This window comes from Phoenix dactylifera, unplaced genomic scaffold (genome assembly GCF_009389715.1).
Source record: "Phoenix dactylifera cultivar Barhee BC4 unplaced genomic scaffold, palm_55x_up_171113_PBpolish2nd_filt_p 000609F, whole genome shotgun sequence".
Lineage (NCBI taxonomy): Eukaryota > Viridiplantae > Streptophyta > Magnoliopsida > Arecales > Arecaceae > Phoenix > Phoenix dactylifera.
In genome coordinates this window covers 240498-304834 of record NW_024068005.1, presented here as the reverse complement: position 1 = coordinate 304834, position 64337 = coordinate 240498, and the positions used below count along the sequence as shown (strand labels likewise).

General features: G+C 36.5%; 2 protein-coding genes, 1 long non-coding RNA gene and 2 pseudogenes across 12 annotated transcripts; 2 read left to right on the top strand and 3 right to left on the bottom strand.

Annotated features, from left to right (window-relative positions):
* The first annotated feature begins 3865 nt into the window (after positions 1-3865).
* Positions 3866-14898, top strand: LOC120106710 (protein LNK1-like). 9 transcript variants are annotated; one of them, XM_039119745.1, is made up of 9 exons: positions 3866-4250; positions 4397-4505; positions 4623-4768; positions 4877-4920; positions 5032-5107; positions 9936-10681; positions 11288-11430; positions 14186-14321; positions 14408-14898. In XM_039119745.1, exons 1-9 carry the CDS (start codon positions 3881-3883, stop codon positions 14456-14458), a joined length of 1821 nt encoding a protein of 606 aa, XP_038975673.1. In that variant the 5' UTR covers positions 3866-3880; the 3' UTR covers positions 14459-14898. The 9 variants fall into 9 exon arrangements, 7 of the variants coding, with proteins under 7 accessions (XP_038975673.1, XP_038975674.1, XP_038975671.1 ...); XM_039119746.1 differs by having other exon boundaries at positions 5032-5124; positions 9959-10681; XM_039119743.1 differs by having other exon boundaries at positions 4623-4920; positions 14411-14898.
* Positions 14899-19585: 4687 nt separating this feature from the next.
* LOC103711327 (oxidation resistance protein 1) lies at positions 19586-29233 on the top strand. Of its 2 annotated transcripts, XM_008797436.3 has the most exons (9): positions 19586-19855; positions 24141-24375; positions 24571-24643; positions 24762-24834; positions 25461-25541; positions 25655-25718; positions 28511-28598; positions 28744-28828; positions 28922-29233. In XM_008797436.3, exons 1-9 carry the CDS (start codon positions 19763-19765, stop codon positions 29003-29005), a joined length of 876 nt encoding a protein of 291 aa, XP_008795658.1. In that variant the 5' UTR covers positions 19586-19762; the 3' UTR covers positions 29006-29233. The 2 variants fall into 2 exon arrangements, with proteins under 2 accessions (XP_008795658.1, XP_008795656.2); XM_008797434.3 differs by having other exon boundaries at positions 24141-24643.
* A 124-nt stretch (positions 29234-29357) lies between these two features.
* Positions 29358-35166, bottom strand: LOC103711328. Its single transcript, XR_001879695.3, has 2 exons — positions 34667-35166; positions 29358-31632 (listed from the first exon to the last, which is right to left on the bottom strand). It is a non-coding gene; the product is annotated as an uncharacterized LOC103711328 (long non-coding RNA).
* Positions 35167-45329: 10163 nt separating this feature from the next.
* On the bottom strand, positions 45330-51132 carry LOC120106709 (annotated as a pseudogene).
* An 8622-nt stretch (positions 51133-59754) lies between these two features.
* Positions 59755-64337, bottom strand: part of LOC120106708 — a 7269-nt pseudogene continuing 2686 nt past the window's right edge.

Genomic DNA, 64337 nt, shown 5'->3' with positions numbered 1-64337 from the left:
GAAGGTTACCTTTCATCAAACTCAATAGTGTTGTTTTGTTGCAATAAAATCATGGTGTATGATCCAGGTAATCTCATGTCAGACATAATATCTGTGTTCATTGGCACTATTAGAGGCGAATATCTGAGCAATCTTGATTAATATTATCAGTGTGTCAAAACCTTTCATGGCAGAACTGATGATGAAGTCTTGAAGGGATTGATAATATGAATGTTGTTGCTGGTGATACAACCTAGTCAACATAACCAGTAACATAGTAAACTTTGAATGAGCTTGGTGTGTGCTGTCATATCTGTCTTCAATGTTTGTATGTTTGCATAATTAATGTCTCAAATCCAGAGTCAAGAAATCTCTTTCAGAGTATATGATATCTGTCTGGGACTCTGGGTAATGGATACTTATCCACCGGAGAAACCTGGGCTGGTGGGGAGGGGGTGAAATTCCTCATATAATTGCCATAAGAGGCACTATTTATGATTTAGATGATGCATATGCCAATAGTATCCGAGGGTGGACCTTGGCGCAATAGTTAGATTGCTCCACTATAACCTAGGTGCCATGGGTTTGAAACATGGAAGCAACCTTTCCCATACGCGAGAGTAAGTCTGCATACACCCGACCCTCCCTAGACCCTACAATGGCGGGAGCCTCGTACACTGTGACACCCTTTATATGCCAATGGTATCCCTATGTTATTAACAAGAAAACATCTCAGAATAGAAAGTCCAGTTAGTAGCATCCGAGCTTTTACCACAATTAATAGTGCCATTAAAATACCCATTTACATCCATGGGATTATCGTGCATCAGCATGGAGGTGAGAATCCAAGTTGACCATTGACTGAAGGGTGAGAACATAGAGCTTGTTCTGTCTGATTGCAAGGAGAGGTCGAGTCAATCTTCCAAGGGTGCTTATGGCTCCTTTATTGAAAGATCGACATCACAACTTTGCCAATCCTCATTCTTGCAACTTCTCATTTTATTTGTGATTCGCATCACATCATTTAGGGTCTTGCACAACTTAAGAAAAAAGAGTGGGTTCAAATCAAGTGGAGAAAATTAGAATGAATATGCCGTCAATAGTTGACGACCAGTCGTAGGAAACAAGATTCATATCTACCTTTTATGATCTCAATCACGGAATGTAGGTATAACATAGGGAAGTATTTTGGGTGTGGTGGTAATTGCAACAAGAAGCAAAAATGGGGGCATTTGTCTGTATAACTAATAGTTGCTGGTTGTGGTACAACCGTGCTAAGGTAGCTTGAATCTTGGACACTCCAAATTTTGTGTTTCTTGAGATATCAGATTCTTGGGACACATTGGAAACTTCAAGACATTTTTTGACACTTATAAACTTGCCAAGTCAATATGTCACCTCCTAAATGCATCTGTATGCAAAACTTCTACAGAAAATTGTCAAGCCTACCATAATATTTAGTAACGGATATCATATTTATAAAATTGTGCAAGTGGTCTGGTTATACATTTGATGCAATCCATTCATAACTTCATATTTACATGCACAATTATAAGATATAGATATTCATATATGTCAGGTTCTTAAAGGATTCTGTGCTATACTCTTATTGACCCTTGACTATTTGCATACAGAGACCCCATTAAGTGTGAAATGATGATTTATCAAAAGGACTTCCCTTTCTTGTATAATAGTAGTTTCTATGCGCAATTAGTAAGGTAGGTTGTCATCAGATTGAGTTAACAGCAAAAAATAGATCATAAATTTGCTTGAAATCTCAACAGATGAGTAACTTTAAGAACCTGGTGGTATTCACAGTTTCTAAATGTGTACATGCTATTATATACAGTTCTTTACATGTGTGATGGAAAATACTACATCCAGAGATATAGTCCATTAAATTGGCATAAATTAGTGTTCTAGCCTCCTTTAAAGGTTTGCTGAACTTCAATGGTCCATTCAGCCTTGCTCCTCAAGTTTCATCGTATTAGAGCACCAAAATCATCTCCCTGTGACATATTACTGTCATGATTGTTGTTAATGCTTTGAGTATCATGGTAATTTAACTGATACTGCTGTTGATCTCCACTGATTGGATGTGATAGTAGTACGGAATCTTACTATAATATGTTCACTAGTATTAAATAATCTAGTACTTATTGGTCACAAAACAAATCACTAGATTTAGAAATTCTCAGGTTCTTAATATCAAATATTGGATATCTAGTTGCTTGTAAGAATGAAGAGCATTTCACCACATTGACACATATCATTTATAAGTTATGCACTATTGTCCAGCATTGGTATGAGATTGGATCACTTTAGTAAGCACCATGTTGTCCCTTTATACCTTTCCTAATAGCAATTCCATTCTTCAATACAAAAGAAGCAAATTATCCTTTCTTCCAATTACATCGCTGCTAATCTGGCTAGAACAAGCTAAATTCCCCTATTCTTATCAGTTTTTGCCTCTTGCCCTCATATTTCATCACATGACATCTTAACCGTCTCATGCCAACCTAATTTATGAGATTGCAAGGCTTCCTTCCCTTTTTTGCTTTTTTCTTTTGTATTATATGTATTTCTGAATGCCTTCTTGATTTGTTGGGCGGGTGGATGTCTGGGTACACATGAGACCAGGCCCTAAAACCCCCTCTAACATAATTCTCAAATTTGAGTGGCGATGAGGTGGTGGACATCTGACAAGTGGGACTTTCTTAGGGAAAGAAAAGAACTTGAGGTAATTTTCATCTTCTCCATTAGTCATTATTTTGCCCTATGAAACAGATATTTGGATTTGGTAATGTTGAGTGAAGTTGGTGACAAATGATGTCAATTGATCTAGAACAATATCACTTCGTACCAACTCAACTCAGCTCAACTAAGCCTTAATGAAGTTTTCTGTCGGCTTCAGTCATTTGGATCGCCCTTGACTTGGTTGGTATCTTGCTTTAAAAAAACCTGGGACGATAGGGAAGCTCAAGACTCCATTTATGCCTAGACCAAAACTGGTTTGGAACCAACGAAAAAAAAAACGGTCTTGTCTCGAACTTCTTTGATCCTTGCTTGGATTTCGGCTCGATCGACAAAAAAAAGGAGTAGAGTAGCCCCCCTAGAACTGACAAAAGTCGCTATCAATGAATTTCCGAGCAATTCTAAACCAACATATGCGATTCATTCCCGTTTTATTTCTCTATTTTCTTCTCTACCTGAACTCTGGTTCTTTATCATACGGTCATCCCCCACCAATGCCAATGAATGATAAGTACTTTTTTTTTAGTATTTTTATTTTTTATTTATTATCGCAAACTAGTTAGGTCAGCTACACGAGTCCATATAAGAAAACAATAACAATACCAATTTAGTTTTATTTTTTCTTATATTTTGATAGAAATCTAGTAATGGTGGCCACTGTAATGTAACCACACTTCCGGAGGAGCTCTGCCAGTTGATGCTTTCAATCACATATTTCCGAGCAAAGGTGCTATTGATTACATATTGAAATGGTATTCAACAAATATTCTTTCTACCTTTACAATGAAGATAAAGGGCATGAGGTCATCTTTTGTGACATATGAATTAATTACTAAAATAATTTTGTTTTTTGTTATATCTTTGGAAAATTCATTACAGTGAAAGAAATATATTGCTGCACTTGCTTCCGCTCAGCAGAAAAATTAGATCATTTCAGACTATCTTCTGTTCGATAATGGTAAAAAAATTGGCCATTTATATCTGATGCTCATCGATTTTGATGCTTTCTGATCATTTCAAATTCAAAATACATGTTCAATCCAGTCCTTTCAGAGTTTTATATAAGCATTGGGTTATTAATATTGCATACTATCAGATTTAGATCTTTCTTATATATAAATAATTATAAATTCATTGCTTCTAGGCAATGTTGAGGAACTTAGTTGTTAACTGGTTTGTCCAGACGGAAAATGTTACTTGGTTTGAATTTGATGAGACTGGTCACCAAATGCATCATCAAGGTGGTGAAAGGGTTAATGAACCTGTAGCATTAGGTGATTTTCTTAAAACGCCACAGTATGAAGTAGGAAATGATGATGGAAAGAGCACAAGCAGCAGAGGATCTAAGAATAACAAAGTTCTTCAGGAAAAATATGAAAGAGCTTTTCGTCCTTCTCCAAAGGTTGGAAGCTCCACTGTACCAGAGGGCTCATGGTCTCATGAATCAAGAAAAGTAGTTCCAGCAATTTGTAATCCTAATTCCTTCCGAGACTTCACTTCTTTGGCTTCCCAAGATGGTAAATTCCTAAACTACTGTTTCAAATAATGCAATATGTATACAGAAAACAAGATATTTTGCATCAGAATCCTATTGTTAAATCTAGGATTGCTTCCAGGTAGAGTAAAGGCTTCCATTTCTCACTTCTTTATAATTCCATTGCAGATGCTGGACTTGTTTATGTGGAAAATCAGTACATGGACAGAGAAAATGATATCCTATATCATGATTTGCCTGATACTGGCAGTTTCGAGGATATTGATAGAATGCTTAGGTAGCTCATATGGCTGTTAGTCTAAATCTGTTTTCTTATTTCTACCGTAATTTCAACTTTTTCTGCCATGATAATTGTTTTCATTTGTATTTTTCTTATTCTTTTTCTTTTTTGGAGGATTTGTGAATCCACATTTGGGCAAGGAAGCAGCTCTGCAGATGAGCTATCATGGTTTTCATCTTCTTCACAAAGCACCTATGGGATAGGAGATACTTTCAAATCATACTCACAATCTTCAATTTTAGACCCAACAGCTTTAAATGGTACATTAGCACATCACAGTGCAATAACCAATGTTTTTCCTGAAAACAATCCGTTTGCTGATGATAGTGATAAGATCTTGGGTCATTGTTATCGATCTTTTGTACCAGTCAGCAGTGGTGAAAATAAGAGTGACTGTACACCACAAGAAAAGGTTGGTAAACGTTCACATCATGGACACTCATTTTTATGTGTGGTTGATAGGAATGAAAGTAGAACATTTACATAAAGTTAGTTCTTAGAGTGATTGCTTCTATATCTGCAGGCATATGATGGGGATGGAAGTACTGAGATTAAATCAACTCTTATACAAGTCGGCGATGAAAATAGCTTGAATGAATGTGAGAATTTTAATATGGTAATCAGCATACCTTCATATTTTTTTCCTTTTTTCCATTTTTTAAAGCGAGAATGACTTCATTGAATGCGAAGCCCTGGATACAATAATTACCATATTCTCAATTTTAAGTTTTTATTGAATTGCCACAAATCTCTCGCATTGACATTCAATTAAAAACTGTTTCAGCATTTGCTGGCCCACTGGTTAAATTGATCTCAACACTTTGTTTCAGAATCATGCATGCGGTGGAAGTTGGATCTATATTAAATTGTCTGATAAAACAAGTTAATTAGATAGCACGAAACTTATGAAGTGAATTTGTGCACATTATTTGGGTACTCTTTGTTGATCACCAATTTGGAGCAAGGAAGTAGGTGTTTAAGGCTAGGATGACCAATGAAATCTACGAAAAAATAGTTGACCTGCACCAAGACGAGGAGAGTTAAGAGCATATGCTGGTGATTATCCAACCAAAGCCCTTTTCAGGTCCTCCAGATTGGCCTGACATGACCTTACCTTAACTATTGATCATGCTGAGTCTACTTCAGGTTCACCCAAAAACCATCCAGAAGTTGAGTTTCGCTAAAGGTGAAAAGAGGAGATCCAAGCAATCTGACAATCTGCAACCTGTATAATCTCAAGAAAAAGATCCAGCACTCAAAATTCCAAAACCCTTACTGAATTGAAATTTATAATTGAGAACTAGAAAAATATGATCTAATTTATGACAACTTAATGCGAAAAAACAAGATAGTAACATTGTAATCTGTAAATAACAAGCTAGAAAAGGAAACATATTTTGAAGATGCTTCTTATGATAATTCTCCTGTACTTTACTACCTCTCTTATTATTGATGCTGTATTTTTCAGTACACTTGAAACTGAGTGCATGGAGATGGGTTGGAAGTGAGATTTGGAAGAGAATCTGGTGAACGTAGAGGAGTTCCCACCTACTAGCACCAGCAGCAAAATCCTATCTTGTGTTCGAAGAAGGCCATCTAGTTAGAAGACTGGCTTTTAAAGTGGGGTCAAAGTTCTAGTCTTATTTGTAGTCAAGTAACAGGCATAATTGGTGAAGGACCAGTAGAATCTTAAAGAAATCTTCACCAGTATTTTTGATATGAAATTAGAAAATTAAACTAGTTCAATCAGATCCAGTATCAAATCAGCTTTCTAGCACGCTCTGAATTGCGTCATTTGGAGGTCAGGCAAAGAAGTTATGGCCTTTCATGCGTAGTACTGTTTTGCTCAAAGATATGCTGATATTCACAATTTTTTCATTGTGTAGCTTCTCAAAACTAAACCTGATTTTTTAACTAATTTCTAGAATTGTGCCCATACTTTTCTTCATTTGGAAAGGTTGTTGCTCAAAATAGGAGTTCTATTAAGTTTACTTAAAGGGATATATTATTTCTTTTCCTTTCCTTTTCTAATTATAATTCAAGTTCTGAGCAGTCATGGAACTCCAAAACCATCAACTTAGTCCTCTTTTCTCATATAGTTGAGAAAATTGCTTGGTTTGATTGCTATCTTGAGTGTTTTTCAGGTCCTTTTCTAATCTCTGTTATTGGCATGGCATGGAAAACTTGCCATGCCAGCATCACTTAAATCCTTGATTTTTGTTACTTCTCTATTTATTCTACAAAAGCTTAGCCTTCATCTTTTGCTTTGTTCTATCGAGATCTTGCTTTTACTGAGGTTAGTTTTGCTTTTTTCTTTTAACCTAGATTTTATGCTTTGAAGCCTGCACTGTTCATGAGTGCATTAATTGTGCTAGTTCCAATGATGAAGCGGATATGGAACCTTTGATGAATGGTTCTGGCCACTAAGCAATCATACATGGATAGAACAAAATTAAGTTTTTTGTTATGTTCCCACATGGACACAATATGACATATCTGACACGTGTCATATGCTGTAGAGATGGTTTGTTTGAGTGGTTCTACGTTCACAGCACCTCTCTCTCTTTGCGGAAGCCAGCAAAGGAATGAAAGAAAAAGAAAAAGCAAGATGTGTAGTTGTGAGAGAGAGGGCTAGAGAAGAGAGCTTGGGCATGAATCCCATGCTTTTAAATTTCCGATCCCTTTTTGATGGTGAAGGGAATGCACAATCAAGTGGGCAAACAGGCCATCCTCCTCTTTGCTGGCCTAGGGTTTGTGGTGAATTGGGACTAGCACGAGAAAAAGAAAGAGAGAAGGTGGCGGGTTTCCAATTGAATGGGTGGATGGGCAAAGAGCTTACAAGGTGCACCCAAATCTTTCCCTGTATTAGGCCTACCACCATGTCAGGTCCAAACTAAAATGGAGTCAAACAATACTATATCCCAAAATAGTTGCTTAGAGCAATTACAACTCAAAACTGTTGCTTATCAATAGTCTAAATATTTTGAAGTCCACATAAGTGACTTAATAACCACGATAATTTTGAATAAAACCCAAGATCATATTTTATGTATGAATAATTAAATTATATAGCCATGTTCTTGTGTCGAAGTCTTTTAAGCTTGCTGTGTCTGATTCTTCAGCACATTTGGACACTTGACACCTGCATCCTGTGTCCAGGTAACACCACTAGTAAGATGCATGGTAGCAATTAAAACAGCTGAGAAAGTTGTGAATTATAGAGGTTTGGTTGGTGGGAAAGTCTCTTGTAATCAAGTGAGTTTGAATTATAATATTTAAAATGCTTTTGAAATATCAAAGAGTTTCATACATCATGCAAGGGGCAAATATGTTAGGTTTTGCAATTGATAACTCGAGCTTTAGTTTTAGTGTGTAATGAGATTATTCAACTAGAAGGATATGCTGAAATAATACAGCTAACTCGATCTGTTGCTATACCTACAAAATAGTTAAGCAATGAAAGCAAAGAAGCTATTGACTATGAGGTGATGCAGGGATAACACATCAAGGAAAAGTGCAATCTGATGAAATTATGAAAAGTTTAGTTTGTTCTTCTGATCAAGTCGATTGAATAATGATTTTAGTCTTGACGGTCATTCTTTTGGGTTTTCTGCATGTTTTTAGCTACCTTTTTTACTTTTTCTTTCAAAGTACCGACTCCTACCCTTTGCACCTCCACGTGATATCCGTAGAAAGGTTCAAATAGCACAGAATATAAGCTAATAAAGCATATATTAACAGTTCATTAAGCAATACATAAATGTGTCACTAAATCATAAAGAGCATCTAGGAAATTCAGATAATAGTAAACTTTAGTTCACTGCAGTCCAAATCTTGATATGTTACACGGGGTTTCACTGGTGCTTGAAGACTTAGTGAACAGAAAGTTACTGCATAAGGCTTATTCATATTTTTTCTTTCTCACTGGATAGGAATATGGTTTTAATAAAACCAAATGTATAAACAAAAAGAAGGAATCAAGGACAATGCAGCTATTTCTTATGTAGTTATCCCTCCATGTCATCATATGGGAATTAGAGACATATGCCGGCTTTCGATGGCTTGCATTGTGCGAGGTGAAGAATATTCAACAATAACTAGGCCTGAAACTTCCCCTCTTAATCGCCTAGCAATGCCTTGTTACACACAAATCAGAAGCTAACTAAATATTTCAAAATTAACACTACAACCAAGATAGAAAGATAGAGTTAATTTCTCATGATACAGAGGCTCCCAGTGTAAAATAAAAGTCTCTAGATAAAAACAAATTTTTCTGCTAACAATGCATTTGGAGAAGAAATGCAGAGATTTGTTCATACTTAATCATCTTCAGCTAGCGGACTACTAGTTTGGCTCTCCTTGCAGACATGAAATCTTGCCAAACTAAATACATCCTTTTATGCTATTTATCATTGCACATAACCTTACATTGAATCTTTTTAACCCTACTAAGAGCATTGCATCAACAGAGCCATGTAAGATGGACATATTGGCGTAAGAGAGCATGGCAATATATGTTATATACAGAAGCAGTCTTAATTAAGCAATGCACTTGACTTTGTGGACCAAAATGGGAGAAATAAGGTGGGTGAGTGGAGGAGTGATAATATTACAGGCTGACCACCGGCCTCTCTTAAGTAACTACTTCTATCTCCCAAAAGTGATGGGGCTTCACTAGTTTATTTAACAGAAAATATTTTTCTATATTTTCATGCATATTAGTACTCCTTATTTAAAACTACAGGGCTTCTTTAACGTGAAGGGAGAATGTTTCTGACATTTCCATGTAGCAAAACGATCAAAAGAAGAGGGGGACTTGCATTGCATTAGGAGAGTGAAATTCCATAGCTACTATTTACAGTTGTTCATTTCACATTTTACTTTATGTTGACTGTGTTGTGGAGCCATTTCATGTTAGGGTGAAATAACAGCTATGAGATTTATAATCCACATAAAAATTAATGTTATGTATTCAAAAATGAACTTGAAATGGCATGCCTGCTAAAAATATATTTTATTATGTTATTATTGTTGTATACCTTTGCATGTTTTACTTTCTTGAAGCATTGGGTATAATGGACCAAAGCAAGTTATAGGCAGTCTTGTGTTTTGGATCCTTAAAGAAAGTGACATTTATCGATCACACAACTAGCATTCAGACTATGGTATGGACATTATTTTCTAGAAAAAATCGTGTTTAAGTGTATAAGTTATGCAGTCAGTGTCTATATCATGTTGGTTAGACTTCCAAGCATTTGATTTACAGATGACATATTACTGTCACTATATGTGACCCTTTAATGTCAGTTCAGACCTATGATTGCAATTTTCTTTCAATGATTTATGATTTGAACAGGCAATCTTGGAGTTTTTTCTCAATGGATTGCCTAAGATTGCCTAGTCCACACTGTATTTTATATCCTTCAGTTTCTTCATTTGAGTTTCTACAGATTAATATGCACTTAAAGAAGCTGCGAAGACCATACTTATTTGAAGGAAATGAAAAAGATCAACTTTCAGAATCTACAAGTAACATGTCTTTCTGTGGCCCTGGCCAAATGCAGCAAATTGCTGATCAGGATAATGTCTCTTCAGTTTTCTCAGCTCAACCTTATTCCTCTCAACTTTTTCCGAAGCAAAATCATGTTTGGGGATCTAGTTCTTCAAGCAACATGCACACCTTCAGTCTTCGTGCACAACTTGAAGGAAGCCTTCCTCTGCATCAGGATCTGTTTGCACAGAAAACATTAAGCATTTTATCTGCAAGTGATTATAATCCTTCCTCCTCTTATGAAGTCTCTGCACATGCTAGCAATTATTTTCCACAGTGCATGGAGAACTTGCCTGTTCCTTTGTCTGAGCCTCCAGCTATGATGCCTGAGGAAATCAATGAGAAACCATGCCTTGAACAGATTTTATGTGGTGCATCGTCTGCTAAGCATCCATCTCACCTGTCTTCATCAACAAGTATAACATCACGTCAGGAACAGCACCATACATTTCAGCATGAAATTAGAGGTGACAGCGTACAAAAGGACGTAAGCTTTAAACTTCCAGCAATTGAGACAGATTCTTCAACCATACAAGAAAGCCCTTGCATGACGTCTGGCTTTTCTGATGATATCTCACTGAAAGCAATTAGCTTTCAACAGCTTCAGGATGTCATGCTTCAGGTATATCTCAACTCATTTGATCTGTTTTCCATCATTTGTACGCACTGTACATGTACATTCAGATGGAATGATTGTTCATACATGTAAATGGATATATGTGTATATCAGAATTTGCACACTTTCCTTGTGTAGCTATGTGTTCCCATGGCATATAGAAGCTTACAATCTGAATCCACGATTTCATATGATCATATTTGTTCACTGTTACTACCAGATATGCTTCAGTGCAATTCCATGCTTGTGTAGATGCTCGAATCCAGAATGCATGATTTCATATCAGTTCTGGTTCCCTATGTTTGATCTGCTGCCAGCATGCTATGCACCATGAACAATCCAAATACATATTCCTTGGTGGATATTTCTGTAAAATGCTCTCCATTGTACACTCAGAATTCACTTCCTTATATTGAATTAGATTTTTTCTACATTAATGTACGGGCATAGGACTATTCAGTGCATCCAATTTTTATGTTATTGCACCAGATTGGTACCTTTTTATTTATTCTTTCATGGATAGGTCAGTCGAGAATTTACTAGGAAGTACAAGGACCGTTTTGGCAGTGACTGAGAAGTACTCACTTTTTTCTTTTCACTTTCTAAATTCAGTTGGATAGTGGAACAAGACTATGCATAAGAGATAGTTTGTACCGTTTGGCACAGAGTGCTGAAAGAAGACATAATTTCATTTCTGCAAACAATTCCAGCAAAGAGAGAGGAGGAGGAATTTTGGATACAGAGGAATCAAACAGGTTTTCCTTATCCCACTAAAGCTTCTGGATATATATTTCTTACATCCAATGGATTTTTTTACTATTTGGCACTGTCACGAAAAACATCCAAAAGTTACTATAACACATTGGTTAAATCACTTGTTGGCTAAAATAAATTAATTTCTTAAATAAAGAAGAAGCCCATTCAGTTATATCAGTTAAAGGGCAGGCTTGGATGGGTTTTCATGAGGGAAACCCACAAAAGAAACACGCCAATAATTGCATGGGAGCATTATCCCAAGCTGCATAGGCCTGCCTTATTGGAGGGCTCACTTGGTATATCTATTAATTGTTCTAGTAGGTTCTTCTATATCTATTATAATCATCAAATCCCTCTTTAATACATCATTCTAAAAGGTGACAAAATGACCTCCAATGATGCTCCATCATGAATTTCATTCTAGTAATTTAAGATTAACATTGATTCCTGTTCTTCTATCCATATTTCTCCATCTCTTATTACTTGTTAAAGCGAGAAACTGGCCAGATTATTCCCTTGGGATTGTTGCTACTTTTACTAGTTGTTATTCACACCTCATACTTACTTCTACAGATCCTTAGTTATTTTCATCATCTTCGTTCTAACAGATAGGAGCCAAAGTAGTTATTTTGTTGTTGTTCTTAGCATTTTATTTTTTTAAAGCTTCTTTGGTTTCTTGTTCGGCCTTGAGTTCTTGTCCCTAGACTTTTCAAGTTTTTCTCTAGATGTTTGAATTGAATGCAGCAAGGGGCTTTGGATACCATTACCAGGCCTGGAGTTTTTTTTGTCTTGAAATGATACAGTACTGGTAAGGTACCAGTATGGTCAGGACAGACCAAGACAATTAGTATCAACAGGAATAAAAAGCAACTGTTATGCAGCCAGTATGGTTGGCATGGTCTATTGATACACAACCAGCATGGACCAGTTCAAGAGACAATTGATGTACTGCATCCTTACTGGTACTATTTTTCTGTTAGAATTGTATCGGTACCATTCGAACTGGCGGAATTTAAATCATTGGAATGTGGGCACATGTGCATTATTAAAATAATTTTGAGCATATGTTTTCCATTTTCCCTTAATCTTACCATTCACTAATGTTATATTGTTGTTAATTCATCTATTTGGCATATATCTTATAGTTTCTTTTAATTCATCTTTGGTAATTTATAAACTTGCCTTTATTAATCAAACTATCATACAGATAGAAATGAACCCAGATTTTTTATAACCAGGGGCACTGTTTGCTTGATGCATGATAACTGAACCTGAATCATAATAATATTCTATTAAAAATATAAAAGTTATACTAATGAATTAAAATTATTTGGTATAAACTAAAATATTGAAAGATGGAAGAGTTCTTAAGCTACTATTTATCATATTTTTTTATCTTTTTTCCCTTTTTTCAGCTAATTTCTTTAATCTATTTTAAGTATCTAAAGGAAAATACATTGCATGCTGCTTCCTTTTTTTTTCATCTCAAGAATTATCGACAGGCTACTTCTGTTCTGAACTCTTTCATTAAGAGGCATCTGATGTAGTGGACAGAAAAACAGTTTGCTATGTCCCAATTATCAAGAAAAAGCTAACTTTGGTTAGATATAATCACAATATGGCTAGGCCAAGAAATATTGCGAGTACTGAGTAGTAAAGACGGAAAAAAATATTCATGAGATAGACAATGAAGGAGCTTGGTAAGTGGTCGTTAGCTATTGTCAGGAGTGGGTGGAGGAAGAGAGGTGGCCGGTGATCATGTTAGAGAGGGAGAGACGGACAGAGACAGAGACAGAGAAAGAGAGAGAGGTAGAAAGAGACTTGGTCCACCTTTAAATTCTATAAAAGCTTTTAAGTCATCCACCTGTTGGATATCCTTATGGTCCCGCTCATATTTGGCACATGTTAACTTCCACTTTCCCACATTCAGCAATATTTCCCTCATGAATGTTTCATGCAACTCATTCTTACAGCTCTGTCTTTGCTCATCTTTTGGTCCCAATCCTTAGTTTTTGCTCATATTCATGACAACCAGTGAAAATAATGTTTGCTTCAGAACAGGAAAGTAAAGAGACTTTTGTTTTATGCAATCTGTTCACAATGGAGACAATTATTGAAACCATCTAGATAAAGTAGTCAAAAACTATGATTTTGCCCTTTCAGTAACCTTGGTAAGGAATATATGTGAATGATTAGGAATGACATTATGCCTTTGTTACTTTACCATGTGTGTGTGTGTGTGTGAAAATTTAATTAAATAATTTGTCTTTTTTGTATCTGTATGTTTTTTTTTCTTTGGGGTGGGAGGAGGGAGATATCTTGGCTTTATAGAGCTTTTTCCAAAAGATGCTTCAAAAATGCTTATTAAAAATCTTGGGGAAAATGGGTCGCACTTTGTTTTATTAGTGTCTGCATATGGCACATGTGCTGTTGTCTTTCTCTTTCATCAAATGCTATTTATTATCATAATTTTTTTGATGAAGAATGTGAAAGGAGGCATTTTTTTTGTTTAATGGATTCTATCCTAGAGTATAATAATATGATGTAAGTAAGACAAGGATGTGTTAGACATTATGTGCTCGGTCATTATTGACTTTAGTTTAATACAATATGCTTGTGACAAGAATCTGAGTGAAAAGAATATCGTCCTTTAGAGAAAGATCTGAAAATGCATGAAGCTTTTTTTCCCTTGTGGATAGTTAACGTTTCTTCATGTTTACCATCAAATTTATTCTGCATGTTGGTCTTTGTCAGGTCTGCGGGGTATATAACTACTGAAACTGAAACAAATTCAATAGATCGCTCAATTGCACATCTACTTTTCCACAGACCCTCAGAGACTGTGACAAGGTCCAGTGAATGTGCAACGTCACTTGAATCGCATATGATTGTAAGTTTCTTATTGCAAATGTTGTCCTAGCCATGTTTTTTGTACTATTCAAATCTTCTGCTCATCTTTCTTACTCTATCATGTAGCAGGATGAACAGATACATGGTCATGTACAACTTCCAGGAAGTAATTCCTGATGAATTTGGTCCAGCAATGAGTATTCAGTGGTTGTACTGAAGTTCCACAAAAGGAACTGATTCAGCAATATGGCATTTGGTGCTTCAGCCACAGCTTCCACATAATGGACTGCTGCCCTTGCTCAGAAGTGTCATTTGAGTGGTATCGTAGTGATGGGCAGGTTTTTATGGTGTAATTTTGAGTATAATTAGCTTGTTCTCACATGGTTATATATTATATCCGAGCTACTATAACATGTATACCTTAGTTCTCACATGGCACCATTGAAACTAACTAAAAGGATAAAATAAGGTGATATGTAAACTCATTGGTTTTTTAAATATGTGGATATTTAAGTCAGCGCTTTCAAGCCATGTGGAATAACATGATCCTTTTAGTTTATTTATTTTATGTATCTCTTAAAAAGCAGTACAAGCGTGCACTGTATGTGGTTCTTCTTCATTAGATATCATTATTTATTTCTTGCTCCTATGCTTGCATTGTTTATGCTTCGTTATAGTTTTTTTCACAAGAATTTTCAGATGTGTCTCCATGGATAACATTCTTTTGTCATCTATGTTGTTTGAATAGTTCGTTGTTTGATCTACCGAGAAAAGGTTATTGCGTTAAGATTTTGAAACGCTATATTATATATTTAGTGTTTCTTTTGGCTTAGTAGCTGGAGCCTTATTATTTCTCTGATGTACTTTTGGGTTATCCAGGAGGACAGGGAGCTTATGTGAAAATAATTCTATTGTTCGTCATTCCTATTGAAACCCAATGTCAAATATGTATGTCTGTATTTGTTAAAGAAAAATCAGAAGCACACCATATTATAGATTAGTTTCTCCTTGCAACCAGTCCATTCATGATGCGACCATAGTGATCTGCCATTAAATCAAGGCGTGAGACTTTTCCAGTGATTAACTCTCCAGCTGGAGTTATTATTAAATGATACCATTTGACATCTGGTGTGGGGTTTTCTCGAGCTTTTATAGGCTTAATTTAATTACTTGGTAGTCAAGCATCAAGCAGCATTGAGCAAAGAATTGCAGAAGGATTTATGACTTACAGATCCAGAATGTCAAAATTGTAGGAAAATAAGACTTACATTTGGCTAGGATGTAAGTAAGATGCAATTGTTCATCATAATAAGATGTTTAGTTGCACTTATTTGTGGGGAATAAATGCTTTACGAGCAAATTTTTGGTAGAAAAATGCGAAAATAGCTCAGTAGTCAAAATGCTCTTCGTCCTTGATTATTTACAGTCTAAAATAGCACAATTACTGAAAAAGTAAAGATAAGCTATATTTTTTTGTGCTGGCCTAAAGAAAAGAAGTGCCAAAATGTATGAATTACCTCTGGACTGATTATATTTGTAACACGTGATGAGTGACATTTTATATGAATATTAGAATTTAATGACAAATGTAGGGGTGATTGTACTTTTTTGATAAGGTTATCGACTTAATTTTTTAAAAAATAGGGTTTCCTTGGAGTTGAACAAGAACCCTCTAAAGAGCTCTTATTAAAGCCAGGATCCTCTCCAATTCAGTGTTGAAGTAGGGAGGGCTTGTCTCAAGCCTTTATAGGTTTTAAGGATCATTTACAGCATCTATCGCATCCCAAACCCAACACTTGGTCAGCCATGTGATATGATCGTATACCTTCTAGAGCATAATTTTAGAGAATATGCAAAGCTTGATAATCTGATCTGTGAGGATCTACAAAGCGTGGCTTTAGTTCTACATCAGCTATGCACTGGGTAGATCTTGGATAATTACACAAAGTTATAGAACCTAAATAACATCTTTTGGCGAGCATTTTTAGGTGAGGTTTTTGATAGTTATAAATAGTATTAGAGCGACCCAGTCTATGGCCTATGTGGACTAGAAAACAACGTCACATGCCTATTTGGTTGACTTTGAGCTGATCGTAAAGTTTGTAATTAGATTTTTGATACTTGTGATTGGATTTGGGTCTATAACCTGGCGAGGATGTAAGGCTTGAATGGAGGGAGCATGTGAGAACTGTGCAAGCGTGTTTTTAGTCCCACATCAATTATGCACTGGATAGATCTTGGATACTTATACAGAGCCAAAAAATTTAGATAATAGTTAGCCTTCTTGGATGGGGTCTTTGATTGTTACATAAACCAAAATGCTTAATAATAGGAGATAGGAAAATAAGATGCATAAAACATTTCATTCATTGCTGATAATTAGACTTATCTAAAATACATGGCTCAAATACGTTCGATATCAAAAATAAAAATCTAACTATCATCCTCGCCAAGAGTCCTAAATCAAACCTGTGAAGCGGCTCTAGAAAGGAATAAGATAATAATGTGAGCTAAGATCTTGGTAAGAATTCCGCAACTGCATCAGCAAAAATATAAATAACTGCTAAAATAATACTAAAATGTTTCCATTATGCCCCAATCAAATGCTTATTAACAGATCAGTATATGCCTCATGTATATACTAAATAGCAACTTAGTACATATATCATATATCACCAGATTCGCAATTCCAATATAGTTTCCAATTAATAGTTTCGTACAACTGCGAGTTCAAATATATGATCTATCATTATTATTAACATAGGTCGAAGCTAACAATTTTATTTTCCGACATTGGTTTGGCCATAACCATGCCTCAAGTCTGCAGCAGATGAATCTCATATCACTCGTGCCATACTTCAAATTATGGGCAGCAAACAAAATATCATACGCTTCAGCCCATGATTGGCAAACCGCACACCAGGCTCTAGCTGATAGATCAAGGTTTCACACTCATGCACTGCTCGTGTCAGGTATTGACCTCAGTAAATATGACATGACTTGATTAAAAGTGGTTTCACTCAACCAAATCTGGGCTTTTAAAGCTTGGCCGAACCTCAGTTTGACTCGATCCAACTTGCCAAGTGATTAGGTAAAATATGGATCTAAACCTTACACTCGAAGTTGGCCGAGACTAAATCTTGGTAAAAGTGATCCCATATTTGATTTGACTCGCTTGCTTCCCTTTTTCAAATGGTGCAAGCACATAACAATCAATAGTTGACAAATTGAAGTATCTAATACTTTGGCAGGTTTGTTGACTATCATAAATGGCAATTAATGTATTAATTTTGTCACTCAAAGTGTTAAATAATTGCCATTTATATGATCCATAAAAGAATATTGGAATTTGATTATTTCGGCTGATATATGCTACTATTTTCTGAGTTATTTGTTTGCAACAAACCGATACATTGTCCATTTTTTTTTCTTTTTATTTATTTAAATAAGTTATTAGAATCCATGACTGAAGTAGTACTTAACCTCAACTTTGTTATATTGGCTATTATCTCAATATTTGTTATCTCAGGATAGACACCTAAATCTTGGATTTCCTAAAAACCAATCAGCCATCAAGCACTCCAAGGGCGTCAAGCTTTGAAATCTTGCTTCTATTTATTTTTTTTTAGTAGAGGAAATGTTCTTTGCAAGTTAAATTGAACATCTCACTGTTAGAGCCTCAAATTATGACCTCCAGCTTGACCAGCTAACTTGGGTTAGATAGTGCCCTCACCTCGATTTCAGGTGGGCTTCTTCCTACTTCTAGAGACAAAAACTGCTTTATTAACCCAAACTATGGTAAAAGATACTGAGTTATGGTTGATGCAAAATTATAGTATTCTTCTGCAATAAGTTCTTCTTCTTGTTGTTATTAATATTATTATTTTATCATCATCATCCCATTATTGTTCGATCAAGTTATGCGAGTGCACCACCTACAATAAATATTTTACTATTTTTGTGAGGACTTGTGCAGGCGTGTGTTTAATCTCACATCGGTTATTTGTGGAGAAGATCTTGAGTACTTATATAGGACTAAGAAACCTAAAAATACCTTCCAACTAAATTTTTTGGATGAGGCTCTAGGTTGTGACAATCCCTATTGTAGAAGTGCTTCCATTTTATACTTGTATCTGTAAAACAAGCTATATTCTTTTAATGAGATAAATTTTGTTGATGTTCCTATGTTTATAGTAAATGCACGCACAACAGTGGTGATGCCCATTCAAAAATGTCTCAAGCCTGGGATGCAGTGGTCCACTATGATTCAAAAATAGACCATCTTTGTAAAAACAAAAAAAAGAGTCTATATTTGCAATTATGAAAATAAAATGGATTTTATAGCAATTTTATCGAAAATAATTAAATATCACATGTATGATGTATCCACTACCATTGAGATACAATCAAACCCTTAATAACCATTTGGAAGATGCTCTAAACTACTTGCATTGGAGTTGCAGGTTGTTTCTACCTGCCAATTCTAGACTTGCAATTTGCAAATCGAATGGTCCAAATGGGACTGCTCATTGTCATTTGTAAAGGCTTGCATTAGTTTATTTGCTATGTGTTTTAAATGTATAAGATCATAGACTTGCATTTGAAATAGTCAAATGAGACCGCCCGTCCTTATTTGTGCAGATTCGGTTGTATTAATTTTGGGTCTGGCTTAGGATTAGCCAATGTTGGTGGTGTCTAAAATTTTTTCTTTTCTATTTGATCTTAGAATTCATTTGATTCACAGAAAGAGAAGAAGAAAAAATATAGCCAACAAAAAATAGAAAAATATCTTATATTGAGTTGGAGTGTTAAAATAATAATAATAATAATTTTTTCATAAAAATAAAATTTTGATATTTTATATAAAAATATGCAGCATATAAGAATATTCGATTTTTACTGACCGAGAATTGGGATATTTTTTTTAAAAAATAAATACTCTCAATCCTTCCAATAGAATGTGGTAAAAATTTTTCTTTTATTTAGAGCATAACGAGTATTTATATATTTTTTTCAAACAAAGGTGCTCAATCAAACCTTAAATATATTATTTTACTATAATCAATAAAAAATAAAAAATACTTTTTAGATATATATAAGTATTAATTTTTTAAAAAAATATTTTAATAACGAAAAATTCTTTTAGCGAACGAAATCAGTTTTTGCTGGAAGGTCGTGGCGGAAAGAAAAAAAAAACACAAAACAAAAGGTATGAAAGATGGACCTTGATTTTTTACAGCGGGAAGTGAAAGTAAAATCTGGTCCCAGCGGCCAGGTAAGTATGTTGAGCATCGAAGCATGCTCCTTTTATCCTCTTGAAGGCAATAACCACAAACACCCCCACCGCCAGTCTTTCTACTTTTTCTTTCCTTCCCTTGTCCTCCACGGAGGCACAAATAAGCGAATGTTAAAGAAAGAACAACCCCTTTCCCTCTCTCTCTAAAGAGGAATTTTTTGGTGGGAGATTCTTGGATGGGCTAAATGCCCTCACTAAGGAGCAAAGCAGTGCACCTCGTCTCGGATCTGACCACCGTCATCCTCAATCCCATCTCCGATGAGCCCTCCAAGCCTCCCGTATGCTCCGCCCTTTTTTTCTCCTTTGCTTAGGTTTGTAGAAATCATGTCAATCTTAGGTTATGGCTCCACAATTGGCTTTTTCTTGAAAGATGTTTTGATGTTTCCTATGCTGGGTTTTGGGAAATTTGTGATTTGGTTTCGTTCTTTAGGGTTAAACTTACTGTCTGTACGGGGGTTTAAGCATTGCAGAAAATTAGTTGGTTCTGGTAGTCTGACACATTATGAGGAATCCTTCTTTCCGGGATTTTATGCTCCGTTAGGAATCCTAGCTGAGGAATGGAGTATCGGATGATACCAATGTTACCGACCGTGATAGCAAGGTGGCAATTTTGGAAAACCTAAAATATCTGGAGTTTAAGAAACGGACTTTCTTGAGCTGTATAATATGCTAAGTGGCACTTGGCTTTTTTTCTTTTTTTTTGACCTTGGCTTGATTTGTGTTAGAATGGATATGAATTTGAACTTGGTGAATGGTAATTAGAGGAATGATGGTCGATGGAAAATGTGTAGAATATAGTTTCGTAAGCTGATTATTATTATTTTTTTATTTTTTGCGTTACAATTTTTTTTTTTAGTTTGATCTTTTGTTGCAGACACTGGTCTGAATCTGAACTAGGTGAATGGTAATTAAATGAAAGATGGCAAGTGGAAAATGTAGAGAAGGTAGCAGGTGCTTTTTTCTTTTTAGCTTCTAAATAATGTAGTGTTAGTTTAGCATGACATGTGGAAGACTAGAACCAAAGAATCAGTTGAACATCTGCTACTACCTTATTCTCATGAGATCGACCATGAAAATTTACAAAATACGGACCTAGTAACACTAGGTGATTATTTTTCTAAATTAAGGCTCTCTTTTTGGTTGCTAAGGAAGCGAGGGAAATGAAAGACCGAGCATGCATTTTGAATGTTTCCTCTCATAATATCATTGCTGCCCTTGCTTTTGCAGTGGCCATATGGAACAGTAATGTCTGTTGCTCAGATGTAAGGGTGAGAGTTGAAGTCAATCATCAATAAGTGGAATTTCATTAGGCTTTTGTTTCCCAAAACATATAATTCAGGAGTCAAGATTGAGGAAAGTATAAACTGGGAATGATATGTCGAAAGCATAATAATCTTTATAAATTTCACTTATTGAATTAGGAAGATTACAATGGCATATGATGGTAATAAATAGATATCGTGTTAAGAGATAGTGGTCTCATTTTAAGGTGAAGCACCATAGCAACCTAGCGCGCGCTTATTCACAGCCAAAAGTTTTGGTGTTGAGTCTAGTGAAGTGTATATGGATAAATCAGGGTTCTATATACTAGACTTCCAACACATATTTAATAGATCCCAGCCAACACCATAATGTGGTAATGATGCTTCTTTGACTGTCATATTGGCTCGTCATGCTGGCAGTGGAAGAATCTGGGTTCAGTCCTATAAGTTGGTGGAAATTTAAGGACTTGATATAAGATGCATCTTCCTAATTAAAAAGACAGACTTGGATTCTCATTAGATACTTCAAATTTTCCTTGTCCAAAGATTGCAAAGAACCACTGTTATGATGCTAAAGGCTTCTTCTATATGTTAAAGTTCGGTGTTATGCTTGTTTGATTATCATACAAAATGTTACCTTTCATTCACATTTCTTAACTTTCGCGTGTTATATGTTATATTATTCGTATATTGTTGATGTCCTATAATCGATTTACTGAAGGTTTGCAGAATCTGTCCTTGGAACAATGTACATATTTACCAATGAAAGCTTTATTTTACAAGCAAGAATGGTTAAATGTTGAATTTTATCCCAGCTAATGACTAATTTTTGTAGGAGGTACTGTTGGTGAATCATGTTTTTGTGGGTTTTGTATAAAACTAAGTCAGAAGCAATGAAGCTATTAAAGAATAGGTGCTTAGAAGAGTGAAATAGATGCTGGTCTAGAAAGTTCCGGTCTATCATTTTAATGGTCCTCAGAGCAGAATAGTTGTTTTCAATACCCGATGCATTTACCTCCTTATTTACACGTTATTAGTTCTGATGGATAGGTTCTTCTGTTATATTGGCTTCTTCTTGACTGGTTAAATGTGAACAGGATTGGGGAATCTTGTCCTTTTCTTGTATCTGCACATTAAATTAAACTATATTAAGGTCATGATTCATGCTCAGGATGGAATTTGCAGCATCGAGTTACTTCTCGACTCATCAGGAAATTAGGCTAAAACATTCATGAATAGCAAGGCAACCTTTCTATGTTTGATTAAAGCTCAATTGGTAAGATAGAATATGCATATATATCAAAATAGCAGCTGAGATTAAAATTGTAACTCCAAATTTTAGCCTTGTGTCGGCAGATTATGACTATGATTCGAACTCTTCATTATTGATCAAGCTTTGTTATAATCCCATTATAAAAGGCCCCTTCTAAACTGTTGTTGTAACAGTTTCAAGTTACAACAAACCTTATTTGACCAGATCTGCTTGGGTAAGGTTATTCGGGAACAAAATAATGACTCTTATAAGGGATGTTATTTTCCCTACATTGGGAAATAATAGTCAATGGAAAAATATCAGTGTTATTTGCCAATACCACTATTCACCAAATAAAATTTATTTTTCCTAGTTGATGCAAAGTTTTGAATTTAAATAATATTCTTGATAGGTTAGCAGGGAAAATGCTAACTACTTTGTAACAAAATAACAGCTGGACGATGGAAATTTTAAAGGAGTAATGACCATCATATGTTAAAATCCTTTCATATCTAGGGCTCATGTGAAGCTTTGAAATTTTAATTACCCTTTTTCTTTTGAAAGATAATATCTCATTTATGGGTGCATAGATGAGTTGGTCAAATGAAAGGTATTCTTCAGCATTGTTGAAGCTTGGCATAAGATACCCTAGCCTATGCTTGGCCCAAGTATCATTAGCTTGAGCTAGAGCAACTAATGGGCTGCCCTCAGTTCCAAATTGGTCAAGCTCAGGTTGTCATGCTAAACTAGTCTAAATTTAACTTGATTTTAGCATGGCCATTTGATTAGCTTAGTGATCTTTCCAATGATTGCGATAAAAAGCAAGAAATTAACATAGTATATGAGATCACCTCTATCTGCTAGTTAAGGAGTTAAGGGTAACTTAAACACAGCTTTGTTTATGTCATGTTATACTTCATGTGTTTGACATATTAATAACGAATAAAATACATATGAAGTATAGAGTGAGTGAGGACAGGTTATAAACTGAATAAGCTAGGCCAAGCCTTGCACAAATTCAGTCTAAGATGTTGTTTTAGCCATGAGTTGTTGAGCTTTGTTCAATTTAGCGTTCCTACAAAGCAGGGTGGGTTGAGGACTTGATGGGCTTGACCGCATCAATGTGTGCCCTATTTGTCAGTAGGGAATTTTATGACGAGTGAAATAGAAAACATCCCTACAGAATCCCTTTTATGCTTCCCTTCACCCTTAAGACAATTGCTTCACCTTGTTATATGGTTAAAACAAGTACAGCTTCTTCAAGGATTCTGGTTTCCCATGATCCCTCCTTAGAACTAGATTGAATGTGGTATTGCTTTCTTTTTATTCAACCTGACCCATAGTCATATGTAAGAGTTCTACTTACAGGCAAAGATTTAAGTGCTGGTGGTGCAGTTTGTGTTGGCCAAGGGTTGGCAAGTCCCATGCTGTGCAGTGCCAAAATGACAAAAAAGACTTAAATAGCTTTTTGATTAGACAATATTATATAAGGACATGATAAATGCTTGCAACTACAGTTAGAGGACAAGTGAAAAATTCTAGAAAACAGTTGCTATAATGAATTCTTATCACACCACTGGTCTAACTCTCACAAAAATTGATCCCTTTTTCACTCTAAAATGTTTCCATACTTTAAACGCTGCAAATGCTTTCCAGACATAAGACAGAAGAAGAATAGGATGAAGGGTTTCCAAAAATGTCTCCCTATTTTATAAGTGGAACCGTCACCCTTGCCAACTACGAATAAACTCATTTTTTTTTCCTGAGATTTCACGATTTTTCTTAATAATATAATTGCGAGTTTCTTTAATGATGACATAAACATCAGTTTTATTTAATGAAGGTATAATTGTCAGACTTTTTTAAATCTTTTATTCTATCTTCTACATCCTTTTTGTTTTTTCATCTCTGTGTATCACAAAGCCAATATTTTGGATATTTCTACTGTCATTGTAGGAATAAAAAAAAACAACATGTTTTCTTTTTCCCTGAAGAAACTCTGGAGATGTTTCAAGATCTGTAATATATAAATCAATTTTGTCTGTTTAGGTGGACGGACAAGGGGTGAAAAATACAGAGAAGGAAGCTTCAGAAGAAGATTCTGGGGATCCAGATGGACCTGATACATCCTCTTTTACTGCCTTCCTCATCTCCCTTTTATCATCATCAGACACTGGTAGTCATCCTGTAGAGGATTTAAATGAGCGCCATGCTGAGATGGGAGATGCAGCTTCAGCATCAGAGATCAGGGAAAATAGTGGAAAGAAAAGTCTACTTTCCAGAGGCAAGCAATCACTGGGCAGAGCTATAAACAAAGCAGCTAAACTAAGTGGTTTTAGACAAAGCTCAGAGCCAAAAACTAAGGCGGTAAATGAATCAAAACTGGTTGAACATGAGAGGAGGCCTGTAAAGGTTCCACAAGAGATTGCATCACATTTTTGTCTACCAGACATGTCTGAACCATCATTGCTTCTTTCAGAAGATTTGCGAAATGCTCTTTATGCAGCACTGCCATCTCTGGTCCAGGGGAGGAATTGGCTTCTGCTTTATAGGTGCTGAAACATATCCTTATATGTTACTATATCGTGTAGATAAACACAAGCACCTCATATCTGTATTTTTGTGAGAATAAATTGCGGTGCTTATGTAATCTCTTCTCGTCTGATGCAGTACTTGGAGGCATGGGATATCCCTATCAACTTTGTACAGAAGAAGCATGCTTTGCCCTGGCTACTCTCTGTTGGTACACTCCCATATTACCTCTTCAGAATTTGGTTAATTTGGTTGCTAATGGTTGCATTTTCCACCCCTGAGATTTGTTCCTTTTGCAGTCAGAAATATTTAGAAGAAACAGAAAAAAGGGTTTTCATAATATTTCATTCATCAATTTGTGAAGAATGTTAATGATATCAGAATAGTATTGATTTGTGAAGAATGTAACTGCTACAAAGTTTTGATAGGTGCGATGGCTTCATATTCTAACTCTTAAGTAGATGGAATTCAGTTGACAATCTGTAAAAGTACTTAAATTTGAGTATGCTTTTGATTGTAAGCTTAAAAAGCTATTGTAGTATGAGCCAGGATTCCAATCATGCGGTTGCAGGATTTATTGAATGTGGCTAATTTTAGTAATGTGTGTTCACTTAAATTTGTATGACCTAAGCTGTATGCCTATTCTCCATTTGCTCTTATTTCCAGCATAAAATTTATTGTAGTATGATCTTATCAAATTCGAAATATTTTAATATTCTGCAGGTTCTTTATTATATATCATGATTGCGAATGATGCTTTTTCATATTCTGTCCTGCACCATAAAATTTCAAGCCTCTTTCTATGATCACTTTGTATATATTTATTTTCCTTCTCAGGTTGTTGGGGATCAAAAAGGTGCAGTTTTTGGTGGCTTAGTGGAGGCACCATTGTGCCCTACCAATAGGAAAAAGTATCAGGTGCTGGAGGCTGGAAATTTATGTTGTTCCTTGATTATCTATTATTGACATTTATTGAACAGTTTCTGATTTACTTCTACTTTTTTATGTTGCACTTATTTGGGTTCTTGCAGGGTACAAATAGAAGCTTTGTTTTCACCAATCTGTCAAGCCATCCTGTCATATATCGTCCTACAGGTAGTCCACATCAGTCCACATCCATTTGGTCACTACTACTGTCCTTTTTGTCTACTAAATGATTACCTAAAATGTAGGAGATATTTCTTAGGCTGCAGGTTCTCTGGTTAAATCTCATACCTCCGTTGAGGTGGTCTCGACAAGGTTTGAGACTTTGAATATTTGGTTTTAGTTTCACTTTTGGTTTTGGATTCTGTGGGGTTGTGCTTTTGGAATCTTGGAGTTTCAGTCTAAGATAAAGGAGTTTCAGTCACGAAAATCTTTAAAAAGTTCAAGAAGTTGAGAAACTAGAAGAAAGAAAAAAGAAATTAAGAAAAGATATTAGAGGACATTTAGAATATTTCATGATACACTGGTTCAGTGTATGCATATTTTCAAAATAATTTTTATGTGGAAGTTAATGTTGTGTGTCAATAAAATTCATGAACTATACTAGTACTTTATGTTGTGGACATATTACTTGTTGAACTAAAGTTGTTCGAAAATTCACTTTATGTAGCAGCTGTGAAGCTTTTTATGCCCGGTGCATTCAAATTTTTCTTCCCACCATTTTTAATATAATTTTAAATAGATAAACTGAATTTGGGCACTTCTTTCTTTTTTTTATGGTCATCTCACTATTTAATTAAATGTGTGCAGTTATTATGTTATATTTGATTTTATATGAAAAAAGGATATCATTACTATGAGTAGTAGCATCTTCTATTTGGTTGTTTGCTTTGGCCTTTGTAAAGTACTACAATATGGGTCTTGTATGAGGCCTTGGCCAATGAAAGTAAAAATCAAGAAATAAAAAAAATCAAACTGTTAGAAATTGATACTATAAGTATGTAGTCAAAGTAATAGAAAATAACCTCAATATGACGGTAAGCACCAAAATAAAATTTAAAGAACCATTCATAGCTAATTTTGATAAATTTCAACTAAAGCTGGCTTAGATAACTGAATGGCCCAAAACCAGCCAATCTTGGTGGGAACTGGCTGAAACGCAAAATTAGGTTTCAGTTACAATTGTAGTTGCCGCCAAGGGAAATGAATATAGAAAGTGTTATGTTAGTGGGAATCGGTAAATAATAGTCAAAAGGATATCCAAAAGCGTGAAACTTGGAAACAAACTTATAGGCTTATAACAAATATATGGGATGCTAGAGAAAAAGGGGAAACCACAAAGAACCTACTTGATTTTATACATCTGGTAATTCAGTAAATAATGGCTGTTTAGAACCCATATGATGTACTTGTACAAATAAACTCTTATCTCTTATATGGACGATACTCTTACTTTCTCTTTCATTATGCTTGCATGAAACAAGGGTTGCAATACAAAAGTAGATGGTTATTTATCAAAAAATTTTAAGTGGAGAAAGAAAAGCAATCCCTTTTGTCTTTACCTCCTGCTTTGACTCCATCTTCCCCCTTCTCAGTTTGTTCTTTGGGGTTTGGAGCATGGCAGTCAGAATAATGAAGAACTGTGCCAATGGTTGTGTCCCCCACACCACCCCCCAACTCTCTCTCTCTCTCTCGGTGAGATCATATGTCTCTTGTTGAGTGTCAATGAGTGATTTGAGGGGATGACGAGAGGTCATGCTACTGGGAGTTTTGTTTCTTTCTTCACTATCTTAATTTGGCTGACCTGTCATCCATGTGGTAGGCAAATCAAATATGCTTCCCAGATGCAGTTCCAAGGAGACTCCTGTTCCGAATTATGTTTTTTGGCAACTTTTTTTTTTTGTTCTGGCTTGATCTTGGCTGAAAATTAACTGATTTTGGCTGAAACATAAAATCTTGGGTCTCGACCACCTTTGGTTTCAACCTAAATCCAGAACCTGTCTCACTATATTTTGTGACAGAACATTCATCAATTCATCCTTTCTTGATAATACTGCTCTATCCTAACTCTTATCTAGCATTCTTAGATCAAAACGTTTTTAGTTCAATACTTTTGTTGAATGCACAGGCTTGCCACTTGCACACTACAACGTCAGTTTTGCTTGACTCATCTTTTGCTTATGAGCCCACTTTTATCACATAGTTACTCTGATGGTCACAAAATTGTGGAAACGTTTCTTTTACTTCTACTGGTAATTACCGTTCACAGGACAGTTAACAGGCATCTTAACCTGAATTACCTTATATTTTCTTATCTGATCTCTGTAATCATATATTAGGACTGGTGACAAAAAAAGAGGGAAAGTTGATAAGATCTCTTTTCCGTCAATATATGCTTCATGTTTACCCGGATTTCCGGCAATCATGCTATGTACTCTGTCATGGTCTGGTTACCTCTTAAATGTTGATTCTTTAAAACACATTCTATTTCTACTCTAGAACTTACCTTTCTATTATTGCATCAACCAAAACAATATCATCTATGAATAAGAAGCATCTCGTGGCCTTTAGTATTAACAACCAATGCACTGGCAATGGTTATCCTACCCCTTGTTTCTGTCATCTATTAGACGCAAGGTAGAAAAATAAATAAATCGATTGATTTACCTTTCTATTATTGCATCAACCAAAATAATATCATCCATGAATAAGAAGCATTCCGTGGCCTTTGGTATTAACAGCCAATGCGGGCAATTGTTTTCCTACCCCATGTCTCTATCATCTAGTAGAGGCAAGGTGGAAAACTAATAAATTTATTGGTATGGTGAATTCGTTTTTCCACATCCTCAACTAATCCTTTGTTAGAGGTGAGCTATCACCAAGGATGAACGCTTGAGTTTGCCTTAATTGAGATTCTGCTGAGCTAAAACACCAAGGCATGGTCTAACTTTTTGACCTTGCAGGTGCTAATCATTACTTTACTTTGTGCTCAACTGATTCCTTGGCCCTGGGTGGAGGTGGTCATTTTGCGCTATACTTGGATGGAGATCTGTGAGCTTCCTGCCCTTTTACATGTATTTAATATTTTTATTTACATCTGATGTACATATTTGCACTTGAGGTAATTCCTATGTCAGGCTAGATTATGCTCAAATATTTATATCTTTTTTTTAAAAAAAACAAATCTGTTTAAAAGGTTGAATGGGTCGAGTTCAACTTCAGAAACTTTTGGCAATTCCTGTCTTGCACACTCCGAAGACTTTGGGGTCAAGGAGGTTGAGGTACAACTGCGTGCTTAGTATATGTGCTAACAGTAATGCCTCAATTCTTAGACATTAATCTAGTTATTAAAATTAATTTTCTGTACATTGCAGCTGTGGGGGTTTGTCTATGCTTCGAAGTACGATGAGATGGTAACTCTATGTCGAACAGAGAAACCAGGGATCTGCAGATGGTGAATTGCTGTTGAACGTTTGGAAGGATTGTGGCATATTTAAACCTTCTGTTTGTAGCTAACACATGTTTGGAGTTATTGTACACATGTGACCAGGCATTCTGTATATAAAATCACGTAACATAGTTCATACTTGGTTGTAACGCGACAACAGAGACTCTGCAAGAGAGAAGCTTCCACAGAACTATGTTCTTATCATGCGTGTCGGAGAATATTTTAGCATAAATTGGCATAAACACAAAGTCTAAGCAATGTGCATGGTGGTGCAAAGTTAATTGAACAAATTCTAAGTAGCCTTTTCTTCAGAGGGGGGAACATTTGGTGAAATTATAATATGCAGGTACAATCAGATTAAGCAATCATAGAGTTAAATATATGAAAGTCAATAATACAAACAGAAATGAGAGCTGTGCTGGAGGAATAAAAATGGGGCTTGATCCCATAACCCTAAACCCTAGATGAACAGCATTATAAGTGCTTGAATTTATTTGTGAAATGGATTAACCACCATAACTAATAGCCATATCATGCCTCTTTACCAGATCTTAAACAAAATCAAAAGCAACATCATGTCCTTTTACCAAATATACACACGTAAAATCAAAACCAATCTGCCAAAATAAATCTTTTAACATTTGCTAAGAAGAGTCAATGTGTATATGAAATAAGCACTGGCTGGCTATGGCGTCTGCTTAGCTGCGGACAAAGTGAATTCTTCTACAAGAAGTTCTCCATGCAAAGTCACATGTGACTGCCATAGTTCGGCTTGGAATGAGTGCAGCTGTTTGACACCCTTGGTGTGAAAGATTTTGACGTACCAAGTATCGGCACGCTCTTTGTATCGCATATATCGATTCATACTGGTATACGATCGGTATGCACTGATCCTATCTGGTACGACAAATCTTGATTCCACATCAATTTGTGCACCACCTCTTGAATGACACAGTTTAAGCCCTTTTATATAAGAAACATCGGCACAACGCCAAGCCACGATAAAACACTCTGACTTCCTACAGGGCCAAAAGGTATTTTTATATTCACACACCAACAAAATAAGTGCTCTGATCAACATTACATTTACCCCTGAGATGCCCCAAAGCAAGAACTAGCAATCACAAAATACTCCATCTCATAAAACTTGGCTTACGAACAGTCATCTACGTACTACAAAGTAACTGCAAAGTATTGACTATCAAGAAGATTCTAGTGGCAAAAAGGCCACAGTTGGTAACCTATTCAGTATCCAAAATCTAAAAACCGACTTCATAAAAGTAACACATACAAGGTAGTCAATCCACCCTAGATAGTCGCGAATAGCTATCTATTCTATATACCACTTCCTCAGCAAACAAATCAAAAAATAAAAACAAAAGATCATCATGGAACCAAACAAACAATCCTCCATTAAGGACTTCAATTATGTAAGGATCCATAATGAGGGCAAGACATCTTCTTTGCCTATGATAAGAATCATTGATTTGGAAAATACTAATTTCATTGCTAAATATTATCAAGCATCCTCAGGGGTCTTAATTTTTTGATCATGCTGAATGCAATTATTTGTTTGTGGTAACAAAGGTTATCAAAGACAATCCCATATGAGTAGAAACAAAATATGATTAAGGAATGCAAAATCCAAACATGACCAAGATCATAATAGATATGGATTCAGATGCAAAAAATGTCATAGACTATTGGTTTAAAACATTCAATTCAACTCCAAAATCATGTCTGGATTCCAATATTTCAAATTTGAAACCAAGGTATTAAAAATTAGATTATCCAAGGCATTGTATTTATATTGTTGTTTTAGGATAGTTAGAACTCAAGATAATAACGAGAGATCCAGGAGATGCAGATTGTACGTGAGAGAGAGAAAATTATTTGCAACATCTTCATGCTTAGCTCGAGAGAGAATTATTAGTTGATGACAGTGTGGGTAGCAATGAAAGAGTACGAGGATACAGTTGTGCTACATATTTTTCAGAGTTCAAATTTGGAGAAATGATTCAAACAATGCTATGTAGGTATTTATACCACATTCTGCATTAATAGATGATAGATGACCAGAGTTGCAATACTAGTAAGATTTTTTACACTAGCTTGTATGAGTGCACTACTATTAAGCATGCCATCTAACATGAAGCACGTATTGCACTCATACAAGCTATTGTGAAAAATTACGCCGGCATAGCGGACATGTTGCTCTAGTCATCAACCATTTGTTAACACAGTCTGTATGATAAAAGTGGCTACATGGCAATGTTCGAATCATTTCTCCAAACTTGAACCCTGAAGAACATATAGCACAACTCTCTATATCCTCATGATCTCTCTCATCACTACCCCAAACCTCATCAACTAATGATTTTGTCTCTCGAGATAAATATGAAGATGTTGGAAATAATTCAATCTCTCTCAAGTCACCTCTCCTAGATCTCTCTTCATTGTCTTGAATTCTAATTAACCAACCGCGACAATAGTAATATAATATTGTGATAACTAGCAATACAAAAAATACAATTATCAACCACCACACATATTTCCCTCCCTCTGACCCATCTGAAGTTTGCTTCTGGACTGGATCAGAACTAGCTATTGGAGGCACAACATTGAACATATCCATTTCTGCAAAGAATCATGTAAAAGAAATGAGCATAATACACATGAAATGAATACATTCTACACAAATGTTAAACATATTTAAACATATCTGATAAGAATAAAATCATTCAGGGATTAATGGTGTTAGATCAAGACACTCAGTTTATGTATAATTCTATAGTATGATATTTGAGATAACTACAAAGACAATGATAAGAAAAATCTTGTATAATAGATTTATTTGGACCTTCATTAATTCAATAGCACGTGAGAATGAAATAACATGCCTCACAATGGATTTCTCAACCTACTTTGCATGTTGCTCACCAAGCATCTTCAGGTGTTGGTTGAGGTCGATATTAACTAAGGTTCGCCGTCCAAGTACCAAACCCCATATCTATCATCCCGTTACAATGTCGGTATGCGGTATAGTAGAGATGGCAAGGCATACCGAGTGTTGGTACGGTATGAAAGTACGTACCGGTTTGGTACCGGTACGATACGCTCGATATGGTACGATACCGACCGGTATGGCAAACCTTGATATTAGCCTTTAATGGTGGTAAGTTGCTGGGTTCGCTAGTTTTTGATTGATGGCTTGGTTTTCCAAAAATGTTGGTAACTGTTATGTAGAGAAATTCGGACTTCAAATAATATCATTCATCAAGTATGGAGTGCATCATCAATTGTTCAAACTTTGTTAGATATAAACTATTGTTTAGTTGTTAAGGTATCTCTGTTCTTGCTCAACAAACTACATGAACAAGTTTATGCAGATATTAGAATCTCAAAGAAAAAGTAATTACAAATATCACAGACTAAGAATTAGATAATTAAAAAAAAAAGGCAATAGCTGTATACATATATAATATAATGCTTGAGCAATATATTGTGCTGATAAATGAAATTCAAGTATTACAACAACAAAATGAAGTGACAAATTACATTTGTAATGTAATATAAAGCAGCAAAAGTGGCAGTTTTCTCTAGTTCAGTGTGCAATAGCCTTCTAGCTACCGCATTGCTGAAGGACTTCAAAAAGATCAGCAGTTAAAGGGAAAATAGTGGGGTTGTCATCAATGAGATTACTACAGGTTACCAACTAGGTTTAAACCAGCACAAAGAAGAAGCAATATGCACTATCACCATCTAGATGAGGAGTTTGGACCATGAAAACTTTGACTTTTAAGACAATCAAAGATGGAACGAAAATTTTCTTAACCTCACATTCTATTTTCAACCTTTTTAGAGTCCAGCATATTAAAACTGAAACTACTAATGCCATGGATTCATATGATTAAATTTGAAATGACATGTTTAGTTATATATTTTGTGTGACATGTCATAAACTCATAAGGCCAACCCAGCTACAATAGCACTCAAAATATTCCTAGAATCACAACGAAACTAAAAAAGGTACTTAATTACCTTAAAACTTTCAGCACCTGACCAATCACCAAATAGTCGAGACATCATACAATTAATTGTTATGACAAGGTGGACTAGGTCCCTTTGCACAGAATGTTCCATGTGCTCTTACTTCTGATATGAGAAATATGCATTGATTGCATGGCATCATGATCTCCATGTACTTATTCCATTAGTCTTTCTGGGCAAACCAGAGTTCCATCATATCCCTTAAAAAAAAAACATACTACAAAGAAAGGCTTGCAGAAAGTAAGCACAACTAAAATAACATCCACCTTTCCAATGCAAGCTTAGGGCCTTAAACATCCAGCCTGACTGACAAAATAAATGCAAACCCATCCATGAGCATAAACTTCTGTTTCTTACATGATCGTGTGAAGGGAAGAAGGACCTCACCAGATTACAATAGATACAATCATTTCCTTGAAGGAATGAAGCCTGTTGACTTGGCCGGATGCCTGGTAAGCCAATCTCAGGCAGCACAAATAAGCCCGTGGAAAAATGATTACTGAAGCTAGGAATCCTAAACCCTTAAATTAAGATTTTGATTGCCAATTCTATTCTTTATATAAAAAGCCCAGTAATGACATGTCCCAAATTAATATAAAGAATGTATAGCAAATGCAAAAACTGAAAAAGAAAGGATAAATTGACAAGGGCACTTAGATACAACAACCAGCTACATGGTCCCTTCAAAATTGCTTATCAGTGATTATGAGGCTGTCAGTTACATTTGATGTGGAATAACAAGTGTGCAAGGGCGGATGGCATCTGAGAATCAAATTACAATATTCAGATTAGTGGATTGAGTCTTCTATATGGAGATAGTGAATCTTGAATTACAAAACATACTTCCTTCTTGCTGACTGCCATACTGTAACTCGGTATCACCTTGGATCCCTTAAGATGGTGCCTTTTAGTCTGAGGTAAATTCAAATCATGTTGGTGCATATTAGTGCAACAAAACTTATCTACTTTATTGAATGTGCCTCTCGTGATGTCAATTGTAGAATGGATTCCAGGAAGTTCTCAGCAGGTGAAGAGATTAACAGACATGGAGAGGCAGCAAACAACAAGAATAATGGCACTGGAAGAATGTACAATTGTGCAACTCAGTTGAGGCACTGTCATTGCATAGGCTTCAAAACTAACATGAAGAAACACAGGGAATTCAATTAAGAAACATCAATTGTCTTCTAGACATGCGCATGTATATCTAGCAGCCATCACAAGGCACAAATTTATGGATGTTGAATATACAGTACATTGACAGCTACGATGGTTGGCATAGAAAAGTACAACTTTCAGCAAAAGAACGGTTCTTAAAACAAATAACCAGACAGGGAAAAAAAATAAAACAGACAGATTGGAAGTTAAAAATTCGTAAAAAAACAAATCGCCAGAAAAGCATTTCACAACCCAATCTAGAAATCAACATGCTGGATTCAATCAAAGCATAGTCAAAATAAAAAAAATTAAAAATAAAATCACCGCTTTCCGCAATCCATACTCCAGCATTGTATCAAGAAATCAGTCCCATCGAGAAGACAGCACTTCGCAAGTAGATCAAGTTCAAGAAATATCAACCAAAGCCCCAAGCTTCCGGGGCCTGAAGCGGGCCGGATCTCACCTCTTATGCAAGCTCTCGGCCTCCTCCAAGCTCATCTGGGCGCCGAACATCACGAGGCTGATCCCTCCCGCGGGCTGCGAGAAATCACCCGAAAATGGAAGCTCTGAGATGCCGGAAGAGAAGGAACGGGCGCGGCATAGGTCGCCGGAGAGGGGAAAGATGGGAGCGGTAGAAGGAGCCGGATCCAGGAGCTATGCGTGATGTGGGAAGTAGCGGGGAGGGGTAGCGCGAGCGGGAGGGGATGCCCTCCGTGGAACGCATTCCTCTTCCGTATACCATCATTTCCTCTTCCGGAGAATGCTTGCTCGGAGACGATTGCCAATTTTAACTGTGTAGAGAGACACCATTTCCTTGTGAGGGCCTTGGATTGTTTTTGCAATCAGTTGGAGGAAGGAAAAATTGATATTGTTATAAGATGTTCTTTACTTCTTTTACCATCTGTCTATCTGTATCTACTTTATATTGCTTTATATTATTGAGGGGAGAGATGAGAAAGAGCTAGTGATAGAGTCCAATTTATTTAGAGGTCGACTCTGAATTAAAGTCCAATCTGTTTGGATGTTGAATTATAGAAAGAGATGGAATCCATTTTCTTTAGAAGTTCCATGAGAGAGGTACAATTTGATTGAGATTGAGAAAGCGAGAGGCATGATCTCATAATTGACATTTTTTTTTTTTTTGGTTACAACGGCAGTTCACATCCTACGAACGTAGATGCAACCAACAAAATCAGAAAACAACAAAGCAAATAAAGAATCCAGCACTCTGTCCCGATCCGCCCACACAAATCCGCCAGAATGGTGGGCCACATAGGATGCAACCCAATTAACCGCTCCATTCGTTTTTCTGTAGGTATGTGTAGCCTGATGATAATCACACTCCTGCAGTAGTCTGCGAATGTCGAGGAGCAGCATGCTTCCGACATTGGACCCAAGCGATCACCGTGGACGAGTCGTCCTCAAGAATAAGTCAATCCGCCCCCAATATCTAACGGGCAAAAAAAGTGTCATCCCAGGTTGCTCGGAGCTCGACGCACACTACCAAGGCATCAAAGATCCACTGACTCCCTACCGCCACAAGTCAGGACTTATAGTCTCTGATAACGAAACCTACACCTCCCCCACTCCCATCGTCCGTCACACTGCTATCAAAATTCATCTTCAAAAAGCCAAAAGGTGGGGGCACCCAAAATACAAACACATATATGGGCGCTATAAGAAAGCACTTGGTTGAGTATTCCTAAGCATAGAAACTGATGGGCAGACCCAGATTTAAGAATCTTGGATGTCATGTTGGGGCCCACAGATCTTAGCTGCTTTATGTGTTGGGCCTTGTGGTATGCTTGGGCTTCTTAGGCTATATGGATTGATCCCTTTTCGTTCTCTCCCCCCATTTTTATCCTTCTTCTAACTCTCCTCAAGTTAACCTTTTGTGCAACTCATTCCCACAGTTTTGCTAGAGATGGAGAGGAAATTAGAAGCACAATTATTTTGTTTTGGTAGCTTTCTAGAGAGGAAGCTCACAAGTCATAACGAAGACTAGTAAGGGAATGGTGGATAACAGAGCCTTTATCCTCATGCAAATGACTTTACTCTAAAGAGTTTCCACCATTGAAAAAAAAGGAAAGGTGGCAAGATTCTAGACATTAAGCTCAATGTTTACACTGCAATGATTGGTTAGCAAGAAAATGAGGTGGAATCCTTACTCTGTAATCCTGCTCACAGTGAGATAGATCATATCTGCCTGTAAATTAACCTCAAGGTGTTCTACACCAGTAGAAACAGCAGTACTAATTACAAGTCAAGATAGTTCAAATGATCAGAGTAGAGACAAAATTGAATCCTTGATGTGTCAATTATGCGACTCCAATAAAGCTGCATGAACCATCTTGCACTATTGAGTAATGAAACACAGGTGGTCAGAGGGACACATCAAAATTTAAATTAATTATATTGATCCACAGATATCTCCACTTTCTCGACAGAACACTCGTTTGTATTCTCTCTCGTAAACCGCAGGCACAGAAAGAGAATGGGAATGAGCAAACGTTCTAGCAAAAGGCTCAGCCGGTCCTCTTTCCCTGCCGAAGCCTAAAAACTTTAGCAAATACCGTGTTGAAATTTAAAAAATAGTCATGACATAGAAAAAAAGTGAGTAACAGAAATAAGTTGATGGCCAAGTAAATACTCAGGACGAACCACAATGCATTACTAAGAAAATGTGAGGCAAGAAACTCGAAAGAATATATATATATATATATATATACGTTGGAAAGAAAGGAAAAGGAAGAGAATGATAGACTTGCTGTAGCTGGGAATTTCCTACAGTTTCATGATTTCCAAAAGTTTCATAAGCTACATACATAAGGTATTCCATCTGTATGTCCAACAAATCTCAAGTTCTTATCTCAACCAAGTTGTTTTGTTGTATAAATTTTTTGGGCAATCAATGATGTGGGAACAAGGGAAAAGAAGATCCTTAATGTCACTTCAGTATCCTGATATAGTGATTAAGTACTTTTTGTGATCTAACTCTCACATCTAGTTTGCAATTGCTTTGGCCATAAAACAGGTTAATCATGAAAGGAGCAATCATACGGATATCCACGTATGTTTGTCCAAAGGATGGGAAAGACAACTAGATTGACCTATATCAGATGTTAAGACAAAGTTATTTGTATCTTCACCAATCCCTTAGGGAAATATGTTTTACAAGCTGAGGATTTGGATAATTTAGGCCCTATTTGGTGTCTTTTTTTTAAAAAAAAATCCAGAAAATCTTAGTAATTATTTTAGAAAATTGAAAACCTTCTTAATTATTTTTTTCGCTGGAGTCTAGACATGTGAAAAAACTCTAAAAAAGTTGCGCTCCAACCAGTGTCACGGTGATCGAAGCAATTGAAAGAGTTAAGAGTACCAATCGGTATGAAGAAATGGTCATTACTTATTAAATATTTTCTATTTATACTTTATTTTTATTCTATTTTCTATAAAAATTATTTATTTATTCTTTTATTATATAAGTTTATATTTACATTTTCATTTTCTCGTCGTGCATTATGCACGCAAGTCATTCTTGCATCCATATGGAATCAAAAACTTTAGATATCTATGACTAAGACTCCAAAAAATTAATGCAGCTCATGTATATTGACATAGACCCTAGCTTTAAAGAAAACAGAGAATTAGCTTTGTAGGTGATGGGATCAAAGTTTTTTCTAGGCTCATTGTGGTCATCCTGAAGATGCTTGATGGCGCGTTGGAATAAATGATGTAACAAAGCAAGGTATGATGATGAAAGATTGTCGAGCACGTTGGTGAAAGGGGAAATCAGCTGAGATGGACTTTAATCGACCATCTCCGGCAAGGGCTTCCTTGTTGGGTATATCCAAGAGGCTGGATTTGTCAACCAAAAATGCGAATGTCTCGCCTCTATAGAGTTTTTCACAGTGAATTGGTTCCAAGGAAATGGAAACAGGAAAATCTTGGTTGTAGGTGGTCCAAGGTGCTTGGCGCTTTTAATGGGAAACTTCGAAGATGATCGATGAGGAGATCGTGATGCTTGAAACTCAATTCAATGACGTTGTGGTGTGAAGGAGATCCAACGGTCCTCTAGTCAATGGAAAGCTGCTCTCTTGGGTAAGTTTCTCGGATGATGTTTTCCTCCTAACTTTGTGCAATATGAGATGTGAGCTTAGTAGAATGTGGAGAGAGACCTCCATGTTTCGCCACTCTCTGAAGGGATGCTACTCTTTGATCTACCATTGGAAGAGGTCAAGAATTGGGTCCTTGCGATGGGGCCTTGGTCCCTAGCAGGCCAACTCTTGGCACTAGAGTTGGAGGCGGAATTTCAGGCTTGGTAGGGACTTGATCCGACATGCCGGAGTATGGATTCAGCTCCCCGACTTGCCACTATAACTTTGGGAGAAAGAAAAAATTTCGAAGATTGTTTCGGTCACAAGAACTCTGCTGTTCCTAGATGAATGGATAGAGTCTTCAATTCAAACTGGTTTCACCAGGAGGTGTGTGCTCATCGACACCACCAAGCCTATCTACTTGGGTGCCAAAGTGCAAGTGGATGATTATATTTTGTGGCAGCAGTTCACCTATGAAGAACTGCCAAAAATCTATTACTCTTGCGGGATATTGTAGTGTATAGGTGAATCTTATGGATGTCTGATAGCCACAGATACTGATGCCAAGCTTACTTACAGGCTTTGGATTCATACGGTAAGGGTTCCTATTACTACATCTGAACTAGTTGGGAGTAGAAGATCGCCCACTCCGAACCCTTCGACTGACTAAGAACCTGGAGGATGAGTGCAACCGAAATAGATGTCAAAGAAATCCCCTCCAAAGGTGCCTCCAGGGTCATAGTCTCCACCTCAGGAGGACTTGTGATCTTGGTTTGCTCCTTTATTGGTTGCAAATATGGCAAGAGGTCAGATCAAGGTCCGCCGTACCGGTACCGGTCGGCGTACCGGTGGCCGGCCGGACCGGTACGGTACCGGTCCGGTTCGGTACGTACCGGCTGGTACCGGTCCCGTACCGGCCGGTACGCGGTGGTTTCAAAAACCACAGCGCGCGGCGCTGTGGTTCTAAAAAAAAAAAATCGTACCCGTGCGAACCGGCCGGTTCGCACCGGTACGAGGCCAGTACCGGCCGGTACGGGCCCCGAACCGGCCGGTACGGGCCCGAACCGGCCGGTACGGGCCCGAACCGGCCGGTACGGGCCCGAACCGGCCGGTACGCACCCGTACCGGCTGGTTCGGATAAAAAACCGGGAAATACCGGTTTTTTATCCGTTCCGGTACCGGTCCACGGCCGGACCGGTACGTACCGGCCCGTACCGGCCGGTACGGGCCGGTACGGCATTCCATGGGTCAGATAATCAAAACATGAAAATCACACTGGCATCTACAATAGCTATTGAGGTTGTGGCTACTCCATCAGCAAAGAAAAAAAGGAAGTGGTCTCCAGCTAAATCTCAAAAGATAACTTCTTCTTCGGGATCAGATCTCCCCTGCAAATCAAGTACTAATTTTGGAGGAATCTACACAAGAGAGCTGAAGCCAAAAGAATGCAGCAGCAATATCTTCTACCCCTTGACAATATCTCTCCATAGTATACACTCAAAAAATAGTCTGGAGGCTTATTGAGATGCTAACACACTCGGAGATCAAATCTGCGAAGGAAAAGAGGTTGTTGCTTCCAATGTTGTGGCCGATAATGCTCCTCTATCTCATGATAATTCCAACCTGAAGGATGAGCCCAATCTAGTGTCACCTCTATCTAGGGATCCCTCTTCCACTGATCAGTGTGAAGGGTCTAATGTTGTGGCTGTTAAGATTCCTATAATTGATGGCAAGGATGTAGACCCTTCATCCTCATAGTCGCCATAAAAATTTTAGCTTGGAATTGTCGGGGGCAGCCAAAAATCTCTTTGTCAACTATACTAAAACTCTGAATCATCAACACAGTCCTTCTATATGTTGCTTTTTGGAAACCAGACTTTTTAAAAATAACATGAATAGAATCAAAAGGGTGATGGATCCATTGTGGGACGTGTACATAATTCCAACACTTGGCCTTTCAAGAGGAGTTATTGTAGGGTGGCATGAAGATATTGGCAGTATCACCTTTTCTCACTCTAATAGATAGGTAGACTTTGGTGTCATTACTCCACAGTGAGGGCCAACCTAAGTTTTGGGGGTAGTTTATGCTGGTACTTATGACATTGAGTGCCAACACCTTTAGGCTAAGGCTAGTATGGTTATGGCTTTGGGCTTACCTTTCCTTATTATTAGTGATTCTAATTGCATAACTTCTTCTAAAGGTAAAAAAAGAGGGGTAAACAATTTAAAATTAATAGAGAAGTCCTTAAATTTTGGACCTTCCTCCGACAAATAGGCCTTATAAACTTGGGCTACCAGGGACCTAATTACACTTGGTGCAATAGCTGCTTGGGACTAGTACTTGCTTGGTATAGGAAAGGTTGAATAGGGCTATTGCTTCTGATACTTAGATTGATCTCTTTCTTGAATCCCATCTCAGTCATCTAACTAGATATGCCTCTAATCATTGCCCTATACTGTCATTTGCAACTGGAAAAACACCTAGAGGTCCAATACCTTTTAAATTTGAAAAGTTTTGGCTATTCTGTGAAGGCATTCAAGGAGTTATTAAACAAGCTTGGCATTATGAGGGTCATCATTCACCAAGAGTCAGGTTGACAATGCTCCTTCAGAACACAAAGCAAGCTATTAAGCATTGGAAGAGAAGTCTATGTAATTTATTCTAAAAAAGGCAGCAGTTATATGAAGAGATACATATGTTACAGACAATGGAAGCTCAACGGGGGGGTTTTACTAAACAGCAACATATGCACCTCATGTCCCTGCTAAGAGCTTATCATCAAAACCTTCAAATGCAAGAAATATTCTGGAGACAAAAGACCAGGACCATATGGTTAAAGGATGGAAATGCCAACACTAAATTCTTTCATACATCAACAGTTATCAGAAGAAGATAGAATAGAATCACAAGAATTTTAATGAGACAAGAGGAAATAGTAGAGGATGAAACCCAGATTAGTCAAATGATGCTGATTCATTTTTAGTAAAGATGGTCTGAAGAATCAGCGGAGGGAGAAAAAAAAGATGAGGAGAGAGATAGAGAAGGAGAAGATGCGAAGGCAATTGGGGGTAGGTTCAGTGTCTAGATAGCCAATGGAGTTCAGCAAGAAAAGCTCGATGAGTATGCGGCAGCAAGGTAGGGTGTGAGAAAGCTCAAGAAGGAGAAGAAATAAGGCAGAGGATGAAGAATCTAGGCGAGATGGGAAGAGGAAAGATGATAAAGGGGAAGGGCATTTTGCTCAAGCCCTAGGCTCCACCAATCCCTTTGGGGCTAGACCCATGCCAACCCAACTAGGTCACGCCTCACATTTTCTAAAGTAGAAATTACCAGTGGAAATAATTATAAAAAAGCTAAAATATTATAGGAGGTAGATCTTTATTTCTTTTTTTTTTTTTTTTTTTGCATATATACCCTTGCCATCTAACATTGTTAGGAAGTTAACGGTTTCAAATTGAAATGACAAAAATATCATTAATAAATAAACATGCACAAAAAAAATATTTATAAGGGTATATGTGCAAATAGCAATTTTGGAGGATGTTCATGTAATTTTATATATTTAAAAGGGTATACATGCAAAAAAAAATCATAGATTTTTACATAAATATCTTTCTAAATATTGAAATTTGCATGAATGTCCACTAAATTGATATTTACATGCATGCCCTCATTAAATACTATTTTTTTATGAATACTTTTGACATAGCTATTCAACTAACGTTATTAGCATAAATCATATTTATTTAAATTAAAAATTAATTAAATTATGCAACTATCTTTTTATTTTTGAAGCAGGAAACAGATTAACAGATTTCACTAGAAACTAATATCTCTACCTTCTTTGAGAAATTTTTTGATCTCTCTCGACTCTCTCTTTCACTTCTCTATCTGGAATCAAAATCATTCCCTCGACTCCTTTCTCCATGATAGACAACCTTTCATTGTATCCTTTTTATACAGAGGTAGCCAGGTCCCATTTTTAGTTTAATGAATTATTTAAAAAAAGTGCGGCGAGAGATTTGTATCATTTATCTTTGGTGCATGAGATTTTCAATGTTTTATCTTTTAGAGTTAGAAACATTTTTATGTGCAGGCTGGTGGCTGGTTTAAATTACTGTGACAAGATAGACCCCATATATTAGATCTTTTCTTTTTCTAAAAAGTTGAAGCTCTAAAAAAAAATGGTTTAAGGTATACAACGTAAGGAGTGACCTTCTACCACATGGCCATGAAGATTGTTAATAACTCTGAAGGGTTCAAAGTCCTTCAATGATTTTGCTTGGGGATGATTGATGTTGTTCTTCCATCTAAAAGCATAGCAATAACAAGGAAGCTTGATCATTATAATCTATTGTGTGTCTTTAAGAGATTCTAATCATTTTCTATATTCTAATACATGCCCTCGTATATGCATCTATAACAATAAATATTATAAGCTATGTTTCGATGAAATAAGATATAGTAGTTGTTATAAATGAAGAAGAATAAAATAGAATAATTCCATGATTAACTTTCATAACTCTTTTTGTTATAATCAATTTTTTGCTTAAGCAATATTTTTATAGAAAATATTGAGGAACATACACCAGACAAATCCGAGTGTTAAAACAGGTTGAAATAGAAAGAAAAAAAAATTAGATTTTTTTGCATGTAAACCTTCCTAAATATGTAAAATTGCAAAAATACCCTTATAAAGTGTTATTTGTATATATACCATTTATCAAATATTTCTTTTTGCATATCTACCCATAAGAATATTTCGGTCATTTTTAATTTTAAACTGCTAGTTTCTTAACAGCGTTAAATGGTATGGGCATATATAAAACAGAAAAGAAAATTGAAGGTTATACATGCAAAATAAGTATTTTATAAGAGTATACATACAAATATTAATTTTGGAAAGATATTCATGCAAATTTCAATATTTAGGAGAATATGTACGCAAAAAAATCTTAAGCGATATACGGAAATCTCTATAGATGTCTTCCAAGCTTATGTTCTTTTTTTTCTTTTCACTTTCTGCTTGGTGATATTATCTAATTTCCAATTTTCTTTGGCAGGAAAAATTTGCCAATTAATGTGGCCGAAAGTTTTTTTTTTCAATAGGATCTCTCGATCTATATTTACCAAATCCACTAGCAATATCTTCCCGCGAAATAGATATCATAAGAAGGAACTTTAATTCTATGCAGGTACCTCACGTGAATATTTTCTATACACTATAAGAACTTACCAGTAATTATCTATGCAGATCCATAAATTACCAAGTAAGTATTAAATTGTTCCACTATAGCTTTCTTTGTAAAAGCAAAACACCAAAAAAAAGCTATTCTGCCAAAGAAAAGGGTAATTATATAAGAACTTGCTAATTTTGTATTCTATGCAGATTTCTAAAATGGCATATGATTATGAGATTTCCTCCGTAGGATAATCATCTATGAAATGGCATGCTATCTCAAGGCAGAATCCCTGCATTCGGAAAAGTATGTCCATAAAAGCAGACCCATTAGGACCCGGCGAGCCACCAAGCATTTTCGCATCACAAGCAAAGTAGGGCCTATGCCAATATCCAGCTTCAACAATTTAAGGATTCTAATGCTCTGTTTTCTTGTTTGGAACCATGCAATAGAAGCGAGTAGATGGGATCTATTTAAAGAAGAAGATATGGAACAAGAAAGGCAGCTCAAGATACTCAACAAGCCCTACGTCTTGCCCTTCAAGGTAAGCATGAAGAGCATTTTCTTCATGTATCACCGGATCGCAGCTATGTGGCTGCGTTTGGGGTATGTATCATTTCTGAAACCCTGTCACTGGTAAGATGACCACTATTTAAAACGGCACATTTAGGAGTATGAAATGCGGCTAAAGGGCCTATTTAGATATTTCTACATTATTGGGCTAAAAATCATGCAGGATTTATGAATTGGGTCGTCCATTTAAGCATCGCGCTGTATCAACCAAATACCGCCCAGCTCAAATCCTGTAAGAAAAATAACGTCTGCAGGTCTTTTTTTTCTCCGTATAGTCTAAAGGCTATAATCAAGGCTGAGTTTAAATAGGCTCTTAGAAAATGTAAGCTAGATGGGCCAACAAACCCCATTTTTGATCCTATAGGAAATATCTAAACAAATCCTGAAACAAAAAAGGAAATACAAGGGAACCAAAACCAAACTACCCAGCTAGAAGGAAGCTGAATCAAGTATAAACATAAACGGAAAAGAGGAGGAAAAACTAGAATCTTAGGGCATATTTGGATATTCCTACCGAATTATGCTGAAAATCCTATTAAAATCAGGTCTGTTGGTCTTTCTATCTTGCATTTTCTAAAAGCTTGTCCAAACCCAAAAGATTGCAGAAAGAAAAAACTACCTATGGAGTCTTTTTTAATTCCCATCGTTTTTTAATTCCCATAGATTTTGGATTGGATGGTGTTTAGTTGATACAGGATCATACTTAAATGGACGACCAATGTATGAATCCCACGAAATTTTCAACTCAATCCTATAAAAATATTCAAAACAGACCCTCAAACAACCAAACCTCCTAATCCTGAACAGTAATAACTAACAAGGCATAAAATGGGGAGCTAACAAAGTGCAACCTGCCAAGATTTTCCCAGCAGCCTAGTGCCTAGTGATTTCATCAGCTGTTCTCAGCCTCAAAAATCTAGGAATTGTTGCCCCAAGCTTCAAATTAGGGGCACCATTTCTCAGGTGACATTTTCACAACAAAATACCAGTGCTCTAGTTTTCAAGGGCTGAATGCCATTAAAGAACTTCTAGGTACAGAACTCAAAGACCAGAGATTAGGAGGTTGTTTGCAATGACAGATTTGAAGAGAAGGCCCTTAAAATTCAGCAGTCACCTTTATAAATGGGATAAGCATTCTAGCTGTCCTTTACAATATTCTGTTTTATAGGTAGCTAATCTTAATTGCACAGCAAAACAAGGGGAAATAATTTACTTTAAGATTAGGTCCAAAATCATGATCATGTAGAATGCTATAAAGTACGATACAAGAAAGAAAAGTTCAGACAACATTCCATTGTTTGAATTTTAAATTAGATATATCAAAGCCGCTCTCCATGACTGCAGAGCTAAGATCAAACACTCCTAAAACACCAACCACATGCAGGAAGTGTTTTAATCACCCCATAAAACATCTTCCTGACTTAAATTAGAAACCAACACATGCTAATGTAAATATGTTAGAAAACTTAGACCAGTGTGATGCTGCTCTCGCCACCAGGGGGCTTACGGACACCTCCATAATATTCCCTGGAAGCGGCCTTCCCATCAGCAAATATATCGCTCCCACTCATCTCCCTAAGCTTTGCCATGCTCAATGGCTTCTCAGCAGATCCAGGCGGTGCATCTCCTTTGAAAATGTCATTACCTGTGAGCTCTTGAAACTTTTGGTTGTGGATTTCTTTGCAGTCTTGATCACAGGCTCCTCACTAAACATGATATTGCTTGGACCACCAGCCGGCTACAAATGTTGAACAAAAGTATGAATACTTAAAGTACTAAAAGAAGTAATATGAAGAAATACGCATCCTGAAGTGAATAAAACATGAGTAGGATAACATATAAAATATGGATAAAAATATGGACAAAACAAATGACGTAAGAAAATTGCATGACAAAGACTTGTGATCATTAGGAGGCAGAGCACTTGATCAGCAGCAATACAAAATATAAATGACAAACAACCAACAGCAAGGCTGCCAATTTTCTGCACATAGTGCTTCAAACAGACTGGTAAGACTGCAATATGCAAGATTCTCAGAAATATTTCCTCCTTTTTTTAGGAGGCTGAGGAAACTAAAGATAACCGTCATATGGTGTAAGGGCAATACCACGGTGAATTGCCTTAAACAAAACAAATGGGTCACAATGTAAGGTTTAAAAATAATCTGCATTAGACTTATGGGACCATTGAAAAAGAAAGAAAGAAGAGAGAGAGAAAAAGTGACCCTAAGTAACTAGACACTCGAAATGCATCATTTCTAATAGAGTGGAGCAGCAAAAACTGCACCTGAATAATATCAGCCATGAGAACTTCAGACATGACAAGCATTTTGAAACAGGAAAAGGAAAATACGGCACTACAAGTTTTAATACTGAAAAAACAAAGAACACTTCAAGATTGTGTTGAGGACCCACAAAGGCAAACATTGAAGACTCTTTTCATACAGTAGGATGGTTCCAATGAATTTTTCTGGGGGAGTTCCTCATGCGTTTTCTACAAGGCCAATATCATGTGTTCATCACCCAACTTTCACTGATGAGTCACAAGAAAACATTTTGAGAATTATGAAAATATTACCTACCAACCGTGTAAAGAAACTTCCAAATCCTAAAAATTTTACACCATAGTATAAAAATAGTTAATGCAAGGAAAAACTTAGTTTTACAGTTTTCACAAAAGTGAAGAGGACAAAGCCTAAGGTAAAAACATCATAAGGTGCTTTAAGAAAATAAATTTAAAACAAAAAGAAATGCAAGGTCATGTTTTACCCATCTTCTCATCCCACATTAGATACTTTTACAGATATACATATGTTTTGTGGCTGGGGAACTCAACATTAGATACTTTTACGGATGTATGTATGTTTCGTGGCTGGAGGTAACCCAAAGTCCAAGTTGCCCCTCAACTCCAAATTCCGAGCTGCTAATGGCCTGGGTGGAACCTCAGCTGGAGACCAAAGATGTCATGCCACAAAGTTCTTTGCACTTTGCTTCCAGAGATCTGCTTATTAGCTTTTAGCCTCTGATTCACTATCCAGAGTGCCACTTAGCTCTCGCTGCTTTGCTACCTCTGTAAGGGTGGTGGGCTTCCTTGGAGAGACACTCTCATCAGCACTGAATGAGATATGGCTAATGGTGCTAACAGCTTGCTGATGGACAAAAACATAAAAAGCCGACCAATTCAGTTCCATGTTAGAAGATATCATAAGAATTACTTTACTAGGCTTTTTGTACAGACCCAAACAAGAATGCAGAGATATTGAAGCACAATTAACACACTGAAACTAATCAGTATAAAAGTCTGATTTGTAGAAATAATAATCTTAACAATGCTGGGTAGCAAAAGGCGACAGGAACATAGCAATTGTTAATTGTCACTCTTCTACTTCCCTTCAAAGTAAACTGATTTTATTGGCAGTCCGGTGTAAAATGAAACATTATTGAATTAGATAGCTCATCTGATAATAAGTTTAAATTGAAAGATTTGTTCTCCCAATAAAATTTGAAGCAATACCTGATACACTCGTACACTTGTTTTATTAAGATTCGAGACAGAAGCACCAGATTCTGAACGCCACCATTTTCATTGTCAGCAGCAAAGATTTCCACTGCCAGTCATCTACTCTGAACTTCGAGCCAGAGCAAGGTTTCCTTATACTTTGAAAAATATAGTATTATTGGTTTGTGGAGAAGTTCGGACTTCAAATAATATCATCATCAAGTATGGAGTGCATCATCAATTGTTCAAACTTTGTTAGATATAAACTATTGCTTAGTTGTTAAGGTATCTCAATTCTTTGCTCAACAAACTACATCAACAAGTTTATGCAGATATTAGAATCCCAAAGAAAAAGCAATTACAAAATATCATAGACTAAGAATTAGATTTTTTTTTAAAAAAAAAGGCAAAACTTGTATACATATATATTATAATGCTTGAGCAATATATTGTGCTTGTAAATGAAATGCAGGTATTAAAACAACAAAATGAAGTGACAAATTACATTTGTAACATAATATAAAGCAGTAAAAGTGGCAGTTTCTCTAGTTCAGTCTGCAATAGCCTTCCAGCTACCACATTGCTGAAGGACTTCAAAAAGCTCAGCAGTTAAAGGGAAAATAGTGGGGTTGCCATCAATGAGATGACTACAGGTTACCAACTAGGTTTAAACCAGCAAAAAGAAGATGCAACATGCACTATCAACATCTAGATGAGGAGTTTGGACCATGAACAACTTTGACTTTTAAGACATCAAAGCAGGAACTAAAATTTTCTTAACTCACATTCTATTTTCAACCTTTTTACAGTCCAGCATACTCAAACTGAAAACTACTAATTGCCATGGAATTCATATGGATTAACTTGAAATTGGGGCATGTTTAGTTATATATTTTGCCTGACATGTCATAAACTCATAAGGCCAACCCGGCTACAATAGAGCTTAAAATATTCCTAGAGTTACAACAAAACTAAAAAAAAGGTATTTAATTACCTTAAAATTTTCTGCACCTGACCAATCACCAAATAGTTGTCATCCAAACAATTAATTATTACAACAAGGTGGACTAGGTCCCTTTGCACAGAATGTTCTATCTGCTGTTCCTACTGAGATGAGGATTATGCATTGATTGCATGGCTCATGATCTCCATGTATTTCATTCCAGTTGGTCTATCTGGGCAAACTAGAGTTCCAACATATCACTTCAAAAATATATTTACAGAGAAAGACTTGCAGAAAGTAAGCACAACTAAAAAGACATCCACCTTTCCAATGCAAGCCTAGGCCCTTAAACATCCAGCCTGACTAACCAAATAAATGCATACCCATCCATGAGCATAAACTTCTGTTTCTTTAGTGATCGTGTCAAGGGAAGAAGGGCCTCACCAGATTACAATAGATAAAATCATTTCCTTGAAACAATGAAGCCCATTGACTATGTCTGATGCCTGGTAAGCCAATCTCAGGCAGCACAAATTAGCCCGTTGAAAATGATTGCTGAAGCTAGGAACCCTGAACCCTTAAATTAAGATTTTGATTTCTAATTGTATTCTTTATATAAAAAGCCCAGTAATGACATGTCCCAAATTAATCTAAAGAATGTATAGCAAATGCAAAAACTGCAAAAGAAGGATAAATTGACAAGGGAACTTATATACAACAACCAGCTACATGGTCCCTTCAAAATTGCTTATCAGTGATTATGAGGTTGTCAGTTACATTTGATGCACAATAACAAGTGTCCAAGGGCGGATAGCATCTGAGAGTCAAATTACAATATTCACATTAGTGGATTGAGTCTTCTATATGGAGATAGTGAATCTTGAATTACAAAACATACTTCCTTCTTGCTGACTGACAAACTGTTACTCTGTATCACTTGGATCCCTTAAGGTGGTGCCTTTTAGTCTTGAGGTAAAATCAAAATCATGTTGGTGCATATTAGTGGCACCAAAATCATGTTGGTTGGCATATTAGTGGGCACCAAGATCATGTGCCTCTCGTGATGTCAATGTAGAATGAATTCCAAGAAGTTCTCAAGCAGGTGAAGAGAATAACGACATGGGAGAGGCAGCAAACGACAAGAATAATGCACTGATAGAATGTACAAAGGGTGCAACTCAGTTGAGGGTACTATGATTTCATAGGCAATCAAACTAATATGAAGAAGCATAAGATAATTCAATTAAGAAACATCAATTCCCTCTAGACATGTGTATGCATATCTAGCAGGGCATCTAAAAATTATAAGGTTATGGATTATAGAAAAATTCTCAAAATTTTCTAATGTAAATCTCTAAGAACTATTCTCCTATTCAACATTCCTAGGAACATGACTTGTCAGCCTCCTAAGTTACACAATCTGCACATTGTTATGGTTCATTCCTTCATTCCAACAACTAAAATATCTAGAGTTCACCACAAAAAAAAAAAAATACATAATCTAAACAAAAAGTTTTTCGAATTGCTTCTTTAAAACAAAATAGTGTTATTTCGAATGGGAATGTATGAGAGTATGATTTCCGTCATGGTATCATGTCAAAAACAATATCACGCCTAGAGAAATCTGAAAAACATCCGAGATTTGTTCTTATTGGAAATATCAGGATGCTTGACATATCAGGCAAAAAAAGGTTAAGTGCAAATTAACGAAATTGGAGACTAAAATAGAATTAACATACTTGAGATAAAAGGTTAGACAACTGAAAATTTTCCATAGAATTATCACAAGGCACATTTTTATGGATGCTGAATATACAGTGCATTGACAGCTACGATAGTTAGCATAGAAAAGTTACAACTTTCAGCAAAAGAACGGTTCTTAAAACAAATAACCAAAAAGGGAAAAAAATAAAAGACAGACAGATTGAAAGTTACAATTCGTAAAAGGACAGATGGGCAGCAAAGTATTTCACAACCCAATCTAGAAATCAACATGCTGGATTCAATCAAAGAGTCGTCAAAAAAAAAATCACTGCTTTCCGCAATCCATACTCCAGCATTGTATCAAGAAATCAGTCCGATCGAGAAGACAGCGCTTAGCAAGTAGATCAAGTTCAAGAAACATCAACCAAAGCACAAGCTTCCGGGGCCTGAAGCGGGCCGGATCTCACCTCTTATGCAAGCTCTCAGCCTCCTCCGCGCTCATCTGGGCGCCGAACATCACAGGGCTGATCCCTCCCGCGGGCTGCGAGAAATCACCGGAAAATGGAAACTCTGAGATGCCGGAAGCGAAGGAACGGGCGCGGCATAGGTCGCCAGAGAGGGGAAGAGGGCTTACCTTGTGTGTGCGGCGGGAGGGGGTGGCGGAGTCGGCGGCCGGCGGGGCCTCTGACCAGGTGAGCAGATCCGCCGTCGAGGCGTGGGGTTTTCTCACGGGAACGCTCCTCTCCATCGCGCTTTGCTGCGCCTTCGTTCTCCACAGAGAGAGAGAGAGAGAGAGAGAGAGAGAGAGAGAGTCTTGGTGGTGGAGTGGACGGGAAATAAAGTTTTGGCGAGAGTGACATATAGGCTATTTTCCTTTTCTTTTTCTTTTTATTTTTTCTCTCCTCATTAGTGGGGGGAGCTCGATCTCCGGAGTTGACGTAGCAGTCATCTCTTTTCTCCCTCTGGATCTCGTCACCTTTGTTTTGAGTAACAGCCGTTACCATTGTTTGGACGCATGAATATATCTTAATATTGGATTGCTGTATTTTTTTTGACATTTTTTAGAGAGAGAGAAAAAGGAGGATGATGCAATAATCTAAGGAGCTGTATTATATTATATCATATTAGAGCTTACTGCAATATACTTCTTCTAAGTCAATGCATAAAACAAATTATTTCAAGTCACCATCTATGCACATTTATCAATCATAATTCCTAACTCGGCGCTCCCATAGCCAAGGATTCAAAAAAATTGGTAATAAATCCAAGAGCTGCACTAATCTCCTCCTATCATAGAAAAAGAATATTCTTTTTCACATAACAGGAACATATAGTATTACTTATAAAATTACATACATAAAATGCCATTATTAAAAGAAAACTGAATAAATTAAAATTATTTAACTAAAGTAAACTTATTAATGAAGGAATGATACCTATTGGTTGTTTGCTTTATTAAAAATTTATTATAATAGGCTTTTACGGCTTCTTATGTAAAATAACATTTACTTGATACATTCATGAATGTCTTTCGAAAAAGCATATCATATAGGATATAATTTAATTTTCTTAACCAATAAAAAATAAAGTTGCCATTGACATATTTTATTATTTGTCATGGTTACAAAATTTTGCAAATACGATAAATATCTGGTGCAACTCGCCAAGATGTTTATCAGGTTTGTATTTTCCTTCCACCCGTAGATACTGCCAACGGCACATCTCGGCTAATGCAGCAGCATAACAATTTCAAATTTTGAATTTAAATTTGCACCTGTGCAACGGTCGGGTCGTAACGGCCCTCGGGTGAGGTAACGGGTATCTATTTGCACCTGTGATGGGATCTGGGGCGCACGTGGCCTTAGCTGGTGATGTCTATTTTTCGGGGGGAAAGTATCAGGATGATGGATGGGGTGGTTCTATATACACCCCCCCCCATTGCTCAGGACACCCCCAAAAATTAAAAAAAATTAAATACTCTCTAACACCCCCCCCATTTGCTAAGGACACCCCTAAAAAATTAAAAATTCCTAAATTACCCCCCACCCCCCACCCCCTCACCTAAATTGCTCTCTACACCCCCCAAACCCCCCCCACCCCGCTCTTCCCCTCCAAACACCTCGCCAACGCCCAAAACCCCCCGTTCCCCCTTCTCCCTCTCGTCGCCGGCATTCTCCCGATCTCCGACCACCTCGCCGGCTTCTCCCGGAACCACCTCGCCGGCTTCTCCCGAAATTTTTTTTTCACGGTTCGTGCTCCGTTCGGCACTGGACCGCCGAACAAAAGGCTTCTGTTCGGCTGAACAGTGCCGGACAGAAGCCTTCTGTTCGGCACTGTGCAGCCGAACAGATCTGTTCGGTTGAGGGTTGCCGAACGAAGGCTTCTGTTCGGCACTGTTCAGCCGAACAGAAGGCTTCTGTTCGGCGGTCCAGTGCCGAACGGAGCACGAACCGTGAAAAAAAAAATTTCGGGAGAAGCCGGCGAGGTGGTTCCGGGAGAAGCCGGCGAGGTGGTCGGAGATCGGGAGAATGCCGCGACGAGAGGGAGAAGGGGAACGGCGGAGGAGGGGTTTAAGGGGGGTTTGAGGGGTGTTTTTTTTTTCTTTTCAAAACGAAACGGAGGAGGAGGAAGGGGGGTGTATGAGAAAATTTCAAGGGCAATATGGTAATTACACTAAAGGTTAGTTTGGGTATTTTTTTTTGGTTTTTGGGGGGTGTCCTGAGCAATAGGGGGGGGTGTATATAGAACTACCCTGATGGATGGCATGATGCTGACGACTCTCCTCCCCTCCATTGTAAAATGTTTCCTAAATTACTATTTTACCCTCGCGCTGAATAATTTTGACCGGCAGCGGACCGGCAGGTGTCCTGTGGACCCGTTCGGGCAGCATAACTCGCCTCACAAATTGGAGATTGGACGGTAGATTTTGTCTCAACCGACGCTACTATTTTAACTAAAGTTGTTGGGGATGATTACTGTATGCTAACGAGAATTAGTCCTGTAATCCAAGCAGTTAAATGACACCATCACAGGGTACTTCTTTAAAAAGTTTGCCCAATGGACCTTTTTCCCCCTCCTTCTAAATAATATCCTTGATTCAAAGGGTCTAAAGTTTTGATACATTTGCTAATTGGTTTGGCTAATTCCATTTAGCCATCCCAACACTAATTTCCATATTCTTCATTAGAAATTTTAATCTCAGCTTTGCTAGGGCTTGAGGGGTTAGAGGTGTTTTATCTCCCAATGTACAGTAGTTTATTGTCTATAGTTCTTCCTATCAAAAAGAAGAAAGTACATGTCTTGTTATATTGAGAGTATGTGTGATTAATGAAAATCTGTAAAAAAATAATGGATTTGGACTTATTAACAATTATTCTTACCAACATGGCAAAGTGTATAGGTGCGAGAAGAGGTTTGGTGACTTTATTTTGAGCAATTACTTCTAATATTTCTTCCATGCAATCTCGATGTGAGAAGAGGAATTGGAGCAAGAAATGAGTGATACATCACTAAATTTTCCGTTTGTGATTAGCCTTAGTTTAATCAATAATCCAATCCTCTTAGCACTTAGTCCTTCTTGGTTTAAATTTTATAGATGCATGAAAAAAATCAAGTAAAGTTATCGAGGTTAATGATATATCGCATGGAATCTGAAAATGATGCGCTTACATAAATCAAAAGCAGAGATGGAGGATAGGATGCTCTACTTTTTCTTTGACCTTTTTTTCAGCTGCTCCTAAACCAAACAAAGGTACCAAATCACTGGATGATTAAATTTTAACTACCGGGCCCATGTGAGAGATCAAATGAGGCAAAAGATACCTCTGAGATCCGAAAGAACATAGGATTTAATATTTTAAAATTATAGTTCGACGCTATAATATCGTCACAATGAGTGATACATTTGTCGTCGTTTGCATTTTTGGTGTAAGCTTGTAAATGGTGATGTGAACGCCCTAACAAGTGCACTATTTTTCAGAAGCAAAGTTGGGTTATCAAAGTAAAGTAAAAACTTAGCCTCTGTGCCTCTATTTAATTATAGCTGATAAGTTCACTAATTGGCATTGTTTATATTATCCTACTCAGGACATAATGTTTTACGGATAAGTTCTTGAAGTTTTTGGTGGCCTTGGCAGATGCCGTAAGAAACGGCAAGTGAGTTAAGAAAAGCTTAGCTTATCGCGTGTGCACAAAGAGAAGAATCAAAGTTCTGACATGAGACCGAAGTTTAAGAAGAAAAAGATATTGATGACCTAAGCTTGCACATGCTCATCATGTGAAGAGGATATCTAGATAAGAACAAACTTTGGTAAATCTCTTCTTTATTATAATTTCACGACGCTTTGGAGATTGATTCCACCCTCGAACACAGCTCCTATCTGAGCGTTTGCTTCACATGATTCCTTTCTGTTCGATTCCTTGAAACTTACCCAAAATTTCGATTCCCTGTTCCCTTGTGGCTGTGCGATGTGATTGGCTCATGCGATGTGTTTGCTCCTATCCTAGTAGATTGCCGGTTCCACACTTTTTCTTTCTTTCTTTTGAGAAATAGAGAAGGAATACCACCAATAAGATTATAACTGTATCAACTCAGAACTTTACCAAAAATGACTAGTTGAAAGATATTATTTGAATTTCTTAATCCTATATAAGTACTCAAGATTTATCAAGCAAATAAACGATGTGGGACTAAACACACGTCCATAGGGATCCTTACATACTCTCTCGTTTAAGCCATGCCGTTTCCATCAGACTAAAAGTTCAAATCCAATCACAATCATCGTGGTCAGCACATGATTAATCCTAATGGATCTGCACTGCAACGTCCCTGAGTCCACTTAGATTATAAACCGGGTCGCTCTGATGCTATTTGTAACAACCCAGAATCTTACCCAAAATGACGAGCCGAAAAATATTATTTGGATTTCTGGATTCTATATAAGTATTAAAATCTACCATGCAAATAACCGACATGAGACTAAACATATATTTGCATAGATCTTCACAAAAATTTTAAATTTGAAGTTCCAACCCTTGCTCTTTTGGCGAGGAGGATTATGGTTTGCAAAAGCAAAAAGTTATGAGAGATTTGATCAAACTTTATTTTTTAGTTTTTGGAGGGTTGTGGGGAAGAATCCACGGTGACTGGGGACACTGAACCTCCCTCAAAAAAAGGGAGTGACCGTTGGAGCTTACCCTATGCACCTATTACTGCCCTGTTGTTGTAGATCTTAGATTTTGCAATGATGAATGCATCTGGATTTTCAAGTTTACTCGCCTGTTTAACAACTCTTGCATGATGGCATTGACCATTCATATGGTAGTGGCAATAGTTGGTACACTTGTCATGATGCAATCTTGAAAAGGGTATGGCATACTTGTAGTCAAACTGTTGAAAATCTTTATCATCTTTACCTTTACCCCCATCCTTAGCCATTGCTCATCGTAAGTCATCTAAGAAGATCGCTAGAGTGATTAATGAAGCTCTAGGGCAATATAAAGCAGTATTACTTACCTTTTATTTTTTTGATAGGACAGATGAATCATATAATTCTAGTACGAAAATATCCAAAAGAGCCAAAAAAATAAAAATATCCCAAAAAGGAGATGGCAAGGTCGCACCACTAATCCGCAACACTTCACTAGAGCACTCAACAACAAAGAATGAAACCCTCACGATAGCCATGATACCCATCCAAATCTAGTTGTTCTTGAGTAAACTTTAGGCATTGGTAGATAGTCAATCATGTCCTTTAAGAAATCCCAAAGGTCAAATGGCCTAAGAGATTGAATAGGAGTGTGTTGGTAGAGGTTAGGTTGAGTTGGTACAATGGGCTTTATAGCTTTTGTGGGCATTTTCTTGGCTTTCATCTCCTATTTTTAGGGTGGTTTGATTCTGCAAAGGCACCCCAAAGTATAATCTGAACAACCCCATCAAACAAATGGTGCAAAATGGCAACAATTTCGGAGTGTTTGCCAAAAACATTTCAGTAAACTAATGAATTTGATAAGTGAAGATGGCAACTTGATATGTAAGATTAGAAAGGACAAAAAGAAATATAGATTTAGGAGTATCTACCTCTTACACCATAACTTAAGACAGTTCATCCTGTTCGAATGCAGAGGTTCAATAATTGAATCCTTATATTGTGAAATTTGACATGCACTGGATCCAACAAGAACTATAGATTTTTCGGGCATGGATCTTCAATGAATCTTATAAAATTGAAATGAAATTATCGATTATGAGCAAATCGAAGTATCAAGCTGGTTTCAATTCTGCATGGACAATATGTTTGATTTGAAGAAGGGATTGAATTCACTATCATGTCATGTCTAGATTAAGAGATTTATAATGTGGTTTGGTGTTTCTTAAAATGCATTCTTTTGACCTAGGCAATTAATGTGCTTTAGAAGAATTATAGGTCTCAAACTATGATTCCCTTTATATTTTTTTTTGTGTGTGTATGTGTATCCATGAAGAAACAAATCTGACCTGTTACATTATTTGGTTAACGTCAAGAATCATATGTACAAATATGTAGCCATCCCTTTCATTTTCAAATGCATGACATTTTATTCTAACTGTTTTCGTTGAAAGTACGTAATTTTCATCATATATTTAGCATTCCTCATCTGATGAGTCATGAGGTCTAAGTGTCTTTTAGAAGTACCATTCGGTCCTTCATTGAGATTGGACTCCAACACCCCCCTTGGATAATCTTGTTATGCACACCATGAAGAGAGATGGCTTTTCATTGATTGGCCATGGAGGATGTGCTTCCTTCAAGGATCTTGGAAGGAACCAACCAAAGCTTTAAGCTTATTGTTGTAAGAGCAAATGGCATGAGTGAATGAGTTGATCGGTGGCAGCGGTGGCTAATGAGTGAGATTAATATGTGGCCAAAGCTTAGTTAAAAAGGAAAGGCCACCATTAAAAAAAAACAACAAATATAATCCTTAAGGCTAATATAGTATTGAGCTATCTTCTGAAACTTGGGCTCTCAGTTCCAAACGTCCAGGAATTTAGTCATGTTTAAGCCTAAAAGGGTATAAAGAGATAAGTTCCAAGAGCAAGAGGCTTATCTTAAAATATCACTCAGGAGCAAAAGCCAAACATATCATCTATTGGCTTTTCACATTTCTAAGGCCCTGTTTGGGGAAGCTGTTGGCAGTAGAGCTGTTGGCAGTAGAGCTGTTGGAAGTAGAGCTGTCTGAAGTAGAGCTGTTATAAAAAGTTGTTGCTGTTTGGTAACTACATTCGTAAAGTGTTGTTGTACTTTGTTTTGTGTTTGGTAAACAAACTGAGAAAGTACTTTTGTATGACAAAATTACCATAAAGGACATTGCATAGTATATACAACAGAACAAAAAACATAAAAAATTAATACATAAATATACAATATATAATATTATTGTAATATAAAATAATATTATGTTAATATAGCATAATAGTAATATAATTATTAGAGTAAATTAATATTTGGTAATATAACATAATATTAAATTATTTAACATAACATATTAATGTATTATGATATATATAATATATATTATTTATAGTGTAATAATAGTTAAATATAAAATATATAAATAAATATATTATATATTAATTAATATAAATTAATAATAATAATTATTAATATTTTTATAATAATATAACATAATATTAAATTATTTAAAAAAATAATTAATATTAATAATAATATAATATATAATAATATAATATTTATAGTATAATACAATAATAGAGGTATAAAATATTATAATTATTATTATAAATTAATTTTCCATAATATAACATAATATTAAATTATTTAAAATAACATATTAATGTATTATAATGTAATGTAATATAATATAATATTCATAGTATAATACAATAATAAAGTTATAAAATATTATAATTATTAGTATAAATTAATTTTCCATAATATAACATAATATTAAATTATTTAACATAACATATTAATGTATTATGATATAATATAATATGATATTATATTTATAGTATAATACAAAAATAAAGGTATAAAATATTATAATTATTAGTATAAATTAATTTTTCATAATATAACATAATATTAAATTATTTAACATAACATATTAATGTATTATGATATAATATAATATGATATTATATTTATAGTATAACACAAAAATAAAGGTATAAAATATTATAATTATTAGTATAAAATAATTTTTCATAATTTTTCATAAAATAATTTTTCGCGGTCCAGGGGCTCTTCTTCGTGGTCCACGCTCGAGGAGGACGTCAGCGTGGGCCGCAAGGTTGATGATAAAAAAAAAAACAATAGATTGATTTTGGAAGGTATGGAAAATGATTAAAAAATTTTTCTTCTAAAATGTGGTTCAAGAGATGCATACAAAAATTGAAAAGAAAAATACCTTTTCTTATAGAAGGGAGTCTGACGGCTAGGATTCTTGGCTCCAGCAGATTTTTAGGTTTATAAAGAGACAAACTATGTAATTATGTTATTTTAATATGGGCATTTTTGTCAAAATATAGCTTTCCGAAAAAACTGAAACAGCTTCATCCCAAAAGCTCCAAATTGGAGCTTCCTCCCAAAAGCTGTTTTCAGCTTCCCGCAAAAGCTGAAACAGCTTATTGAAAAATTTACCAAACACAGTTTTTCATCTAAAAGTACTTTTGGAGGGCCAGAAAGTGCTTTCTGGCCCTCCAAAAGCTCCCCCAAACAGGGCCTAACTATAATATACGAGCAAAGCTACTTTACAAAGAATTTTCTTATTGTAAAAGCATGCCTAGAGATGAGAAAAAGTGGATATAGTATAGTTTAAACACAAGAAAGAGAATCCAGTCATCATAAATACAACATGGTACCAGAAAGAGCTTCTTGAAGGAATATACCAAAAAATATTAATTCTTAGTGCAACACTTGCTTAGAGATGTGTGAAAGTAGAACAGAAGAAAGAGATATCCATTCACCATAAGCATAGTGACATGGCACCACAAAAATTTCTGGAAGAAATTAAGCAAAAAATATATTAAACTGGCTATGTTGTATGGCCCAAAATGCCAGAAAGTAGATGGCATCAGTTAAAAAAAAATATCAAGGAAAATAAATGTTTTTAAGTTTAGAAAGAATGAGTTCGAACTGTACAGGTTAAATTGTTTAGAAGAAGGCGCATGGCAGCACCTGTGGAGCATAACAGAAGGTCCAGTATAGAGAGAGATGTATAGAGTTATTTCATGCTTTAGGGGCCCCAGCTAGAATGAGAAACACCCCATTTCAAATTGTATAGGATGAAAAACCTGTAACATTGATCTCTCTCTTACCCTTAAAGCAACAAGCAACTACAATAGATATCTAAAATAGAAACCTCTGAGGAAAATGTTTTAACAAGAATAAACCATTTAACTATGCTGCATTTTTTGCACAAGTATATATGACATATTCTAATATTCAACATTTTGATTCATTTGATCTCTGAAAAGCAGCAATACCTGGCATATATTCATAGAGATAAAAAGGATTATCATCAAACTACCAACTCAAAAGACACGGCATTCACCATAGAGCAGTAAATCCAATGAAATACAAATCCAGCTCTGCCAACCACTCCAAAGCAAATGAAGGCCTCGTCAACCCACAATATCACCAAACACAACTTGAAAATTTTCATACCGAGAAACAACAACATTAATGGATAGGAAAAGAGTCCTTTTTCAGTTCAACATTAAACAAAGGGATATGAATACCTCAGTAGAACTCACACTTCAAAGAACTGAAGAACAACGCCTTTTGCACTTCAACCTCTGATGACAGTTCACAGTCTCTGATCTCATTTGTGCAAATACTACGCAAATCATGCATCATCTTCTGCAAGCAGCACATTATATCCATGACTGGTATCTATTTCAAAAGGTCAAAAAAAGATCATGTAAACTGATTGCAGAAATAGATAAAAGAAAAGCGATAGAAATTCCTCACTTGACCCTAGCTCTTTTAATCTTTAATATCTATGATATGACATATCACTAACAAAAAAAAAAGATAGAGAGCAGCGTGATTATGGAAACTACACAGACAATTCATCTCTTTTGGTGGATGAGCAGGAAATGTGGATCCATTATAGTCTTTCATGCCTAAAGTGCAATATACTTAGCACGGTACAACTTTTCTGAAGTAAGATCTTAAGGGCAGCCAAATAGAAAAAAGATGACTTTTTTTTCATTTGTTTAACTGAGAGGAAGAAAGAGAAGACCTGCCCAAGGAAAGTTACCCAGGTTCAAATACTGCAGGATGCACCACTCAGGACTCGAACTTGGAACCACCCCCTAGGAGAGGAATGTAGTGTGCTTTCTGTTCGTAGGAGAAAGATATGAAAGTCATCTAGGTTGATGGTAGGAATTTTGCTGGAGCTTTAGTTGCTGGAAATAAAGGCACATAGACTAAAAGACCAGAAAAGCATACATAATGAGGAAGTAAAAATGAGGACCTTAAGTGGGTAGGAAAGATGCAGAATGGCATATAATTTGAATGAAATGGACCAGTTTTGTTCACGATTAGTCAGTCCAGAATCAAATACAGTCAGCAAATCTAATTTGGATGATCCTACCAGAATATTTTATTGATATCCTCTTTCGATGTTTTGCAAGACTTATTGCTCATATTGATTCCTTAACAAACTCCAGCACAAACAATGCATTTCAGAGTCAATAGCATTTGTCTCATATTTATTTCAGAATTGATGGAAAGAATTTTGTTTTGAACGAAAAGGTGAGAACAACAGGGAGAAAAAAACAACAGCTTTTGCTCAAAATCGCTACCAATCAGTCAAAGGTCGTGGTTTGAAACTAACTTGAAAAACAGATCTTTCATGGAAGATACAGCCTACCAAGGCCTCAATTATCAGCATAATTTTGAGAATGTGCTGCCCCTCAAAGTGTTAGAGAAAATGAAGAGTACAATCATTGTAATATTTTTAAAAAAAACCTTCTAGAAGTCACAAATTGTCATGTAGGGAAGGCTGAACCTAGGACCTCTACAAGAACAAGATTAACAACAAATGGTTTACAACTGCAAATAGTTGAGATGGTTGTGCTTCTCCCCTCCTCAATATATGTATGTGAACCTGAAAACATATCACGAACTAGATCAATAACTGGAGAAGAAGCACGTCCATCTCAGGTTTAAGGCTAAGAAATACTAGTTAGGACATTTGAGCCATTACAGAGAACTTCAAAGAAAACAAGAAAAGAAACAAAACTAAAAGAAAAGGATAGCGTTTAAAAAAATAAAAATATTGGTGCGGCTCATTCTATATATATCTAACTTCTACATTCCTGCAAAAGATTGGGTTAGATTTAGGACAACTCAATCAGATCCCAGTAATTCCAAAAGCACAGCTGTGACATTATAGATGTTGAGGAAGAAAGTAATTAAAAAAATCGCTTTTAAGAGGCTAAGCAATCTAAATTAGATTTGATGTAGTGAAAAATACGGAAAAAATGCTCTTCATGCCTTCCCAGGCATGCAATGAGATAGGTTAATATGCTCAAACTAAGCATGCAAATGCAAAAATAAGAAGGAATGAGACAAGAAGAGAAGATGAAAAGGAGATGAAAATAGCCTTAAAAGTGGGCCTTCCCAACATAAAGTAATAATAGTCAAAATCATTGTTATTAATGAATTTTCTGACTAATCTTTCAGTGATTCATATTGACTCTCAGTTTCATGATCACAAAAGGGTACAAAAGGATAATGGGGCACATGATCCAAACTCAACCCAGGTGGAAGTGAGTCCTGATTTTGGCCCTAATTTGATCCCATTGGTACAGGTTAGACCAAGATATGGGAACCATCCCGAACTGGACAGCTCCGCTCGTACCAAGCATCCCGGCAGTGATCGGGATGGTTCCGAAACGAAAACAAAACTATTGCCGAAGGAGAAAAAAGAGAAGAAAAGATAGAAAAAAGAGAGCGAGCGGCGGGGCGGGAAAGAGAGAGGGAGGGAGGCCGGCAGAGGTGGCGGAGGCCGGCGAAGGGCCGGCACCCGAGCAGCAGAGGAATGGTTGTGGCCTCCGCTGCTCGGGGCGTCGGCCTCCGCCGGCCTTCACCGGCCTCCGCACCCTCCGCTGGTCTCCCTCCCTCTCTTCCTATCTCTCTCTTTCCTCTCTCCCGTTTGTCCTCTCTTCCGCCTCATCTACTATTGGTACAGGTCCGACATAGCACGACGCAGCCCCGTACCGACTCGTGCCACCGAGCAACCGGTCCGATGCCCGGTACCCGCACAGCAGACCATGGGTCAGACAACATCCATCTTTTCTACCTTTTAATTACCAAATCAAGATTGTCACAAACGGATATGCCCCATCAGATTAGAACTAATTAGTTAGGTTCCATGTAAGTAGGATTGGTTGTGTATGGGCATTGTTGACAAATGGTTGTGCAGTGAGACCAAAAGGGGGAGATGCCAGAGTGGCATGAACTTTCCAAGCCAAGAACATCTCCAGTCCACTTTGAATCAAGCTGCAGCCTGTTTATTAAAAAAAGAAGGAAAAGAAAACGATTCTTTGAAGCTCTCTATGTCAAAGCATACTCTCACATGAGATCAGATGGTGTAGATAAGAAGTATTCATGCCTTAATTTTATTATTGGATATTACTCCTGGAAATGAAAATTCAATGCAAATGTGCATCATCCATACCACAATCAGATAAATATTTACACATTCAGTAATTTTTTTCCCTAAGAGGATTGAGATAAATATCATCTACTCTATGCCACTAAGTAAATTTTCTGCAGAAGAAACACATTAGAGACAAACAATTTTATTCTCATGCAGCTACCTTCTCTAGGTATACAAAGAAGAATCACGAAACAGATTAACTGAAAAACAGTACTCTTTTTAGTGCATTTAGCAAAACTCATCAAAATAAGTAACATATATATTTAGTATATTGATACCATAGTTATCACTAAACCATATGCATTCAAACATGGTTCTCTGTGTTTTTAAATTAATAAAGAGTGTTGATACATTTATGTTGGATCATACTCCTGGAAGTGAAAATTCAATGCAACACAGCTGCATGTATGTTATCTTGATCTAGTGTCAAAGAATATGGGCGAATGTGCATCAGCCATCAGCCATACCACAAGATAAATATTAACACATCCAGTATGTTTTCTAAGAGATTTGAGATAAATATCATCTACTCCATGCCACTAAGTAATTTTTCTGAATATGGAACATAACAGGGAAAAACAAATAATACTCTCATATCAACTAGCTTCTCTAGGCATACAAAGAAGAATCGCCAAAATAGATTAATTAAAAAAAAACTCTTTTTAGTGCATTTAGCGAACATCATCAAAATAAATAACATAATATGTGTTTAGTATATTGATACCATAGTTATCATTAAATTGTATGCACTCAAAATGTTTCTCTGTGTTTTTAAATTAATAAAGAGTTTTGATACCTTTTGTAGAAGCCTTGCGATATATATTTTTCCGGCTGTCATCATTTTTCCATTCACTCTCATCATCATCTGCTTCTCCTCTTCTATCATTTCCAATATCACTTTCACTGGCTGTCTCCCACTCAGAGTCATCAGCCCGTTCGCCAAATACATCTCCAGAATCACCATCACAATGAACTCCCCCATGCTTTATAGCTGCTTCTCCGAATAGCCATGCAGCACGCATCTGCTTCTTCACTAACCTTTCAGCATAATCAGGAACTTTATTCTGCCTCAAGGACAGGTCAGGATCATTTGACTGAGAACACTCATTAACGAATAGAATAGCATCTAACAAGCTCTCCTTAGCTAAACCAAGCATATCATATGCTTGGGCTCTTCTCCACAGGCTTTTGGCATGATGATTAGGAGGGTTATGAAGGCACAATGCATGTGTAGCATCGCTTATGGCTGCCAATGGTTGCTGCAAGAGAAGATCACTGAGCCCTATTGCTGTACAACACAACTCTCTCTTTTTTTGACTTCACGGGGCACAATGCCAGTGCTTCGGAGTACTTTGACGCAGCTCCTGCAATATTACCGGAAGAAAATAAAGAATTCCCTTCCAGCTTAACAACCAGTGCTGCTGCCCTGCTTTATATGTAGATCCTCCTTTGGCATATTCTTCTC

Excerpts from the sequence above, each read along its gene's own strand:
- LOC103711327 (XM_008797434.3), top strand. The coding sequence starts at position 19,763 with ATGCCCTCACTAAGGAGCAAAGCAGTGCACCTCGTCTCGGATCTGACC. Across the intron at positions 24,835-25,460 it reads GCCCTGGCTACTCTCTGTTG|GTTGTTGGGGATCAAAAAGG; the intron begins GTACACTCCCAT and ends TTTCCTTCTCAG. Across the intron at positions 28,829-28,921 it reads TTGGGGTCAAGGAGGTTGAG|CTGTGGGGGTTTGTCTATGC; the intron begins GTACAACTGCGT and ends TGTACATTGCAG.
- LOC120106710 (XM_039119742.1), top strand. The coding sequence starts at position 3,881 with ATGTTGAGGAACTTAGTTGTTAACTGGTTTGTCCAGACGGAAAATGTT. Across the intron at positions 10,682-11,287 it reads TTCAGGATGTCATGCTTCAG|TTGGATAGTGGAACAAGACT; the intron begins GTATATCTCAAC and ends TTCTAAATTCAG. Across the intron at positions 14,322-14,407 it reads CACTTGAATCGCATATGATT|CAGGATGAACAGATACATGG; the intron begins GTAAGTTTCTTA and ends TCTATCATGTAG.